Source organism: Eucalyptus grandis, chromosome 6 (genome assembly GCF_016545825.1).
Source record: "Eucalyptus grandis isolate ANBG69807.140 chromosome 6, ASM1654582v1, whole genome shotgun sequence".
Classification (NCBI taxonomy): Eukaryota; Viridiplantae; Streptophyta; class Magnoliopsida; order Myrtales; family Myrtaceae; genus Eucalyptus; species Eucalyptus grandis.
This window is the reverse complement of record NC_052617.1, coordinates 12,794,057-12,866,145: the sequence shown is the minus strand read 5'-3', so window position 1 is coordinate 12,866,145 and position 72,089 is coordinate 12,794,057. Positions and strand designations below refer to the sequence as shown.

The 72,089-nt window shown below is 38.8% G+C and overlaps 2 protein-coding genes across 3 annotated transcripts; both read left to right on the top strand.

The window, feature by feature from the left end:
- The first annotated feature begins 38,611 nt into the window (after positions 1–38,611).
- On the top strand, positions 38,612–43,771 carry LOC104448561. 2 transcript variants are annotated; one of them, XM_039315803.1, is made up of 6 exons: positions 38,612–38,841; positions 39,891–39,959; positions 40,699–40,767; positions 41,509–41,577; positions 41,983–42,417; positions 42,979–43,771. In XM_039315803.1, exons 2-5 carry the CDS (start codon positions 39,905–39,907, stop codon positions 42,111–42,113), a joined length of 324 nt encoding a protein of 107 aa, XP_039171737.1. In that variant the 5' UTR covers positions 38,612–38,841; positions 39,891–39,904; the 3' UTR covers positions 42,114–42,417; positions 42,979–43,771. The 2 variants fall into 2 exon arrangements, 1 of the variants encoding a protein (XP_039171737.1); XR_005552241.1 differs by lacking the exon at positions 40,699–40,767 and having other exon boundaries at positions 38,613–38,841; positions 42,979–43,770.
- Positions 43,772–44,445: 674 nt separating this feature from the next.
- On the top strand, positions 44,446–47,214 carry LOC120294894 (disease resistance protein RPS2-like). The gene is made up of 2 exons (XM_039315802.1): positions 44,446–45,664; positions 46,976–47,214. The coding sequence occupies exon 1, from the start codon at positions 44,693–44,695 to the stop codon at positions 45,584–45,586; it is 894 nt and encodes a 297-aa protein (XP_039171736.1). The 5' UTR covers positions 44,446–44,692; the 3' UTR covers positions 45,587–45,664; positions 46,976–47,214.
- Positions 47,215–72,089: the final 24,875 nt, after the last annotated feature.

The following is a 72,089-nucleotide window of genomic DNA, read 5'->3' as shown; positions in this document are numbered from 1 at the left end:
ACCACGCTTCCAAACGCCACCTATGACGTCTCGGGGCATCATGTACTAAGCGCAAGCGGAATTTATAATTATTATTATAATCTATCAGACTTGTGAAGTCAATTTATAGGGTTCACCATTGAAGGTTAGCATGTATAACATGGATTATTTAAAATCTAAAGTTTATACTATGAAGTTATCCTGCAAACACTCTACCAATTGTTAATACTGGCCAATTCATTCATGCACATAGACAAGATCACGAGAAGCTTCATTTCTTCTTATCATCATCAGGGCCTACAAAATTTATCAACCTGGACTCTTTCCATGTTCATCGCCTATATATACAACATATACATAACAAAAGTAAGGCATAACAAAAGCCAAGGATAAAGGGTGAGGGTGTCTACTCCACGTGTTCCCACACAAGCCCACGTTCAAAAGAAATTAAAGACAATCAGCTTCTACATGATCAAAGGCGTCTAGGCGCCATCCGTCCCAGCTCCAAGTCCTCCTGCACCAAAGGGTAAATGGCCAAATATCTCCCCTTCATGGTTGATAAACCATGCAACGAACTTTATCGGTATCAAGTCAGCTCTACCATCATCCATCCATAAAGTAGCCTCATACTTGGAGAAAGTTATGTCAATGTCGGGATCATATACGTCATGAAGAGAAACATCGAGGCATACTATCGCCCCGTATCGAGTTACTGGCGGTACATCCATGCTATCAATATGAAAAATGTAAGGTATGAGCAACAACTTTGCCCAGTAAAGAATGATAAAACTCTAACTTAAACAACCCACAACCATCAATATTACAAGGGAATCATGACCAAACAATTTAAGATACTAAAGTAGGATTGTCACAAGCATAAGCAATTGGATATTAACACATCATGCATGTAATCACCTTATGTGCATCCATTTCTATGCTTACCTTTCTCGAGTTCAATCGCATATCAAGATGCAATGCAACAATGATGAATGGACTTACTCGCCAAGTAAAGTTATATTTAGTGTGCATATGATCCACCCTCGATCAGTTACTAACCGAAACTCTACCGGCCTAATCGAGTCATTTCCGAAAGTTACCTTATTCAGACTTCCACAATATTTCTATTATGGGCATCTCACTTCGAAGCATCCCGGCATCACTCAATTGAGGTCCTCCCAAGACCACTCAGCATGGGGCATCTCACTCCGAGGCATCACCAGTATCTCCATACCGATGGATTCATTCACTCACTTAAGCACACGTTTCACACCCCCACACCTTTATTTAATGCATTTATCGTATGGAAAAGAAAATACTCCAAAGTATCTAACTATATATCTAATTCTCATGAACCTAGCACACGCGCGTGTCCAAATTATAAGATAAAACCCATTACGACATGTCCCATACCATGCCGAACAGATATTTACCCCATAATCAAGCACTATGCACCGCACTCATTGCACAAGCATGATACTTTATGCACTTATATCTCAAATGATATATGAGACTTACTCTTACACAACTAACATCTATTAGGAGGTTACTAGACTTTATGTGTGTCATGCAAGTCTAATATAAAAGACACGACATCTAGTATATGTTCTCGGGTCCAGACAGTTTACTAGCTAAATGAACAGTTTCGGTTTCGAACACAAAAGGTATATCAATTCTTGTCGAAATACTACCAAATTTTAGTATGTTGTATTTAAGACATAGATTGACATTTTCTGTGAAGAAACTTAAGTCTAATTCTCACTGTATTAAGAGTAACAGTCGCCATAATCTTCTCTATTTAATCTCAAATTTTGTCACGTTATTCCTTAAGATGTGTTCTACAATTTTCACTAAGGATTCGAGGTCAAATTCTAACTAGGTAATTATAGAAAGTTCGTATAATTAGTAAAGGTCAAACTGTTTCTCATAAAAACAGTTTACTGATTTTACCAAATTCACTTCTATCTCTATGTTTTTATATTCATATGGTTATAACTAGGTTTCTAATTCAATCTAGTGGATTTTTTTATCATGTGGAATAGTTCCTTTTTATTTCATCAACATACATAAAGAAAATAACACAAAACAGAAGACTCCCTAACCATATTCTCCTAGAACATAATAGATATACACGATTCCTTCACTTCTAGCCCGACTAAACCACTTTTTCTTCCACAAATCTCTTCTACAACACTTCAATACTTTATCACAGCAACTAAGAGTAACTTCAGCAAGTTTTCTCAACAAATAATCCTTTTGCAGCTCGGCTCAAAGCATATATCCACACCTCAACTCACACATCACAACATTCACCTCATTTCTTCACTCGGCAAGCATCTCTTCACTTTGCTCAATCAAAACAGCCAACTTTCATCAAGTTTTCGAGACATGCAAGGCTCAAAAGCAACATGCAATGACTTCTAACTTCAATCTTGTACTCATCAAGCTCAAATCAACACAAAACAACAACTTTACATCTAATCCTCCACCATTTGGCTAGATTCTCAAGTTCCTAGACAAGAACAATGGATAACGTCTAGTTTGGAAACTTATCTTTCCTTACCTTGTTCAGCTATTAGATAACTCAAAGATTCTTCAAAAATTAGCACCAAAGCTCGCATGCAAGAAGGAGAAATCGCTGGTTTTGGTTCTTGGTTTCCTTGCTGTTCGGCCAAGAGAGAAATAGAGAAGAAGAAGATGAAGGTGGGTTTCGGTCTTGAAGAGAGAGAGAGGGTTTCGAAATTTATGAGGGGAAATAGGCTACAAGCTAATCCCTAGGCTAGACTAATGATGAGATCTTGCTAATGATTGTGTCTTCTTGAATTGATGGTTTCGGTTTCTAGAGAAAAGAAAAAAGCGTGGGTGTCGAGTACAAGGAGAAATGAGAGAGTGAGGTCATGGCTTTCAAGTTTGATCTCTTTCGCCAATTGTCACCCAAAATCAATTGGTCTCTAATCCGTGTCATTAGTCGGTTCATTAGTTTCTAATGTTTTCACTTAATTCCCTTTCAATTCCATTAGATTTCAATTCTATTATAATCATATAAAGTTATGAAATCATATGACATATTAACTACTTAGTGTTAGTCCATAGAGAATTCATCACAAGAAATGCTAAAGTTAGAAATTGATATTAGCATTACAATCACTGGGACCGTTATATATATATAAAAGCCTAGGAACTAAGGTTCTTCTTTGGTAATCTATGATGACCTTAGGTGTTTTAGGGTGCCACAGCTGGCGTTGGTATCAGAGTAATGGTTATAGGTGGAGTGATAAGGAGCCTCATTTGGAAATTGAGGAACATGATGACAATACACACCATAGGATTTAAAACGAAATAATTGAATAACGGGTGATGAGAATCCACTCGTAGATCCCCAGTAGTCTGTCTTGAATTTCCAGTAACATGTATATGTTACTTATATGATAGTAACTACTTTGAGTGGAGGCAGTAAGTCTCAGATTATTCCTAAGGCAATGCTTGGAAATTGCAGGAGAGTCATGGTGCGAGCTGGAAGTGCTCATCCATCGAGAGCTGAAGCCTCTGCTACAAGGGCTGAACCCCGAATGGAAGATATCCTACAGGCATTAGCCAATATTGGAAATCTGATGGAGAGGCAGGCGCAGCAACAGCCCGGAGCAGAACGCCGTACTCAAGGACTGGTGGAGCAGTTTTTAAAGCTGAAGCCACTTAAGTTTAATGGAATTGGAAGTCCTGAGGAGGCAGAGCAATGGATTGATGGAATGGAACGAATTTTCCGGCTGTTGGACTGCACTAATGCTGAGAAAATAGTCTTAGCAGAGTACCAATTGGAGGGAAATGTGAAGTTTTGGTGGAGAGCTTCGAAGGATATAATCTTTCCACCAGGTACTGATGTTATTTGGGAAGAGTTTGTTAGAGCCTTCAATAGGAAGCATTTCTCGGCGTGCTAAGGATAGGAAGATTACCGAATTTGTTCAACTAGAACAAAAGGGGTTGGACTTGTAGATCGGTATGAGGCTAGATTTTCTGAATTGTCTAGATATGCTCCTAGATTGATTGAGGATCAGGAGGAGAAGGCTAAGAGATTCCTGAAAGGGCTGAGGACTGACATTAGAAAGCAGCTAGTGCCTTTGAACATAAGAGATTATAATGAGATTTATGAAAGGGCGCAGTTAGTGGAGCAGGAGCTGTTGAGGGAGAGGTCTGAGTTTAAGAAACCGTTTAACTTTAGTGATGTGAAAAAGGGGAAGAGGCCTTATTCTGGTTAAGGTCAGACCTGGAATGTGAAGAAGAATGGTAATTTTGGAAATTTTGGAGGAGCAAGGAGTGGTCTAAACATAGGGAAAGCACCCTATCAGCCTGGACAACAGAAATGTTTTGGCTGTGAACAAGTGGGACATCTTAGGAGGAATTGCCCGCGAGAGAGGTCGCAAGTGAGTGTTGGCTCAGTGCGAAAGGGATATCGAGTCTTTGTTAGGTCAAATCAGCAAGGAAATCCTTAGAGACCACCTGCACAAGGAAGGGTGTATGCGATCACCCAGGAGGAAGCGGAAGCTTCCAAGAATGTTATCTCAGGTACGATTCTTATTAATGGCGAAAAGGCGTATGCATTGTTTGACACGAGTGCAACGCATTCGTTTGTGTCTGAAAGATATAGATGTTTGAATAAGATAGAAGTTATGCCTCTTGAGACGCCTCTTTGTGTTTCCACGCCTTTAAAGGATATGGTATTGTCTACATTGGTGTGTGAAAATTGTAAGATCTCAATGGGAGGAAAGGATATGGAAATAGACTTGGTTGTAATGGCTATGTATGATTTTGATGTTATTATAGGAATGGGTGGCTTCGTAAGTATCGGGCTAGAATGGATTGTTATAGAAGAGTGGTGCAATTTGTTTTACCTGATCAGTCTAATTGTGAATTTCTAGGAGGTCAAACCCATTTTCCTGTAACTCTTATTTCGGCAGTAGAAGCATGTAAGTTACTTGACGAAGGATGTCAAGGGTATCTAGCCATAGTTAGAGATTATGCCAGGGAGGAGCCTAATCTTGAGGAAGTTCGTGTAGTTAACGAATTTCAAGATGTATTTCCTAAGGAATTGCTTGGATTACCGCCAGAGCGGGAGATTGAATTTGAAATTGAATTAATGCCTGGAATAGGACCAATATCAAAAGCTCCATATAGGATGGCTTTAGTTGAATTGAAGGAGTTGAAAGTGCTTGCAAGAATTGCTTGATAAAGGATTTATTAGACCAAGTGCTTCACCTTAGGGTGCACCGGTCTTGTTTGTGAAAAAGAAGGATGGGTCAATGCGCTTGTGTATTGACTATAGGCGATTGAATCAAGTGACCATTAAGAATAAGTATCCTTTGCCTAGAATTGATGATTTATTCGATCAACTTTAGGGAAGTTCGGTCTTTTCTAAGATTGATTTGAGGTCGAGATATCATCAGTTGAGAATTAAAAAGGAGAACATTCCTAAGACTGTGTTTAGAACTCGTTATGGGCACTATGAGTTCCTTGTTATGCCATTTGGATTGACTAACGCCCCGGCTGCATTTATGGATTTGATGAATAGAATATTTCAGCCTTATTTAGACCAGTTTGTAATTATGTTTATTGATGATATTCTGGTATATTCAAAAGGGCCTAAAGAGCATGAGCAGCATTTGAGGATAGTTTGCGGACTACGAGAGAGCATAAGTTGTATGCTAAGTTTAGTAAGTATGAATTCTGGTTGGATCGGATAGTATTTTTAGGACATGTGGTGTCGGGAAAAGGAATTGCGGTAGACCCGGCAAAGTTGAAATGGTAGTGAATTGGCCGAGACCGACAACACCTACTGAGATACGAAGTTTCTTAGGATTGGCTGGTTATTATAGGAGATTCATTGAAGGATTTTCAAGGCTAGCAGGACCTTTAACTAAGTTGACCCGAAAGAATGTGAAGTTTGAGTGGAATGGAGAATGTGAAAGGAGTTTTCGGGAGCTCAAAAGGAAATTGACTTCAGCTCCATTCGACTATACTGCTTTGGACTGATGGTTTCACGGTGTGTAGTGATGCATCTCACAAAGGACTAGGATGTGTGTTGATGCAGCATGGCAAGGTTGTAGCCTATGCATCCAGACAATTGAAACCTCATGAGCTAAATTACCCGACGCATGATTTAGAGCTAGCACTATAGTGTTTGCCTTGAAGATATGGAGACACTATTTGTATGGGGAAAAGTTTGAGATCTACACGGATCATAAGAGTTTGAAGTATCTGTTCTCACAAAAGGCGTTGAATATGAGACAAAGGAGGTGGATGGAGTTGTTGAAGGATTATGACTGTGAGATAAGATATCATCCAGGAAAAGCGAATAGAGTAGCAGATGCTCTTAGTCGGAAGTCAGCCATAGAAATAGCTAGTTTAAGGATGGCAGAATGGGAATTGTTAGAATCTGTAGCAAATTCCGAATTTAAATTGGAAGTGGATTGTCTTACTGGTATGCTTAGTGCATTAAGGATTGAGCGAGAGATTATCCAGAAAATTAAAATTCTGCAAGAATCGACCGAGAGATTTTGAAAGTGAAAGATCTTTGTATCTTTAGGGAAAAGATCAGAATTTCAGATCTCTGATAATGGAATAGTAAGATGTCAAGGACGACTTTGTGTTCCCGACAATGAGAAATTAAGGAAGGAAATTCTGTCGGAGGCACATAAGAGTAATTATAGTATCCACCCAGGTAGTACAAAGATGTATAGAAATTTGCGTCAGCAATTTTGGTGGAATGGTATGAAGGCAAACACGGCTAAGTACGTTTCTCAATGTTTGACGTGTCAGCAAGTAAAAGCGGAGCATCGAAAACCCGCAGGACTTTTGAGACCATTAGACATTCCTGAATGGAAATGGGAACATATAACGATGGACTTTGTGCAAGGATTGCCAAGGACATCAAGTAGTCACGATTCAATTTGGGTTATAGTGGATCGTTTGACTAAGTCGGCACATTTCTTAGCGATTCGCATGGATTACCCAATGGATAAGTATGCGGACATGTATGTAAGTCAAGTGGTACGCTTACATGGTGTTCCAGTGACCATTACTTCAGATCGAGATACGAGGTTCACTTCGAATTTTTGGAAAAGTCTTCAAATTGCGTTAGGATCTAAGCTTCAGTTTAGTACTGCTTTTCATCCCCAGACAGATGGTCAATCAGAAAGAGTAATCCAGATATTAGAGGATATGTTAAGAGCTTGTGCAATCGATTTCAAAGGAAATTGGGATGAAAGATTGCATTTGGTAGAATTCGCCTATAACAATAGTTTTCAGAAGAGTATAGGTATGGCACCTTATGAAGCATTATATGGAAGGAGATGTAGGACTCCTATCTGTTGGAGTGAAGTAGGTGAAAGGAAGTTGACAGGACCTGAACTGGTACAAGTTACCACTGAGGCTGTTGATATTATCAGGGAAAGGCTTAGAACAGCTCATAGTAGACAGAAAGGTTACGCAGATAAACGTAGAAGGCCTTTGGAATTTAGTGTAGGAGACCATGTATTCCTTAAGGTGTCTCCAATGAAAGGAATATCTCGATTTGGGAAGAAGGGTAAGTTAAGCTCCAGATTTGTAGGACCTTTTGAGATACTTGAGAAAATAGGAGACGTGGCTTATCGTTTAGCGTTACCTCCTAAGTTAGGAAATCTGCACGATGTATTTCATGTATCGATGTTGAGGAAGTACCAGCCGGATCTGGTCATATACTCGATCATGAAGCCATCAAAATGGATGAGAAAGTGAGGTATATTGAAGAGCTTGTGCAGATATTAGATCGAAAGGAGCAAATTCTTAGGACCAAAAAGATCCCATTGGTTAAGGTGTTATGGCGACATCATGATGTGGAGGAAGCCACATGGGAAAGTGAGGATCGAGATGAGGGAAAAGTACCCTTATTTATTTCAAGAAGGCACGAGTAGTGCTTGAATTTCGAGGACGAAATTCTCTAAGGAGGAGAATTGTGGCATCCCGGAAATTCAAAGCCAAGCCTTAAGGTGTGTTAAATGTCTTTAATTAGGTGATAGAATTTTATGGCTTATGCTTTAGCCAATTTGTCTTTTAATTTGATGAATTTTGCTTGTGTTGTGGAAATTTAAATTTAAATGCTTGGCCATATGATTTAAATTTTAATAATTAAAAATATCCCAAGACTTTGGCCAAGATGAAATTTGAATTTAGAAATATTTATAAAAAGGAATTCAAAAAAAAAAAAAAAAAGAAAAGAGGGTTATTTCGAAATGGGCCTTGGACCCATTAGCCTAAAGCTTGGTGGGCCAAGCTAGTCGGCCATTAGGGCCCAATAGGTGGCTGTCGACCAGCCCAAAGAGGAATGGCCGGTTGGGCCTAAGCCCAAGCCCATTTAAATTCAAAAATAGAGATGACAAGTGGCAAGGAACAAAAGCATGCATTGGTTGGACATGAGGTGAGTTAATCATGGGCTTTAGGGGATATAAAAGGGTTAGGAGAGAGAGTGGCCGGTTCTTCTTGATCATTTGGCCGAGAAAGGGTGAGAGAGAGAGAGAGTGTTCGAGCGGAAGGAAGGAGAGACCGAGAGAGAGGAGGTGGAGCCGAGAGTTGCCGCCGCCCGTCCGCCGTACGTCCGCCTAGTCCGACCGCCGTACGCCGCCGTTCATCGCTGTTTGTTCATCTTGGAGGCAAGTGGGGTCCTTAAATTCTCTTGCATGTCTGTTTTGTTGGTTGCATGTTCGGTTTTAGGTGTGATTTGGGCGAAAAACCGAGGTAAGGGTTGGATGTGTTCAAGCTATGTGACTGTTTTCGTTCGGTTTGTGGTAGTCAGTATCTTAGTCGAGCTTGCATGTGTATTTGGAGTGCGATTTTGGCTTCGGTGTCTTCATGAAAGTTGAAGCTCACATCTTTTAGTATGATATACTCGAATTTCATGGAAAACGATGGTTATATGTGGGGTCAAAAGCTCTGTTATACGGAGACCTCAGATCTGCGAAATCTTCACTGACCTTTTGTTGATTGCTTGTTTGCATGTTGATTTCTGTTCCAGATATCACTTTTTTGTCTTCTTGAAAGTTGTAGGAAACACCTTAAGCTACAACATACTCAAATTTTAAGCAAAAATAACAAGTATAACTTGGTGAATCTGTTAGATCTTGGAGATGGTTGATTCTGGTGAGGTGTACCGAGACACCCGAGACTTCATGGACTAAAATGGTGACCATAATCTGGTTATTTGACCTAGATCCCTTCATGAAACTTGTAAAGGACACATTTTTACATAACATAATTAAATTTCAGAAGGAACGAAACAGATTTGATGGGTGAAATATAAGAAATACGGAGAAGTGTGTTCTGGACGAAACGGTAGTGGTTCCAGAAGCTTCGTAGGGCTATGGAAATTAATATAAAAATAATTTGGCTTAAATTTCTTAATGAAAAAGGTACGAAAATGTGTTGGCTATCACCCTGTAAAGTTTCGTAATTTTGGAGACCGAATGGATATTTTAATTGAATTTATTCGGAAACTGTGCGGTGGGTTTAAATCCGAGAATTTTAGGATGTTTTTGGAGGAAATTGTGAAATTATAAGAAATTCAATTTGGCCACGAATTTTATATAAAATTGTGATCCTATAAATGATTATTGAATATTATGATTTTTGGAAAATCATAAATATTAAATATTTATTTATGAAAATAAATAAATATAATAAAATAATAAAATAATAATAAAATAATGAAATAATAAAATAAAATAGATTTTTATTTGGCCATGGATTCAATTCCATTTGTGTGGCACTTGTGTGATGAGGTCTTTGTACATGCATTAAGTTGAAATACTTATGTGATTAAGCTATGACATGTGCATGACATGTGAATTGAAATGCAAGTGTGATATGTTTGATGCCATGCCAAATTTCCATGTTAAATTGAGATAAAAGATAAATGTGGATGAGAATGAGGTTGTGGTGGAGGATGTTGTCTGGTGGCCTGGTGGCGTAATTCCGAGAGATTCCCAGGAGTTTCGGGATGCCGGAATGTGGGGGCCGGAAGCCTGTCGGAGGTTTTCGCCTAAGGGAGTGACTCGCGATGTCGGGATTGGGGTGCGAGATCCCGGCTAGAAGGGTAAAGGCCGGAAGCCACATCGGAGGTTTCGCAGAAGGGAATGCCTCGTGATGCTAGTTGAGATGCGAGATGCCGGAATGTGGGGGGCGGAAGCCCGGTGGCCATGAGATGCCATTTGGAATCTTTGGGATCCACATCGGAGGTTTCGCCCGAAGGGATGATGATGATGGTGAATTTGATGATTTGAGAAAGATAATGTGGGGATCAATTGATAAGTAAAAGTGGAAATTGATCTATGATGTGATATGCACGGTGATGCATGGCTAATAATGATGATATGATGTGATATGCATGGTGATGCATGGCTAATGATGATATGATGTGATATGCATGGTGATGCATGGCTAATGATGATGTGATATGCATGGTGATGCATGGCTAATGATGATATGGCGTGATATGCATGGTGATGCATGGCTAATGATGATATGATGTGATATGCACGGTGATGCATGGCTAATGATGATGTGATATGCATGGTGATGCATGGCTAATGATGATGTGATATGCATGATGATACATGGCTGATGATATGATGTGATATGCGGTGATGCATGGCTATGATGATGTGATATGCATGGTGATGCATGGTTAATGATGATGTGATGATAATGATATATGAGATGCCATGATGATGATATATATGCTATGATGATGCATGAATACGCTTGACATCAAAAAGGTAAGCAATGCCTGCATTGTATGATGGTATGCATGGTGCTTTGAGTTGTTATTGGATTTCCTATCTCATTTGAGTGGTTGTACTCACCCCTTTTGGGGATAACATTTCAGATTAGCACTATGCCGCTACCTCTTTTGTTTCACGTGGGGTATTTTACGGTCTACCGTCGATGTTGAGTGGAGTGTACGGGGATGGAGTGTCCCTCGTGCCGGATTGACGTTTATCCGAGTGCGATGCTTAGTTATGTATGATATCGGCTGGGTCGGGGGGCCTGTCATACAGAGTTCCTATCGTGCACGTTCGACGGGATGGAGCGATGCGAGGATGCTTGCCGCCGCCACCACCTGACGCACCGGGTTGGGTGTGAGACCAACGCGCGAGTAGGAGCTAGATCACTTTTGATGTAGATAGTTGATCTTTGGTGATGGGAGGGTTTGTGTTCATGTGATGTTAGGGGTCAGAGTTCCTTTTTGAGATTTTAGGTGGGACATGGCTGAGTCTTAACCTTTCTGGTTTTTGTACCGACCCGAAGGAAACCCCATCTCGCTATATGTATGTATGTAAGCAAAGCGTCAACGTTATTTATAAAATCCTGATGTGTAGCTGGTGTGTATTTGTATCATGGGTTAGAAGGGAGATAGATGACGATGTGAATTTTGCTTCCGCTATGAGTCGCGCATGGGACCACTTAAAAAAAAAAATGCCTGAAATCTGGCAAGGCTTAATTTAGCCAAGAGATAGAGATGGTAAAAGATGTAACACCGGCGCTGGTGACGACCTGCGAAGGGTTCGGGGTGTCACACATCACCAGTATCTCCATACCGATGGATTCATTCACTCACTTAAGCACACGTTTCACACCCCCACACCTTTATTTAATGCATTTATCGTATGGAAAAGAAAATACTCCAAAGTATGTAACTATATATCTAATTCTCATGAACCTAGCACACGCGCGTGTCCAAATTATAAGATAAAACCCATTACGACATGTCCCATACCATGCCGAACAGATATTTACCCCCATAATCAAGCACTATGCACCGCACTCATTGCACAAGCATGATACTTTATGCACTTATATCTCAAATGATATATGAGACTTACTCTTACACAACTAACATCTATTAGGAGGTTACTAGACTTTATGTGTGTCATGCAAGTCTAATATAAAAGACACAACATCTAGTATATGTTCTCGGGTCCAGACAGTTTACTAGCTAAATGAACAGTTTCGGTTTCGAACACAAAAGGTATATCAATTCTTGTCGAAATACTACCAAATTTTAGTATGTTGTATTTAAGACATAGATTGACATTTTCTATGAAGAAACTTAAGTCTAATTCTCACTGTATTAAGAGTAACAGTCGCCATAATCTTCTCTATTTAATCTCAAATTTTGTCACGTTATTCCTTAAGATGTGTTCTACAATTTTCACTAAGGATTCGAGGTCAAATTCTAACTAGGTAATTATAGAAAGTTCGTATAATTAGTAAAGGTCAAACCGTTTCTCATAAAAACAATTTACTGATTTTACCAAATTCACTTCTATCTCTATGTTTTTATATTCATATGGTTATAACTAGGTTTCTAATTCAATCTAGTGGATTTTTTATCATGTGGAATAGTTCCTTTTTATTTCATCAACATACATAAAGAAAATAACACAAAACAGAAGACTCCTAACCATATTCTCCTAGAACAGAATAGATATACACGATTCCTTCACTTCTAGCCCGACTAAACCACTTTTTCTTCCACAAATCTCTTCTACAACACTTCAATACTTTATCACAGCAACTAAGAGTAACTTCAGCAAGTTTTCTCAACAAATAATCCTTTTGCAGCTCGGCTCAAAGCATATATCCACACCTCAACTCACACATCACAACATCAACCTCATTTCTTCACTCGGCAAGCATCTCTTCACTTTGCTCAATCAAAACAGCCAACTTTCATCAAGTTTTCGAGACATGCAAGGCTCAAAAGCAACATGCAATGACTTCTAACTTCAATCTTGTACTCATCAAGCTCAAATCAACACAAAACAACAACTTTACATCTAATCCTCCACCATTTGGCTAGATTCTCAAGTTCCTAGACAAGAACAATGGATAACGTCTAGTTTGGAAACTTATCTTTCCTTACCTTGTTCAGCTATTAGATAACTCAAAGATTCTTCAAAAATTAGCACCAAAGCTTGCATGCAAGAAGGAGAAATCGCTGGTTTTGGTTACTGGTTTCCTTGATGTTCGACCGAGAGAAATAGAGAAGAAGAAGATGAAGGTGGGTTTCGGTCTTGAAGAGAGAGAGGGTTTCGAAATTTATGAGGGGAAATAGGCTACAAGCTAATCCCTAGGCTAGACTAATGATGAGATCTTGCTAATGATTGTGTCTTCTTGAATTGATGGTTTCGGTTTCTAGAGAAAAGAAAACTGTGGGTGTCGAGTACAAGGAGAAATGAGAGAGTGAGGTCATGGCTTTCAAGTTTGATCTATTTCGCCAATTGTCACCCAAAATCAATTGGTCTCTAATCCGTGTCATTAGTCGGTTCATTAGTTTCTAATGTTTTTCACTTAATTCCCTTTCGATTCCATTAGATTTCAATTCTATTATAATCATATAAAGTTATGAAATCATATGACATATTAACTACTTAGTGTTAGTCCATAGAGAATTCATCACAAGAAATGCTAAATTAATTATGTGTCAATTTTAATTTCGAATTTCATTAAAAAAAAAAGAAAAAATTAGAATTGGGGCATTCTTTGCACGTCATTGCATATTAGGATAAGATTGCGTAATTACTTTTTAAGTTTAGATATTTTTTCCTAGATAGATTGCATTTTAGGTTAGAGATAACATCCTAGTTTAAATTAAGATTTGACCTAATCTAAGTTTTAATATAAGTTGGATGATATCTTAATTTGATAGATAATTTTTGCAATTTTCTAATTTCGAATTTCATGGAAAATACCAAAAAAATTGTCTTTGAATAAATTAATTTCATTCTCTAGGATAGGTCACATGCTCATTAAGAAAACACAAAATATTTTAGGTCATATTGCCATGTCGTATCATTTCATGTTAGATTGGTAACATTGCATTGCATAATATATGATTCTCATTAAATAAGTGATTGCATGTTAATTAGAAATCATATTTAGGACTGTTGATGTGAATTATGATCTAACATCGTAGATGCTTTCAATGCCATGAGGTAAGTCCTACAATTTATTCACCGTGCTATTTGGATGTTAAATTGGTGGTTTGAGCACCCGCATGACAACCTCACATATTAGGAAGTAAATTAAAATCAATTCAAGCTGCTTGCCAAACATTTTTTTTTTTTTTTCAAAATAAAAGAGAAAGGTACCAAAAGGGCATTAGAGAAATATAGCGTAATCAAGTCTCCGAACTCATAAATCTCTGGTTCATAGGAGTAAAGTAAATCACTCGTTACTTTACTTGGGTTTCTAATCGACCAACCAAAAATATATTAGTGGCGACTCCTAATTTTATAATCATTTGCATGTTAAGAACTCAAACCTAAGTCCTAAATTGGTATGGGCTTGGGAGAGCCCGAGCTAAGTTTAGGCTTAGTTATCCATTAGCCAAACTTTAGGTGGTTCACCTTGAGGTTAGGTTGCAATAGCTTGGTGACTCCGCTGAGAACTTGAGTTAAAACTCTTAGTGGACTTAGGCTAATTTTCTCTTAATTTTGAAAAAGAAGAAGATATTTTTGTTTAGTGACGAGGATCCAAGTACGTCCCTAACATTTAAGTTGTTAAATGTTTTTGCAGGATGGGAGGTATAAGGGAAAGTGTTTGCTAACCTTTGGTTTTGTAGGGAGGTGTAGGAATGCATGGTTTATTTTCATTTATGAAATGTTGTTTGATATAAACTGTAGTGCACGCTATGCATTTAGCATTACACTATTACACGCACAACCTACTGTCGGACTTGGGATGCATAGGATCATCTAGGATGGTATTGATATGGATATTACTTCGACCGCATGCTCACGGTACAAGTCACCCATCTCAATCTCGAAGTTTCTTTTTTGTTGTCAAGAGTACTCACCTCGGTCCACATGCCTACGACCTAGGTTAGCTCTTTGACCAAGCCGGAGTCATGAGGACCCGACTTAGTCCGCACGCTCACGGCTAGTCCGATCATCCTTATGGCTCCACTTTGTTAAGCCTTATTAGAAATTGAGCCACTTACTAGTGATTGCTCCTCACTTATTGGTAAAGTAAGTTCTCTAAATTCTCACCCTTGCGATCTACTTACTTTATTGCATTATTTTGTTGGTCCATGGCATTAGGATTGTCCTGAGTCTTGGTCAATATACGATGGGAATATCAGACATTCGAATTATTCTCCCTCCAAATGAAGAGCTTAACACATGGTGGGACAAGTTAGACAAAGCTAGCCATCAATTTGTAGAGTCGCACATTAGTCAACTACTTCCACTACTGCGCATCAACATTCATGGCGGCCTCATCCAAGCACTTGCCCATTGTTGGTGCCCGGAGACCTCTACTTTCATCTTTGGCGGTAAGCATGAGCTCACTCCCACCTTGGAAGAATATAGCATTGCCATGGGAAAATCTTTGAAAGCTGAATCAATTAGTCCGCCTATCGAAATAGATCCCCTTGTGGCCTTATCTGATTTTTGAGAATTAAGGAGGACAATATAATAAGAGTTTTAAAGGTTCACCGCAATACATGTCCGTTATCTTTCCTAAAGGAATATTTTGAAAATGGCACTTCATTTCAAATGCGTAGGATTTTCCTTTTAGCTTTCTTTGGGTTTATAATGTTTCCTTACTGCAAGAATGCTATTAATCCTTTGATTGCTCAATTAGTCAAACAAGTGTTGGAAGGAAAAAATTTTGTAAACGTTATTCTGGCTGAAACTTTTCTTTCCCTTACTCAATTTAAAGGAGGTGGTGATAAGACTTTCCATTGTTCTCTCGAGCTTTTGCAAATTTGCTTTCTTTCTCATCTAAAAAGGTTTGGTGGTCTAATGACTATACATGATGTTAATAACTCTAATCACCCTATTATGAGATTTGAGAACAAGCAAAAACATGCACTAGATTATCATTATTCCAGGTGGCTAGCTTTCATGAAAATACCGACTTCCAAGGGTTTTCTATGGCATGCTAAGTGGTTCCAAGTTCGTGTGGTGAAACTCTCATGTGAAGGTGTTGGCCCAATCCCTTTACTAGGATTCACTGTAGCAATGGAATATTATCCGACTAGAGTGACCCGTCAGTATCAAGTTGTGCAAGAGCTTCCCCTAGCGTTGCAAGCAAATCCGCTCCGCATAAGCTTCGTTGATGGAGACCGAGACCATGAGGATTCCATTCTCACGATCAAATCAATGTGGGACATGTGTCATCCACCAAAGCTCAAATGGCCGAGAAGGAGTGAAGGGTAAAGAAAGGATATACTATGCCTCAACTAAATACATTCAACAACATAAGATCCTAGAGAAGTTGCTTCCAAAGATCCCAGAGGTGCCGCTAAAGATCACCAATCGCACCGAGAATAGACGCCTCAAAAAGTTATCAAAAAAAACTCGAGAGGGAATAATCGATTGCGCCGAGTGGTGTCCCAATTGTATATTGATCAAGCTAGATGAAGTGCTTGAATCAATCTCATTATTTTCATTTCTAAATTAATGTTTAGGAAGCTGAGTCATTTACCTTTCTAGTTTATTTGTTTAGGGCATTTCAAGTTGTTATTTTGTTAGGCTGTGTCAAAAACTCTATTAATGAATAAAAATTCTAGGCTATTGCCATGGACTAGCGTGTTTCATATGAGATACTTATTTTTGTTCATTTCTTCAAATTAGGTGATAACAGATCCCTTACGTTTGCCTATTGTTATACGATCAAGAGCTAGAATGGCTAATCAAATTGAAATGCGTGATCGTGTCTCCACTATGGAAGACTAACTCCAGCATTTAGTCACCTCTATGTAGCTTTTGACAACTCAAATCCAATCCCTCCGAGTGGATTCGACTCCTGCACCTACTCTCCCCGAGATAGTAGTTTCGAAGTAGGCAAACAAGGCCTAAATGGTGATGATGACATGCCTAAATTGGAAGATGACCAACTATTGGTCACTGTCAAAAAGGCTAAGCTTGACAACGTCCCTAAGACGAAGCAAGATGAACGCTTTGCAAAACTCGTGGAGAAAGTGAAGCAATTGTAAGAGTCATAGAGTTCACTTCCGTTTGACTTGTTAGTGTATGAGAAGGTTAAGGTGCTAAAAAAGTTTAAAATGTCGGAGTTCGAGAAATACGATGGTACTTCCTGCCCAAAAGCCCATTTGCTGATGTACCACATATGCATGACCCAATATGTCAAGAATGAGTCCCTTATGATCCAATCATTTCATGCGAGTTTGACTAGGCTTGGACTAAACTGGAATGTGATGAAGAATGTGAAATTCTCGACACCTAGAATGAAGTGGCTGATATGTTCCTCAAGCAATATAAGTTCAATATGGACATTGCACCTTCCCGAGAAGATCTTAAGAGGATAGAGAATAAGAGGAGTGAGTCATTTAAAGAGTATGCTGTGAAATGGCGAAATCTAGCAACTTAAATCACTCCTGAGCCTACTAACAAGAAGTTGATGAAGTTGTTCATCAAGACTCTCCCGTTTGAGTTCCGTAACCGAATGGCCAGCACATACGTCGAGAACTTCAATTAGCTTATTCCTTTGGGAGAACATATCGAGATGGGGATAAGGAAATGATGATTTATCGAGCCATCAAGTAAAAGGGTTTTTTACCAAGAAAGAGAATGAATTTGCTATAGATATGAATGTGGCCTATAGCCAAGAAAATGCCAATCACAACCTAGCTATCCAGATGAATCCAAGGCGACAACAAACTACTGGCCGTCAATCATTTGCCCAAGCAAATAATAGAAGGTAGTTCTCTCCTCTCTCTAGATCTCCATCTCAAGTGTTGGCAATCCTTCGAAAGAAAGGCTTGCTTACTAGCAAGCCGAAACGGCCTAATCGCAAACACGTTTGTGGTTATAACTCGACAAAGAAGTGTGACTACCACAGCAGTGAATTGGAACATTCAACTGATGAATGTTTCACCCTCAAGCATCGGATCCAAAACCTCTTGGACACAAGGGCCTTTTCGTTTCAAACTGCTCAACCAAATGTCCAAAAGAATCCATTATCGAAGCATGAGGGTGGGGTGGACCTGAGTAGGTCCTTAAACTGCTCAAGGGGAACCCCCCCACCGGAGGGAAAACCTCCCAGGGGTGAGAGTCCCCAGGTGAGGGCCCCGTATAGCCAGGAGGTTCTAGAAAAACGACCTCCCCACTGACTGGTGCGCCAAGGGATCCTGCTAGGATTACCTCCAGTCAAGCCAGATCGGTGCTCTGGGCGACCTCCTTAAATGGAGGGACTATCACCACATGAAGGTTCCGGGACCAAAATCCCCGGGTGGCATAAGGGTAGGGTGAATGTTATTCGGAACTTGATGTCGGTCAAATCAAGAACTTGAAGGTGCAAGTGGCGGATGCCCACAATGGACTAGTGAGAGCTAGGTATTATCTAAATCATGAGGATATTTCCCTATCATTGATGAAGGAAAGAGTTGCCAAAATGGTAGATGATGGCATCATTGTGTATGCTGACCAATAACTGCATATTTTCTACTATTTCCCATATCGTTATTGATTAGGAGGAGGAGCAGGCTACACTCGATGTTGATAAGGAAGAAATAGATCCTTTACTTAAGGATATGCCCCCACTGGAAGATGTATCTGACGAGGAGATAGTGATTGAGATGCCTCAGCCATATGAGTAAAGCAATGCCTTAGTCCTATGACTTAGATGTTGACCTCATTACAAAGTCTAATCGGACTTATGCTCAAGCTAGTGCTCAACCTATAAAGCCTATCACTAACAAAGAGGCTAATGAATTTCTAGCTGTGATTAAAGCAAGTGGGTATAATGTTGGTCGATCAGTTGCGAAAGATGCCCGCTCAAATCTCTTTACTCGAACTCTTGCTAACATCTCTCGTGCATCAAAAGTCGTTGATGAAGGTGCTAAGTGAAATTCGTGTACAGGAAACAATCAAGGCGGACAAGCTAGAGGAATTCGTGGGATCAATCCTTCTCAAGGACTTGATTGCTTTTTTCTCGATGAAGAGTTTCCTATTGAAGGTAAGGGGCATAACAAGGCACTTTACATATCCGTCAAACACAAGTCTTCTCATGTGTTCTGAGTGCTCATTGATAATGGGTCTACCCTAAACATATGTTCATTGGCCACTCTTCACCACCTCAAGATAGACCCATCCAAGATACATGCTGCGAAGACTTCCTTGCGAGCTTTTGATGGGACAAAGAAGGTGGTGATCGAAGAGATCCATCTTCATGTGCAAATAGGGTCGGTCGTTTTCAACATCCTCTTTCAAGTGATGGATATCCTTACTGCATTTAATTTTTTGTTGGGTCGTTCCTGGATTTATACTGCTAGAGCAATGCCTTTAAGTCTACATCAAATTGTAAAGTTCATGATCAAAGGAAAGCTGGTCACTGTCTATGGCTAAGAAGATCACCGAATTTATCATGAGACAGCTATCACTCATTTGAATTGGTGTCCACCATACATGCTTCTCGAGATTCGTCACCACCCACTCCTGAGGTTTCAAATGCTGCTCTTATAGTGGGAAGGGTGATGGCTGGGAATGGTTTTGTTCCTGGCCGTGGTCTTGCAAGAAGGGGTCAAGATATTCGAAATCCCATTGAAGCCCTTTAGAGGTCTCGTTCTGCTAGATTAGGGTACCATGAAAGAGGTGGAGAAAGGCAAAGGCAGGGAAGGCAGAACTCGCCACCTAAGCAAGGGCAAGGGAGGTTGTCACACCTCGATCCTCGAGTACGTGCCCATCCCTCGGTGGTCGATAAATTTGCGACGTCCTAGGACGCGTTGTCAACTCGTTCATTTTAATGCACATGCGGAAGCGAATTACTAATCCCCTAACCACAACAAACATGAGATAGAAAAGCAGGACAACAAATTTCAAATCAATCAACATAGCTTTTATAAACAATATGGTTCACAAACAAAGGCCAACCCTAAGGTCTAAGTATAGGAAGTCTATCTCCAAAAAAGGAACTTTCGAGCCACCCATGCTCCTGACCCTTCCGCCTCAAGCTTTGAGTTCTTCACACTAAGGACCTGAAAAGTTAAGCTCACGACAGGGTGAGACAATGTCTCAGCAAGTTCACCCCCTAAACCCCGATTAAGAAGGAAATATACCTAGAGGCAGTCTATGCACACAATATAGAAGACTTACCTCGCCTCAATCCCTCCTGCATGTTAGCACAATTCATACGTCACATAAGTGTAGTAATAACACTCGAGCACTTGGAACGTCTCATTTAATCTTAGTCAATCAATCAATCACTTAATTGAATCAACACAGTTGATCCATCGTTTAATCAAACAATTGCTCACAAGGGTCTCGATTATAAGGCCAAGCACGAGTCAGAGGACTTACCTTGGCCTCAATTCCATCCTGCAAGTCAATATAATTCAAATAACCATCCAATCATTTCAACCAATCAATTCATCCAATCAAATCGAGCCATTAATCAATCGGCTTAGTCAATTACATGTCATCACGACCTACCCTTGGTCAGCCCACTCAATACTATCTATAAAATCCGATCACCTTATGGACTGCTCACTCTAAGCTGAAAACAAATAGTATAACTCACACTAAGTTGATAAATAGTATACTGCTCGCACTAAGCTAATATATCGAGACCCGCAAGCTGATATAGTATACTAATAAGCTCACCAGAAGCTGCTAAGGTATACTACTTGCACTAAGCTGACATATCGAGGCTCGCAGGCTGATATAGTATACCAGTATACTGCTCGCTCTAAACTGACATATCAAAGCTCGTAGGCTGATATAGTATACCGTCCTGATCATGTAACCATTTCACCATTTTTATCATACCCAATAAAAATAATTGTGTGTGGGTACACAATGGCCTTAGCCAAAATACAATATTTTTCCTCTTGAAAATCCCACTAATTTCAACAATCCACATTCATTTTTGCCATTGTAAACCAACGCTCGGTGATTTTCTAATTAATTACTGAAATTAAAGAAATTTTGGGATAAAACCAAAAGTTACAAATGACACTCAATTTGCACAAAATAGCAGTCAAATAAAAAATTCAATCACACCATTATAATCAACATAAAATTCTGGTCACCGACTATGTGGCATCTGGATTTTCATCAGACCTCGAATAAGTAACGGCTCGTCACAAGTCAACGGGAGTATCAACAAACTGCGTCATTGGCACCATTCGGGACACTATTTCGTCATCGTCATCATCGATATAGCATTAGGTCATCATTTCATCACCACCCGTTGTTCGAAACATCAACTTTTGGAGAAAAATTTCCCATGCACGACCATGCACACGTCTGATGTTAATCCCGAGCGGCCTCGCCAATTGACCGAGTTGAAGACCCGTAGCATGCAACAGCCATGTGTACATCCACAGCATTTTCCATGCAAGCCATCTTCGGCGACGTTCATTCGCATTCGTACCGAGTCAAGTGAGTTATTCATGCTGTTACTTTCGACCCCGTGTGTATGTGAGGATTTCAAAGAAAAATGCTGAAGATTTCACCCTACAATTTCACGCACATTTATTCTCCTTTGTGAAGAGCCCATGCATTCTCCATGCACACATCTAGCAAGAGTCAACAAATTGTAGGGGGTTGACTCACGAAACCGCAGCCACGTTGCTCCATCACCCTCGAACAGAAAATGAAGAAGTGAAGCATGCATTTCTTGCCGCCACGAAGCCTTCTTATTGACTTAATTAGTCAATTGGCTAGGACCCACGCTTTTGGACGTCCGCTAGAAGACTTCGACCGCAAAGAGCCACGACTTCTCTTCTCCCCTTAGGTGGTCGATCAACGCAAGCCATGCATGTAGGAAGACACGCCACCCCTTCGACAGTCAACAAGAAAAGGAGAATGTTGACCAATAAACCGAGAGAAGAAGCCACATCCCCAGTTGTTGACCATCATTGCTTCGAGCGCGACATGCCTACCCACCTGTGCCTCCTTCTCTTGCTGCCATCGAGTCTCAATTGTTGACTAAATTAGTCAATGGATGGAGGGGTAAAAGACAGCCACGTTCCCTCCACATGTCCTCGCCTCCTTCTGCGGCTGAAGCTTTCATTTGTTGACTGGTTTTTGTTAACAAAACCAGTGACAGATCATAGAAGCGAGCGAAAGAGAGAGAGAACAACGAGTAGCGAGTGCGAGAGAGAGAAACCGAGAGAGAGGAAACACGCGAGAGTGAGAGGGAAAGAAAGGGACCGCTCCTTTCACCGTGCACACGCATCCACCTCCCCGTGGTGCCAATCCAGCCATCCCACGGCCTCGGCCCGCGCCCGCGAAATCACGAGCTTCTGAATCTCTCACCATCAACATCGCATGACTTAAAGCAAGTTATAGTCTACTAACCTATATAGTGTAGTATTGTTGTTGTTTGAGGAAATGCTGCTAGATTGTAATGGTTTGAATTTTGATGTTGGATAGTGACATCTAGAATGACCGAATTGATTTGAGGCTAGAAAATTGAGAAGTTTTCGTGAGTACCTTAGTTTAGGCCTTCGATTTTTACACCAAATATTGAGGTGGTAGCACTTTGGGACTTTTGTTCGCAAATCGTTTTAGAAAATCTCTTGATTTGCATCAAAACTTATGGGTACTGTGGCACCGTACCCGAATGTTTTAAGAAATGTTTTATATTTTAAAGATTTTTGAACTTTTTATAGAAAACATTCCAAACCATTGAGTTGGGATTGAGATTTGAATTTATCGACGTGCCAATTTCAAATGTATTTATCGATTTCAATAAGTTATTTTGTTCCAAGCCGGGAAGGGTAATTTCCATTCAAGTTTCTTTATATGGATTCGAAAATGATTGGAAAGTATTTGCGAAAGTGGGATTTTCGAGGAAAAATCCAAGGGATTTCCGTATTGACGATTCGAAAACGTTTTTGCATTGAAATGATTTAATTATTACACCATGGTTGGTGTGTTATTGCTGCTGTTGGACCCTTGGGTAAACGATGCCCTGGGAGTCGAGTTGCCTGGAGGATCATAGTGGCAATGCCTCTAGATGCCTGGGAACCGATGAGCCCCAGGGGTTCCTCAGGAGAGTCGGGATGCCCGGATGTATGATGATACACGTTCCTCGGGGTAGGGTAGTCATTGATATGGCAATCCCTGGCAATTCCTTGTGATACTAGGTGAGGGAGCGAGATGCCGAGAGGTGAGACACGACACGCTCTGGATGCCTGGTGACTGAAATATGGAACCAGAAGCTTTCATTGTTGGAGAAATCCTCTTGAAGTATTTTGAAGCTGACAAAACGTTTCCATCAGTCTAGTCTGAAGGTTTGCAGACTCTGCTATTTAAAGTCTGAAGACCTCCGGACAGCCAGACTCAAGACTCAAAGTCTATCCTCATTGACAGTCTCTAATCCGTTGAAGAAAGGTTACCTTAACTTGATGTTTTGTTAAGGGCTTGACCTTATCAATCAAGAAGATCTCGTGGTGGAATAGACATAACGGAATCCTTTGATTGATCGAGATTGACTCGAAGATTAAGGAATCGATGATTGCCTAAATATTCTTGGAAGGTTCTACTTATGGAAACCGAGATCCAAATTGTATGGGCGAACAGATTGATGGGCTATCAACACGTTCCTTTAATAGCCCGAATGATCTTCCTAATTGATTCCATCCAACGGGTAGATTGGAGGAATTCCTTTGGTAAGTGCCAACGGGTATGATGGCATAAAGGAGTATATAAGGAAGACGTTCGAAGTTATTGAGGAATGCATGATAGAAAAATTCCAAAATCTGAAGCTCCCTGTTGTTTAGACAATTCCTTTGTATATAAAAGAGAGTCTATATTTGTGAGAAACCTTGAGGAGGTGTGATAGAACATCTACACTGTGGAATCACGGAAAAGCTTAGCTGTAACTTCTCTTTTGTTCATAGTGAAATCCAGCTGGTGGGCTGTTAGTGCGGAAGAGTGGACGTAGGCTTGGAATAAGCCGAACCACTATAAACCCTGTGTTCAATCTTCTCTTCCTTACTCTCTTTACTTTGATCGTAAAGCATTTTGTGAACTCCTTTCTATCGGCTGCCTAGAATCGCTTCCGTATCTCGATAAATTGTTTGTGCACCTATTCACCCCCTCTAGGTGCTTATACTAGCTATCTCAATTGGTATCGAGCCCGTGTACTCACTTTGTTTGAAGTGTTTTACTTGAGTTAAAGATCCATGGCTAGTATGTTGGCTCCGTGGGCGGTAGAAGGACAAAGCAACACCGTAGACCACCTTACTTTGATGGAAAGGATTACAACATATGGAAAAACAAAATGAAGGCGTTCTTAAGATCAAAGGATCCTCTGGAATGGGACGTTGTAGAAAAATGAATAATTCCTAAAGCTGCATCTGTCTCAGAAAGAGGAAAGGACACTGTTGAGTCCAGCGAAATGAGTCAAGAAGAGATAATCAAGAGACAAGCTCTTGATGCAAAAGCAATTTACTCTTTATATTGTGCTTTATCACCTACTGAATATAACATAATATCTTCTTGTGATACAGCCAAAGAAGTTTGGGATAGATTACACATTACCTATGAAGGAACCGATCAAGTGAAAGAGACAAGAATCAACATTCTTCTCGGTCAATACGAAGCCTTCGTAATGAAACCAAGAGAATCTATAACCGACATGTTTAGTCGCTTTTACGTAAATCGTGAATGGTCTTGAAAATCAAAGTCAACCAATTTCGATCCCATAAAAGTAAACAAGCTACTTGCGTGGACTCTCCAAGGATTGGAATCACATTAAGACCTCAATCGAGAGACTCAAAGAATCATGCCACCATCTGGTCGATGAGCTGGTTGGGACCCTTCGATCTTATGAAGTGGAATGAATCAATGAAGACGAAGATCCCAAAGGTAAGAAATCAATTGCATTAAAATCTAATGATGATTCGATGTAAGATTCAAGACGACATGGATGATGAAGAACTTGCTCTCATGATAAGAAGATTCGAAAGCTGAACGAGAAAAAGGAAGAAGATTCAATTCAAAGAAACAAAGTTTTCAAAAGCAAAGACCAAGTCGATCAAGATGATGAATCAAACAAAGATGTAGTCTGCTTTGAATGTAAGAAAAATGGACACATCAAACCCAACTGTCCTTTTCTAAGGAAGAAGAAAGGAAAAACTGAAAGATATCGAAAAGCTCTCAAATCTGAAACCTGGAGTGATACAGAGTGCGAAGATAGTGAAGATGATTATGCAAACATATGTCTAATGGCACAATCAGACTCAGAATCAAACTCCGAGACTGATTCGAGGACTTAGAAAGTGAATTCGAGGTAAGTAACTTCAAAATTCCTTTTAAAGTTTCAAAATACATTGTTGAATTATGTTTTAGTCTTAGGACTTCTCTTAAAAGAATTTTTGAACTCAAAAAGGAAAATTCTACTTTAAAACAACAAGAGAATGTTTTGAAAGAAAAAGTGAAATGCTTAGACCGAGATGTTTCTTCTCTCAAAGAAAGTGAAGATAATCTTTTGAAAGAAAATGCATTTCTGAAAAAGCAACAGACCAAGTCGGCTGAAGATGATGAATCAAACAAAGATGTAGTCTGCTTTGAATGTAAGAAAAAGGGACACATCAAACCCAACTGTCCTCTTCTAAGGAAGAAGAAAGGAAAAAATGAAAGATATCGAAAAGCTCTCAAAGCTGAAACCTAGAGTGATACGAGTGCAAAGATAGTGAAGATGATTATGCAAACATATGTCTAATGGCACAATCGGACTCGGAATCAAACTCCGAGACCGATTCGGACTTAAAGTGAATTCGAGGTAAGTAACTTCAAAATTCCTTTTAAAGTTTCAAAATACATTGATGAATTATGTTTTAGTCTTAGGACTTCTCTTAAAAGAATTTCGAACTCAAAAAGGAAAATTCTACTTTAAAACAACAAAAGAATGTTTTGAAAGAAAAAGTGAAATGCTTAGATCGGGATGTTTCTTCTCTCAAAGAAAGTGAAGATAATCTTTTGAAATAAAATGTATTTCTGAAAAATGATATTTCAAATATTTCCAAAAGATTTTCTCTAGGATCTCGAAAACGGAGAAAATACTTTCTATTCAAAGACCTTATTTCAATAAATGGTTTAAGAATGACTGCTGAAACCATTCCTTTAATCGATTTTCCTAAAGTAAAATAAAGAATTAAACAAAGACCAACAATGAATGCTTACAAAAATCATTTTGAAATGACCTTTGTAAAACCAGTAGGTCGCAATGCTCTTAGATGTTCAAAATGCAATAGTGCAGATCATTTTGAGAAAGAATGTCCTATGGCTTGGAGACCTGTCAATAAAGTCTGGGCAAAAACCGTATATCAGACTAACTCAAAAGGACCCAATAAAATATGGGTATCAAAGAAAGCTTGAGTTTCCATTTAAATGCAGGTCACTATCAAGAAAAAAGGTGAAATGGTACCTGGATAGTGGATGTTCAAGACACATGACAGGAGATTCAAATTGTTTCATAAAGCTTGTTCAATTGAATGGTGGAAAAGTCTCATTTGGAGGAAATAGCAAAGGAAAAATAGTGGGATTTGGAACTGTAATGATTGGGAACCTCACAATAAGCAATGTTTCTTTAGTTGAAGGGCTCAATTACAATCTACTCGGGGTCGATCGGCTTTGTGATGCCGGTTTCAAAATCAACTTTCAAGAGGGTATTTGTTCAGAATCGGCAAAGACTCTACTCGGTCTTTCATGGGTCGAAGACATGGAAATATCTACCTCTTAAACGTGAAACCAGATGAATCGCAATGTCTAATCTCAATCCAAGACGAAGCGAACTTATGGCACAAAAGCTTGGGCATATCAACAAGAAGCATATAGCCAAAATCTCAAAGCAAAGAAGCTTGTTCGTGGTCTACCTAATTTATCATACCAAAAGTCGATCTATGTACACCATGTATATTGGGAAAACAGTAATAAATTCCTTTAAGCCAATAAATCAAGTTTCCACTAACCGTGTACAGCAGCTCTTGCATATGGATCTCTTCGGACCAACAAAAACGCAAAGCATTGGAGGTAAGAAATATTGCCTCGTAATTGTGGATGACTACTCACGATTTACTTGGGTATATTTCTTGGCTAGTAAGTCTAAAACTTTTTCTTACTTTAAAAATTTGCTAAGAAGGTTCAAAATGAAAAGGGGTATGTTATTTCAAGTATAAAAACAGACCATGAAGATGAATTTGAAAATCAAGATTTTGCTAAATTTTGTGACGAATCTGGTTTACAGCATTTGTTCTCTTCTCCATATACTCCAGAGCAAAATGGAGTTGTTGAAAGGAAGAATAGATCTCTTCAAGAAATTGCCAGAACTCTCTTAATTGAAAGCAATATTTATTTACGGTTTTGGGATGAAGCAGTTTCAACATCATATTATATTATCAATAGAGTTTTTCTAAGGCCTATTCTAAAAAAAACCCCCTATGAATTATTCAAAGAAAAGAAGCCCATTGTTTCATATTTTCATGTATTTGGATGCAAATGTTTCATATTGAAAATGCAAATGATCGAGTTGGTAAGTTTGAAGAAAAGTCGATGAAGGCATCTTCCTTGGATATTCAAACACAAGCAAAGCGTACGAGTCTACAACAAGAAGACTCAAACTGTGGAAGAATCAATAAATGTCAAATTCCAAGATTCTATACAAAATTAATCTATTGAGACTCATTTTGAAGAGACTGAACCGCTCCAGACTCTACAAAGTCTAATTCTCAAGAAGCAAACTTAGACTTTGAAGGACCAAAGAACAAGTGACTGTTGAAGATTCTAGTGAAGGAAGTGACCATCAATCGATAAATTAACCAACAACGGAAACATAAGTCCGGTCATCCCAAAGATCTTATTATTGGCGACATCAATGAAGGAATCCGCACAAGATCCAAAAGGCGAGAAGAGTCTAGTCTTTGTGGCTCTTATTTCGAAATAGAACCCGGGAGCATAGAAGAAGCTTTATCCAATGAAAGCTGGATTGAAGCTATGCAAGAAGAACTCAGACAATTCAGAGTTAATGATGTCTGGGAGCTGACTCCTAAATCAAAAGGTAAATCAATTGTTGGAGCTAAATGGGTTTTCAGGAACAAGATGGATGAGAAAGGAAAAGTCACAAGAAACAAGGCTAGACTCGTGGCCAAGGGATACACACAAGAAGAAGAGATCGACTATGACAAGACTTATGCACCGATAACAAGGTTAGAAGCAATTCGTTTTATTACTTGCATTTGCTTGTCATAAAAATTTCAGGTTATTTCAAATGGACGTCAAAAGTACTTTCCTAAACGATTTCATCCGTGAGGAAGTCTATGTGGAACAACCACCAGGGTTTGAAGACCCAAAGAAACCAGACTCAGTATTCAGACTCAAAAAGGCCTTGTATGGCTTAAAGCAAGCACCTCGAGCTTGGTACGACAGATTAAGTAAGTTTTTAATTCGAAATGGATTTGTTAAAGGTAAAGTAGACACTACCATTTTTATTAAAAGAGAAAGCAAAAGCTTTTTACTTGTTCAAATATATGTGGATGATATTATTTTTGGATCTTCTAATGAAAGTTTGTGCAAGAAATTCTCTAAGACTATGTAGGATGAATTTGAAATGAGCATGATGGGTGAGTTAGGGTGCGTTTGTTTTGCGTTTCTGTTTAAAAATTGTTCCAGAAATGAAATAGAAAAAGTGTTTCGCATTCGGGAACAATTTCTGAACAAAAAAACACGTTTGGTAAATCGTATAAAATTTCTGTTTCTGGAATAGAAAAAGAACAGAAACACGTTTGGTAATGTACAAAATTTATGTTCCAATTTTTTTTCAATTGTTTTTTTTTAATAAAATGTGAACTTGGTATTGAATTATCATTCTCATGAAATGTTTATCAATTTAATTTTGTTCATATTAAGTGAAAACAAACATTCTAAACTTGATCATATTTGCTTAGTCGAAAGAAATTTTTTTAAGTTTGTACCAAAATTTTCCCATTTGCTTTTTTTTAAAAATAAAGTGTAAACTTGACTTTGAATTCTCATTATCATAATGACAAGCCAGCGGTTTGAGTTAGGTTAAAAATTATAATAATAGACTCACCAATTTGTGCTCTGCACTAAACAGCCATATAGAGACCGTACATAATTTCACACAAAAATATTATATTCTCTTTCGAGGCAACAAGAAATTCTGATAACAGATGTAAGTGTATAATGCAAGAAAGAGTATCCGTCTTTGTCCTCGCTTTGCTCACAGCACCACTGTACACAAACCAAAATGTGCCGAAAGACGAAAGTATAAGACTCATCAAGGTCTCAAAGTCTCTGCAGCATATAAAATGTATCCAACTTAGTAAACGTCGTACTAGTCTGTTCTAGCGACTCCATAGCGGATCTTGTCCAAATTTCGTTGCCATTCGTCAATCTCTGCTTGGGTGCGACTCATTTTCGGTTCATCTTCTCTCTTTAGCTGCTCCCTTAATTCCAAGATCTTTCTCTCAATACATTGAATCTGCAGAAAACCAAGATTTGGCTGAAGTGGAAAATTTTGGAAAGGCAAATTTCAATTCGAGAACTGAGAGAAACGAAAGGGAGTGTAACCTTTCTAAAGGCCACCGCCCCACTCCGCCTTTTCGGCAAATTTTCTTGACAATGGTAGGACACAAATGCAATCTTTCAAAAGCCTTTTCGATCGGAAGATGGAAGTAACCTCCGACATCCGCCAGGGTCATCTTTCCCGCTCTCTCCCCTCTCGCACTAATCTCGCACATAAATACTGCCGTTTAATAATGGAAGAAAAAAATGAGTGCAATACAAGTGACGTCCGTTGAACCGATCATTATTCTAAAGGCCAAGTCCTAGAGGATAAAGCGACGGAGTAATCTATATTTCAATGTAATCCACACTGTAAACCGTTTGCGATGATAATTTGGTGAAAAATGAACTCCTGGGATATCGCTTCCATCTATAACAGTCATAAGAGATAAGAAAATATGATTGTTTATCGTAGCATAAAAGGCTGTACAGACACACATACACAGTTAATAATTCTAGAAAAGCAAGAACTGTGCCGCAAGCCCAGATTTTAAGAGACTTCGCTGTCGTTTCTTAGGTTTTGGCTTGTTGTCCGTTTGCCCGGGATTCTATGCTTCAAGCAACGAAAATACAAAACAATAAACAAAAAGCATTCTACCGCTTCCAGCTATTCAAAAGATCGACGGGCTCTTGAATCTGATTCTCTATGTGAGGCTTATAATGTTGTGACATGGAGAAGTGAGAATGGCTATGCATCACCCAAACAGTTGGAGGCGAGAGGTAGTTGAAAATAATCGGCATTTACATTGCCATTGAAATCTATTCCGACGCACACAAACTTCATAGAACATGGCGAGCGGGTCCTGTACATGATGTAGCCGGCCCGGCCTCCTTCCCTCACGGTATTGCTCGCAGAAAATCCTTCACATTCGTATGCTTTTCTTGCAAAAACTGAAATGGAAGCAAGAAAGACAGGACTATATTTCGCACGATACATATTTAGAACCCCAATTTCCCCAAAAAAAAGGAATGTCATCTAATTTTTTAAAGGAAAAGATCGATTGAAGTTCTTACTCAAACATTTGATACCGATCCTCACCATTGGATGGTACCGCACCCAGCATTGTGCCGAGTGTCCGTAATCGCATGGTGACCATACCGAGCTCTTCCATGGAGTTCGAGTTTTGTGGTATGATTGGTTTCCACTGATAATTTTTAAAGAACTTATGTTAGAAAGTGTCACAACAATTGTAATTAGCAAATAGCAAATATCATCGGTGCGTGATCAATCTTCGAACTTGTCGATAGTGATCGACAGTGCCTGAACTCATCACGCAAACTAGTTCATCAAGAAAAGTTTCTACCCTATTGTAAGGACAATCAAACGCACCGTGAGTATGAATGATCTCGCTGCTCTGCTCGAGCGTGAGCAGCAGCGACGCTCGTTGCTCTGCTCGCTCGAGCCTAAGCAGCAGCGAGCGAGCTGCTCATTTGGGCGACCGTAAGCTCCGCGGGTACAGATCTCGAGCGAGCGACGAGCCGCCGCGCAGACTGGGCAAGCGCCCGGCTCGAGCGAGCCCTCACACTCGAGCTCCGAGGCCGGCCATCGCCCGGATTCGCGAGGGGTGGCTCTCGCCAAGTGAAGACAATCGGTGAAGGAGGAGCAAGATGACCACGTTTACTCGGTGAAGGAGCAATGCATTGCCGAGACAGAGGCCGCTGTCGGCGCCGGAGAAGACGATGGACTTCTCTGCTCGCAGGAGGAGACGCTCGTCGTAGGAGGAGAAGCTCGTCGCAGGTCGCAGGAGGAGAAGCTCGTCGCTCGTCGCTCGTCGCAGGTCGCAGGAGGAGAAGCTCGTCGCGGGGGGGAGAGACGCGGTGTTCGAAGGGAGCAAGAAATAGAAAAGGAACACAATTTTGTTCCTTTTTTGTTCCTCAATTGTGTTTGAAACAAGAAACACAAATTTTGTGTTTCTTGTTTCGTTTCTTTTTTTGTTCCTCGGAACAAAAAGAACAAAAAAAGGAACAACGCACCCAAACGTTTGCTCCTTTTTGTTCCTGTGAACAAAAACAGAAATTTACGTTCTCGGGAACAGAAACAATATGCAGCCAAACAGGCCCTTAACCTTCTTTCTCGGGCTCCAAGTGAAACAACGGAGGAAGGAACTTTCATTCATCAAGAAAAGTATGCAAATGATCTTGTCAAAAAGTTTGACTGGACAATTGCAAAAAGGCGACATACCAATGTCAAGTTCCTTGAAGATAGACAAAGATGAAGAAGGAAAGAAAGTCGACCAAAAGCTATACAGAGTATCATCGGATCACTTCTTTATCTTATCGCCTCTAGACTCGACATTCGTTTAGTATTTGCATTTGTGCCGATTTCAATTAGACCCAAAAGAATCTCATTTGAATGCTTTGCAAAGCGTATTATCAAGTATATTTCATCAACTTCAAGCTTTGGTCTCTAGTATCTAAAAGAGGAGACTTTACTCTTCTTGGATATTCGACTTGAGACTTGCTTTGGATGCGTAGTCGATAGAAAGAGCACCTCGGGTACTTGTCAACTATTTGGAGGCGGGACGGTGTCTTGGTTTTCAAGAAAGCAAAGTACAAAGTAGCTCTCTCTACGAAGCCAGGAGTATATAGCTCTCGGAAGTTGTTGTTTACAAATTCGTGGATAAAACAACAACTAAGAGACTTTGGAATTGAAGACTCATACACGAAGATTAATTGCGACAACACCAGCGCTATAAATCTCACCAAAAATCCAATTCTCCACTCAAGAGCACAGCACATAGAGATTCGACATCACTTTATTAGAGACCATGTTCAAAATGGAGATGTTTCAATTCAATTTATTGACTCAAAGAATCAACGGCGGATATATTCACAAAGCCTTTGAAGAAAAATCAATTTGAGTCTATCCGTTCCTGCACTCAACATTTTGAGGTATGAGGAAATCAAAGTCTAAAGACTTTCGACTCGAGATATACAAGACTTTAAGTTAGTCTTGGTACGACCGTCAGACTATAAGTTAGTCTCTCTTTCTCTCTCTCTTGAATCTTATCTTGAAGAGGTATGATCGTCAGACTGTGTTTAAATTGTTGCTATATTTAATCGACGAAATTACTGCATCGTTTCATTTTTAAAAAGGAAGTTATTTTTGAAATGACTATTTTTGCAGAAAAAGACAATTATTTTGAAAAGGCATCTTTTTATTTTCCTTTGTGACGGTTCGTTTATCTCTCCTTTTACCGATCGTGTACCGTTGATTGCTCTTCACTTTACTCTCAAAAAACCCTAGAAAGCATCGATCCTCCATTCCTGTTTTCTTCCCTTGTTTAATCTTTGAAAAGTTGTCATCTTTCTTGGGAAAGTCAAGCAAGGAATCTTCCAAAAACTAAGAAAGATGTCGTCTTCAAGAAAGTCTTCGAGAATCACAAGCGGGGACCACGGCGAATGAGTGATGGGCTTACGCTCTTTGATCTCACCGAAGAAGATGTGGCTCCAGAACAGCAATCGAGCCCACAACATTCTTAGCAGCGTCACTCTCCTCCATCTAGCCCTCAAGGCGTTGATCATCAACAGAGGAAGAAATCATCGAGGATGCAGACTCGTAAGAGTTCAAAAGCCCGCTTCTATTTATAAGTCAGTATCGTGCCTTAAAAGAAACGCGTACTCCCTTGAAATATGTCGATGATTTTCTTAAAGAGAAAGGGTATGGAAATGAATATATCTTTTCGCGAAGAATGGAAAGTTTGGGAATTGCTCGTAAAGGGTTGGCCGAGAAAACTCTTGCGAATATTCCGAGTGATCCTCGTGATTGGGGACCGAATCTGTAGATGGGAATGATGATGACAAATTGTACAATACCAATTTCAACCGAGAATGGGTATTGTGGTTGAAAGTCGAGGAAAAATAGGAGATTTGTTCAGATCGAAGGAACAAAAGGATTTGTACTCGAAATTACTGAAACGTGATGTAATAAACCCTAGGAGTGTGGATTTTGATTTTACGGATCTTTGTAAATGTGAACTTGAGGGAAAAGTTCGGTTATCTTCAACTTGAAAAGTTCTGCTCCAACACTACAGAAGCCTATGCTGAACTAACCGCATATTTCTATTCAAATCTTAGCTTTTTAGATGCGAATATATTTTCCTTCAGTGTCAAAGATCAAGACTATGTTGTGGATATGGATATCTTTGCGAGATGTGTTGGGAGTCGAGAGGGGAAGATATCAACCGATCAAAGTTTCTATTCTTTGGTGCTACATTGGAACTTGTCAAGGACGGGAGAACAGATGAAAAGATTTCCTACTTAAGAATGAGTGCATTCAACATCTTGCTTCACAAGATTGTGATCAATTGCCTTTGACTAAAATCAACTTCCAAGACTGATGTTTCAAGTTCAGAGGCAAAGCTGATGTATGTCATTCTCACTGGGAAAATGTTTTCTCTTCCTCACACTGTTATGTTCCACATGTATAGAGCCATGATGAAGGACAGAGGCCAACTTCCTTACCCAAGTCTTGTGACGAAGTTATTCAGACATCTGAATATTCAGCCTCCGCAAATCTTTTGTGTTCGATCATGCGATCATATGGTGGTAGGACTGAAAATGGTGACCAAGATGCGTCTGAAGGAATTGAACAAGGCGTTGGAGAAATTCAAGGAGAAGACTCCACTCAAAGCTCATCAACCCTCTTCTTCATCAAAGCGGAAAGGAAATGAGCCCTTGGTTGCTTCAAAACCGAAAAGAAGAGCTCTTATTGTTGAAAATGAAAATGATGATGAAAATCTCACCATCTCTGCAATGGCTTTGAAGAACTTAAGTCGTCCTGTTCCAGGGAAAGAATCGGAACAAATGGGAAAAGAAACAGAGATGAAGGAAGCAGAGGAGAAGGAAGAAGAAGAAAGAGAAGCTGAGAAGAAAAGAGTTGAGACAGAAGAAGAAGAAAGAGGAGAACCTAACGAACACTCTTCGCCACCTGTAGGCATGGAAACAGGGGAAGATCAAGAGAAAAGAGGGAAGTCCTCATATCCTGACGCAAGTGAAGAAGTCGCCGCTCACTGGAGCACCCAAAGGACGTTTATGCCTCTCAATTTCCAGAAGAATGTCATGAAATTTCATCGCCAAACCTGCGAGATTATGCTGATCTACCATCGTCTGCATTTACTCCATCAGATCGAGCCGAAGTAAGTACTCAGACTGATAATGCAGCAGATTTTCGCAGAATCACGGATATTCTCTTGGAGATGCGAGGTCAAATTTATGCCTTGGGATGCGAGGTTCAAAACTTGCAAACTGTGGGTCAAGTTTCTTCATGTTCATTGAATGATAAAATCCAAGCCCTCACTGTTCAGACTTAGGCCAATGCCAAGGGTGAGGAGATCGCATAGCTGAAGGAAGACTTGAAAAGGCTAGAAGGCATCGCTCAGTCTATGGGAGATTTCCAGCTTGTCCGCGTTCCCAAGCAATCTTGACTTTATTCAATTTTCATCTCAACCTTTTTAATGCTGACAAAAAGGGGGAGAGATGCAAGATTTGAACAAGAACAATTTAACTTTTAATCGTGTGGTTGGTGTGTTGGACTAGTTGTTGGATTTTGTGGATTGTTTTGATCTGTTTGACTTTGTTTTTGTGTTTGGATGAGAACTGAACTAGACTTGGACTTGACTTGCTTTTATTAACTATCATTGGTATCTTATGGATGGCTTTATTATGGATGGCTTTATCACTTATTAAACTAACCTATTTTATGTGGTTGCAGATTCTAGTGTTATTCATTTAGCCATTTATCTCTATAAGATATGCATATGTGTTTGAAAAATGTTTTGCGAGTCAAAGTTGTCCGATCTGGTAGGAAAGTTTTGTCACCATCAAAAATGGAGAGATTGTTGGAGAAATCCTCTTGAAGTATTTTGAAGCTGACAAAACGTTTCCATCGAGTCTAGTCGAAGGTTTGCGGGACTACGCTATTTAAAGTCGAAGACCTCAGGACAACCAGACTCAAGACTCAAAGTCTATCCTCATTGACAGCCTCTAATCCGTTGAAGAAAGGTTACCTAACTAGATGTTTTGTTAAGGGCTTGACCTTATCAACCTGGAGAAGATCTCGTGGCTGGAATAGACACAACGGAATCCTTTGATTGATCGAGATTGACTCAAAGATTAAGGAATCGATGATTGCCTAAATATTTTGGAAGGTTCTACTTATGGAAACCGAGATCCTGATTGTATGGGTGAACAAGATTGATGGGCTATCGACACGTTCCTTTAATAGCCCGAATGATCTTCCTAATTGATTCAATCCAATGGGTAGATTGGAGGAATTCCTTTGGTAAGTGCCAACGGGTATGATGGCATAAAGGAGTATATAAGGAAGACGTTTTAAGTTATTGAGGAGTGCGCGATAGAAGAATTCCAAAGTCTAAAGCTCCCGTTGTTTTGAGAATTTCTTTGAGCAAATATTTGTATACAAAAGAGAGTATATATTTGTGAGAAACCTTGAGGAGGTGTGATAGAACATCTACACTGTGGAATCAAGGAAAAGCTGAGTTGTAACTTCTCTTTTGTTCATAGTGAAATCCAGCCGGTGGGCTGTCAGTGCGGAAGAGTGGATATAGGCTTGGAATAAGCCGAACCACTATAAACCCTGTGTTCAATCTTTTCTTCCTTACTCTATTTACTTTGATCGTAAATCATTTTGTGAACTCTTTTCTATCGGCTGCCTAGAATCGCTTCCGTATCTCGATAAATTGTTTGTGCACCTATTCACCCCCTCTAGGTGCTTATACTAGCTATCTCATTCATGACGCCAGGTTGGGTGCGAATGCTTGGAGGGACGTAAACACTAGTTCTTTGGGAGAAAAATCTTTTGAATTTTAAAGCTAATTGTTCTGCTGAGTTGCGCCATTTTGATAGTTGTGCCTGATTATGGGACAAAATTGTGTGGTACGATATATGACGTATCATTACTGTTTTAAGAGAAAACAGTAACCTAGTAAAGCTTGAATGAAATTTGGAAGAGCAATTGATCATATTTACAATGAATTGACTGCCATCATCTTTCGGGGAACCCTATCACCACTTGGACATCTTGCACCCATCTGGCATCGCAAGGACATCTGTGGGAACCATGTTACACCCCTCAAGCATCTGAAAGAACCCATTTACCCTTCCAGGCATATCACACCCATGGTGTTGCGAGGACATCTGGGGAATTGTCACACCCTGAATCCTCCGAGGGAACTATCTTACACCCCTCAAGCATCCCTACTACAACCCGGTGCATCGCCATCCCAGGAATCAACAGCATTTTCAAATCACACACTCATCCCATGGTGCAACAATTTAATAATTGAATTTAACATACCATCCATTGTGCTAATGCATAGAAATTGGATCAACTTTAACATCAACAATCTTTCGATGATTTGTAAGCTAGAAAAATAGTGTAAAACAATCGTTGGCAATACCGGCCAAAAGACAAGTTAAGAAAGGATTTATTCAAAATCCAAAGTAAACTCGCTTTGCCTTTAGAAATCAATGGCATTTGTCAAGTGAATCAACTTGAAAAATCATGAAACTTTAACATGATGTGGTCAAGACTCTCAAGAACATTTTTCATGAAGATATCAAAATCCAGTTTAGCTTGTACAACTCTCAATATTTCAAATAAGTCGGGTGAAAACATGGTCGAATTTCTGAACTAAAACAAATCCAAAAATAGGCATTTTGCATGTTTAAATGAGTTCCAAAAATGATGGAAAAAAATTGCACATTATAGTTTAAGATGTGGTCTAAAAATTTTCTTGCTTAACATTTTTCCAAATCTTTTTTTGAAAATTTCGTTGAAAATAAAAACCAAGTAAAGGTCAGTAAAAATCCGAGAAAACTGTTTCAAACCCTCTTTAGTTTTTTAAATATATTTTGAACATACGAAGTCCAAAAATCCGAAATTAAAGTATGTTATAGAACAAAGTATAATGAGAAACTTTTTTGAAGAATCCCTCACAAAACTCATACCACAAAAACTAGTATAAAATTGGAAAAAGTACGTTTATAGTAAACCGAAACAAAAATAGCAAGTATCCTCGGATTTGTCCTTGACTTGTGCCATTTAAGCTCAAAGCAGCATAAATCTCAACATTCAGTACTTCAGCAACTTAGTAAACTCAATAAACCATCATTTCAACAATGCTTGTGATGTACGTTTGCTGAAATTGCCGACTAACACGACTATGTACGAAATCAACCAAGATGACTAAAATCTCGAGGAATCAACCTCCGCGCATGGCAATCAACCTACGTAACATAAAAAGGAAGGCAATTTAGGATGCGTTTAGTAACGTTTTCGTTTAAAATTGTTGAGGAAACATAAATAGAAAAAAGTGTTTACATTCGACAACAACCAACAAAAACGCGTTTGGAACTGCTTCAAAAATATAAAAAGAATAGAAACACGTTTAGTAAATTTGTATAATTTTTTTTTTATTTCTTTTAATTTTTAAATATTTTTATTTTATTTTTATATTTTCTTTCTTATTTTCTTATTTATTTTTCTTTATTATTTATTATTTTTCTTTTTTCTTCTTTTACGGTCGCCGCCTCATCCATGGCCTGGCGGCCTCGCCCGGCCACGGCGAGACTCGCGCCCCGACGAGGCCGAGCATCGTCGTAGCGGGCGAGGGTCGTGATAATTATACTTCCCTATAATAGATGCAAATCAAGCAATCATGACATAATTAGCTTTTTTTTTTTTTTTTATGCATCTTGAGTAATTTTTCATATAGAAAAACAAAGAAGTAAATTTAAATGCAATTTCGTAATTCTAGTCAATGATTTGGGAACACCGGGTGGTTTTTTTTTATGGAATCAATTTTCGGAAATTTTGAAAGCAAATAAAAATTTCTCTGTTTTTTTTTTTTTTTTTTTTTTTTTGTGTTTGGTGCTCTTTTTTTTTGTGGGGTGGGGTTGGGGGGTGATTTACATAATCCAACGATAGTCTGTGCTCGTTTGAAAACGAACGGTGCAGATGTGCCGAGCACGACAATCGAGGGGCACTCTCGGTTTCTAGGGTTTTCTATACCTATATTGCGGTTTCTTCCTCCTCTCTACCTTCCCTCTTCCTTATTTCCTCTCGCCGTATCCCACCTCTCCAAATTTCCATGCGAACGAGATCGAGATCGAGGGAGAAGAACTCGAGCGGGCAGTTGAAGCCGGGCCATGGGAGTTTTGCTGTAACCGGAGTCGAGGGCGTGTGATCAGGGGCTGAAGGAACATATCGACGCCAGAGATTAGCAACTGGACTGGAACTTCAGTCCTCCTCATTGTACGTTGTCTTTTGCCCTCGTTATGCAATTGCATGCCTGTCTGAATTTTCTGTTGCAACTCGTGACGCTCTATTATAGGATTTTTCTACTCAAATTTCCAGATCTTCTATATCTGTAAGAAACATAAGACACTTAAATTGTTTAATCGGCCAAATTTGGAACAGAAAATAAGCAATAATCATGTCTGGTCTTGTTTCTGGAGCTTTTTCCCGGAAGGCGTTCTCTATCAAATAAGATAATTAATGTTCCCGTTGAGCAAAGAGCGAAGATTTTTATTGGTTTATCAACGCCAAGTTACATAATTGGCTTGACTGATGGCTTCCACTTCAATCGTTCTCAACTCCAACTGGGGTTGAAAGCCTTTGGTCAAGCCAAGCCATACTAGATGCGGGCAAACTGGATAGTTTACCGTCCATCGTTACAATTGATTGGCGTAAAATAGAAATCAAGCAAATTGAAGAACTTGAGGGTGCAGCTTAGCCGGGGCCATGAAATAATGTTGAGAGAGAATCTTAGATGTAGCAGCAAATTATGTGATGTTAGGAGTTTGGAAACTTCCAAATAATCAAATTGACAATTACGTTGGGTTTTGGTGAGCTTGACTCAAAATTTCACTTTTCATGCTCACTTCACCAAATCTTTTATCCTTACAAATCTCCAATTCCCGTCCCATTTTTTTCGTTATGAATCTATTATTTCACATATAGGTTCATATAGGCTGAAATTTTGAGTTGGTAGAACAATTTGCTGCATCCGAGTCATTCACAGAAAAACTAAGCCGGGCTTGTGTATAAGAAGCAAACGACAGAGCAATAGTTTTTAATCTGAAGAGCAAAATTTGAGCATTGTTTCCTGTCTTTTCAAAAGAAGTTCACAGGGTCTTGCTTGTTGGTACCCAGTCACTTGAAACATATCTGTTCACTCTTCTGTGGGTTACAGGCGAAATGCCGAGTGCAGCATTTAAATTATGGGAGCTTGTTGAGTTTCTGCCTAATAAATTGTTGTTGATTTGTCTGACATGCCTTGCCCACTGAATAACCCAATGCAGAGGATTTGTCTAACATGCCACGCCCACTGAATGCAGAAGAGGAAGAACCCAATACGGAGGTTCCCCAAGGTATGTGCATCTCCCCATTCCCCTTTGTAAAAGCTCGTGCAGGATGCTTAAGAGTCAGTCATTGATAATTAATAGATTTTTGAAAATGGACAGAACAGTGCTCCTAAGTGTGACATTTAAATTTTGAAAAGCAATGGCTCTCTCTATCCCCTTAGATCACCTGCATAAAGAGCATCCGTTTTTAAGACAGAAGCAAAATATAGTTCTCATCTGAAGAACACAGTTTGAAAACTGTGCCCACTGAATGCCAAAGAGGGAGAACGCAATATGGAGGTTCCACATGGCATGCATGCATCTCTAATTCCACTTTTCATGCTCACTTCACCAAATCTTTAATCCTTACAAATCTCCAATTCCCCGTCCCATTTTTCGTTATGAATCTATGATTTCACATATAGGTTCATATAGGCTGAAATTTTGAGTTGGTAGAACAATTTGCTGCATCCGAGTCATTCACAGAAAAACTAAGCCGGGCTTGTGTATAAGAAGCAAACGACAGAGCAATAGTTTTTAATCTGAAGAGCAAAATTTGAGCATTGTTTCCTGTCTTTTCAAAAGAAGTTCCCAGGGTCTTGCTTGTTGGTACCCAGTCACTTGAAACATATCTGTTCACTCTTCTGTGGGTTACAGGCGAAATGCCGAGTGCAGCATTTAAATTATGGGAGCTTGTTGAGTTTCTGCCTAATGAATTGTTGTTGATTTGTCTGACATGCCATGCCCATTGAATAACCCAATGCAGAGGATTTGTCTAACATGCCACGCCCACTGAATGCAGAAGAGGAAGAACCCAATACGGAGGTTCCCCAAGGTATGTGCATCTCCCCATTCCCCTTTTGTAAAAGCTCGTGCAGGATGCTTAAGAGTCAGTCATTGATAATTAATAGATTTTTGAAAATGGACAGAACAGTGCTCCTAAGTGTGACATTTAAATTTTGAAAAGCAATGGCTCTCTCTATCCCCTTAGATCACCTGCATAAAGAGCATCCGTTTTTAAGACAGAAGCAAAATATAGTTCTCATCTGAAGAGCACAGTTTGAAAACTGTGCCCACTGAATGCCAAAGAGGGAGAACGCAATATGGAGGTTCCACATGGCATGCATGCATCACTAATTCCACTTTTCATGCTCACTTCACCAAATCTTTTATCCTTACAAATCTCCAATTCCCCGTCCCATTTTTTCGTTATGAATCTATGATTTCACATATAGGTTCATATAGGCTGAAATTTTGAGTTGGTAGAACAATTTGCTGCATCCGAGTCATTCACAGAAAAACTAAGCCGGGCTTGTGTATAAGAAGCAAACGACAGAGCAATAGTTTTTAATCTGAAGAGCAAAATTTGAGCATTGTTTCCTGTCTTTTCAAAAGAAGTTCCCAGGGTCTTGCTTGTTGGTACCCAGTCACTTGAAACATATCTGTTCACTCTTCTGTGGGTTACAGGCGAAATGCCGAGTGCGGCATTTAAATTATGGGAGCTTGTTGAGTTTCTGCCTAATAAATTGTTGTTGATTTGTCTGACATGCCATGCCCACTGAATAACCCAATGCAGAGGATTTGTCTAACATGCCATGCCCACTGAATGCAGAAGAGGAAGAACCCGATACGGAGGTTCCCCAAGGTATGTGCATCTCCCAATTCCCCTTTTGTAAAAGCTCGTGCAGGATGCTTAATTTGTCTTCTAATCTTCACCTAATAATAGGGGTATAGGCAGGACCTCAGATTTCTGATAGTTATAGAAAAACACAAAATAAACATGAACTAATAGGAAGAGAGGAGCTTAAGAGTCGGTCATTGACGATTAATAGATCTTTGAAAATGGACAGAACAATACTCCCTAGTGTGAAATTTAAATTTTGAAAAGCAATGGCTCTCTATCCCCTCAGATCACCTACATAAAGAGCATTTGCTTTTTTAAAACAGAAGCAAATTGTGGTTTTCAATCTGAAGAGCACAGTTTGAAATCTGTCTCCCGTGTATGTTATATAAGAAAGCCTCCATCCGTTTACCCTTTCGTGGGATGCAGGGGAAATGCCGAGAGCATTGGATCCACTTTCAGTTGTTGAGGTTCTGCCTAATAACAAGCGGAAGTCTAACTTCTGCGAGAATGAGTACGTTGGAGACACGAGAGGATCAAGGCGCAGTTTGCTGGGGTAGGATCAAGAAGCACCAGAGGTGCTGAAGGGTGAAAGAGCAGTGGAATCGAGCAAGAGACAAGGCAATGATGAAGGTTCATCCAACCTCACACAGAGTTTGCATCAGCCCTTGACTGTGGGCAGTGAAGTTGCTCGGTGTAAGACTTCATTTGTTGCCATGCCGTACCTGAGCTATGGTGCAGGTTCGTCAGCCTTTCTTCCATCGGCTGAGACGAATTTTCCCAATCAGTCTGGTTCTGCTTTAACCAACATACCACGCCCGCTGAATGCCAAAGAGGGAGAACTCAATACAGAGGTTCCACATGGTATGTGTGCATCTCTAAATTTCATCTCTAAATTTGGCATATGTTGAAGCTTGTGCAGGCTGCCTTATTTGTCTTCTAATCTTCACCTAAGAAAAGTGATACAGGTATAGAGAAACTGAAAATGGTCAGGAATTAATAGGAAATGAGGAGTTTTAGAGTCGGTCATTGATAATCACTAGATCTTTGAAAACGAAAAGACAAATGTTTTGAAGTGTGGCATTCAAATCTTGAAAAGCCATGGCTCTCCCTGTCCCCTCCGATCTTCTACATGAGCATTGGCTTATATGGTTAAATTATTTATCAAAGATAATTCCCATGACTTTTAATTTTAAATCAATTCTTTTCTACTGAAGAGCTCATGATATGGAGTCGGCAGTATTTCACTATCGTGACATCAATGGCTACAATACATATTAATTATTGTATCGAATGTTGCATGTAATATTTTGTTCGAAAAAGTGAATACAAAATTACAATTTTTTATTTGCATGAGTGTAACATACCTATAAAATATATCTAAGGAGTACCCAACAGTGAATTTTCACTTATAATTGTGTTTAGGTGCGAGAACGCATCTTGGACTGGCTAAGAGTCAACGAGGTACCCGTGGGCTTGCCGACGCGAATATGACGTCTCTCAAAAGAAAGCTGGAAGAACTCATCAGCAGTCGCCGAGCGGACATGAACGAGCTGAAGTCAAGTGGACGAGGACAGAAGAAGAATATGGGAGTGTGGTTCGGGCAATCAGAGAAGGAATATCTTTTCCACCGGAGAAAGTAGCAGAGGTGGAAGGGCTGTGCAAAGAAGTCGAACAGATTCTTTTAGTTCCAGGAAGATTTCGGCAAGAGGCGACGGTTAGATGTCGCAAAACATCTCCCTCGGTGACAATAGAAGAATTAGTAGGCAAAGAAACTCTGCAGAAGGTGGATGAGATTGTTTGCTTTATAATGCAGAGCAAGGATTTCGTAATTGGTGTTTATGGTATGGGCGGAGTGGGCAAGACGGCCATTTTGAGGAATGTCTATAATAGACTCCTTGAGTATCGTGCATTGGATGTATTCTGGGTTGATGTACCTCAGATTTTAGTGTTTATGCGCTACAAGAAGCGATTGCCAATGCAGTCGGACTAGACAATCTTTCAAATGAGAAGGACTTGAAAAGAAGGGCGGGCCTATTGTGTGGACATCTGAAGGTGAAGAAGAGACCCATCCTTATTTTAGATGGCCTTTGGATGCACTTTGAAGTTAAGGATGTGGGTATTCCGGTTGGAATGGGCAGACTACAGTTGGTAGTGACAACTCGATCACTAGATGTGTGTCGTATGATGCTCTGTCAAAAGCAATGAAGATAGAACTTCTCAAGGAGGAAGATTCTTGGAGGTTATTTTCAAGGACGTGTGGCTTTGCGGGAGAACTATCTGGGAAGTTGGACAAATTGCAAGGTCTCTTATTAATAGGTGTTCTGGTCTGCCACTTGGGATCATTGAGATTGCAACTCGCATGAGAGGAGCGGAAGAGCATGATTGGAGATGCATGTTGCAAAATTTAGAAGACCTAAGGCTGGAGCTTGACGTGTTCAAGAGACTGCAGCTCAGTTACTTGAACTTGGGTAATGAACAAGTGCAACAGTGTTTCCTGCATTTAATCCTTTGTTTTGGAGATTTCCTTTCAGCAGATGGCAGAAAGTTTTACATAGAGTCTTTGATAGATGAGGGTTTGTTAGGTGGAATTGCCACCAGGAATAGACTGTACGAACGGGGTAACGAAATATTGGGTAAAATAGAAGGGGCTGGCCTGTTGGATTTTGAAGAAGGGATCGGTGTCTACACCCATTGACAAGGGACATGGCATTGCATATGGTGCCGAGCACAACTCACATGTTTAAGGCCATTATGGGTTTGAGAGAAATACCGGAGGACGTATTCTGGACCGATCGTCTAGAGAAAGTCTTTTTACATGGCAACAAAATAGAAGAAATCCCATACGGCATATCACCAAATTGCCCTAAACTGACGAGGCTGTCTTTTGGATAGCAATTCCACCTTGGCAGTCATCCATGGATCTTTCTTTGGACATCTAAAGGGGCTGACTGTTCTAGATCTCAGCTGCACCGGAATCACGGAATTACCGGACTCCATCTCTGAGTTGGAGAGCTTGGAAGCACTGTTACTGCAAGGTTGTTCCTCATTGCGTTTTATTCCTTATTTAGGAAAGTTGCGATCCCTAAGAAAGTTGGACCTCACTGAGTGTAGAAGTCTTGGAGAAGTGCCAGAGGGCATGGAGATGTTGGCAAACCTGAGGTGCCTCGCCCTACTTCTTGCAGAGATCCAGACATTACCGGAGGGAGTGTTGGGGAAGCTGGTGAACTTGCAATATCTCTCGATTAATGAGCTAAGGGTGGGAGAAGAGGTAAAATTACTGGAGGTGGAGGAACTTTATTGTTCTGTTTCCGATGTGGAAACATTCAATGCATGCGTGGGGTGTCTTGAGCGAAATGGATCCGCATGCTACAGGCTCATGATGGGTGAACGAAGCGGTGAGGTCCTTTGGGGTGGGATTGACACTGAGAGGTTGTTACTCATTGATAGTTGCGACCGTATCGCCGGGAGTGTAGATGGAACAAGTGGTGATGGCTGCGTTCTGCTTCCGGAAAGTGTGCAATCATTGGTATTGTCCCGGTGTCATAAAATGAAGAGAGTGATGGAATGGGAGTGGCTGACTGCTCACCTTCCAAATCTGGAGGAGATTGTAACCATTAGTTGTGAGAACTTAGAGGAGATAATACATGGGCCATTGCCAAGTGAAGCCACTTGTCGCCTTAGACATCTTGAAGTAAATGGATGCAACAACATGAAGAGGGTGCTGCTGACGCAAGACATGGTGCTCCATCTCCCTTTCCTCGAAGATATAGTAGTCCAAGACAGCAAGGGCATAGAGTTGATAATGGGCACTGTTGCCAAAATGACGTACTTCTCCTTCCCAAAGTTAATGAACCTGGTTCTACATAAACTTCCGGAACTGAAGAGTGTATGTGATGGGATCATGAGATGCAATTCCCTCCAGAGGGTTTCTATAGACAATTGTCCAAAACTGAAGAGGATTCCTCTGCAGCTGCCCCTGCTTGACAATGGGCTGCCTTCTCCTCCCCTTCTCTTCGAGAGATTCGGATAAATCGGCAGATGTGGGAGTCGCTTGAGTGGGATCATCCCCTTGCCCGTTCTTCACTTGAACACTTAATCAAGTTTCTTGGTAAGTAACCCACAAATTTTACTTATTTTATCCTTTCTATCTCCCTTGGTGGTCCCTTGTAAGTATCTGTTCTCCCGCAGTATGGGAAATTCATTTTTTTCCAAAACTTTTATAGCAAGTGTTATACCGCATAACTGCTTTGAAACTAGCAATTAGGCCTGTGCTACACACTGATAATTGAATTCTATTACTGCTTGAAAGTGCAGCAGAGTAGCCATGTTATTATTAGACCTTAGCGATGTTAAAAAGTTATTTAAAAAAAAAATAAAAGATCTCCCTTAACTTTGAATGAATAACAATGGCAATTGTCCTTGCTCTCTCCGTTTTTTTTTTTTTTTTTTTTTTTTTTTTTGGGCCAAGGCACTTGTATATTTAGAAGATGTTTCTCACGCCGATTTTTAAAAGAAAGCCATTCTGAGTATACGAAATTGTGCATATGCTGATATGGAAATCCCTCTTTCATAAATGATCAGTTTTTGTGGTCACAAAATGATCACGACATGGAGATAACAAATGATTAGTGGCTGCAGAGTTTCTCATACGAAAAATTGAAATTTATCATGACATCCTTGTTGGGAAGATGCTAAAGCCTAGTAAAAGTAAAATTTGATTGGGAAGTTCTACTTTATTGGTTGGGATGGTTTAAGAGAGCATGTTATATGCTTTGTACCTTTTCTTTTTGTTGTCTTTTCTGTTTTACCTCATCCAGTACTTCTATTTTCAATTTCAAGTCTTCTGTTGCTTTTTAAATTGATCACTATTCTTCATGAATACTTTTGATGGACTTTGTATTTTCGATTGCATATTTGAACTTTTTGAATTCCTTTCTTTTAAATTTGATTAAGTTCGGTTGGCCGGAGGAGTCTCTAATTTCTTTAGTTTGTTTATGTTCTCTCTTTAATTCGATTAGGTTTTATCATTCAAAGAAGTCTCTAATGCCTTCAAATTGTTTTTGGAATAGAAAAGAAATGAGGGGTTAGCTATATCTGGAACCTCGTGAAATCTATGAGGGCTGATCTTTTGGAAGCGCAGATATTGACAGAAATAAGATTGACTTAGGTGTCAAGAAGCGAATTGGCCAGTTCAAGTTTTTTCTAAGCTCTCTCAAAATGCACCACGATCTGTATATAGATTTCTCATGCATAGTCATGCGGTATGCAATGATATTGGGTATGAGTACGAGAAAGCGGTCCTGGGGGATCAATTGCTCGCCAACTATAGAAAACCCCTCTCTCCTCTCCCTTTCTCAACTGCTTTTAGGTCCTTTGGACCCACTTTGAGCTACTAACAAAAGAATATTTCTGGTTCCAGACTGATGAAAGCGATGGAGGATCCTTTTGAGTATGAATCGTCTTCTGATGGCAGTGGACATCAGCCTCAACGCCATTGCTACATCAATGTGCTCGATTTATGTTTAAAGTACCTCTGAACTTTGTGATGACATATGGTTAATTCATGCCTTATTTTATAATCTATGATAACTACGTCAGGTTTCTGGAGTCTTGGGTTTGTATTATCCCTTATTTCTACCTCGTGAAACATTTCTCTGTGCCCCCCCAACTGACTCGTTTAAAGAATTGATGTGGGTATGAATTTGATTGTCTACTACTTTAAAGTATAATCTACTGTGGGAGGTGCTCTTGGTTTGGAGCAGATTAGTGGCTATTTCACTTGACGCGCTTTAATGGTATCCGCAATGTTGACCATCTTAGAAATCATGTGAGCAGCCAGCTTGTGACTAATGCTCTCGAGAAGGTTTTCATGCAGAAACCCATTCTCGTCCTCTGGTTTTAGCAGGGAAATCCTAGCACTTAAATTCAGAACACAGAGGAAGATGCCTGACGATATGAACTAAACACAGGGACGTCTTGGCACGATGAGGTTTGTACCTGTCTCTGGCTGAGGAAAATATCTAATGGACCCTTATAAGTTTATGGACAGATGGTATCTACAGCAAATGTTTGATCAAAAGACTTGACGTTTCCGAGCGTCCACCTAGACCGGGCTTCAGTCAGTTGAGTCTTGAATATTTAGTGCTAACCATTGGTGCGATCTCCCCATGTGCGTATCTCCTGCGTGTGCAACGAGGCAGAAGCAGACTGAGTCCCGCAGAATGATAACTATTAAAAGTTCTCATTTCTTCTGTTATTGTGGCTGTGGTGAACACCGAGGTAACGGGGCATTAGCTTGTGGAATGAGAGCATAGGGCATGGTAAATTGATTTTGTTTCCTAGACATAATTTGTATGCGTGACTTTCATGCTTGAGACAAAAAGGGGTGGAGCTAAATTGACCAACAGATCTTCCGGAGGATGAGCTCCTACTTTGTCATTGAAAAGGTAAGATTGTCTCGGGATTGCATGATTTCCCTATATCCACGGGGAGTCGATACTTAAAAGTCATTCACAAGGACCTGAAAATAAGCAATGCACTTTTTGAGCGCTATTCTAGATCTTAAATTTTCAGGCTTAGGTTGGCAATAAGAAAGTTGCAGAAAGGACAAGTACAAATAAGGATACCTAGAAAGTCTAGCTTGTTTTGTAGAGGCCCACTGGCCTACTTTTGGACAGTTTAGAGACATGATTGTTCGATAGTGGCTTAGCCACCAACACATGCCTTCGATGATTTAGAGTAAAGTCTTATGAATGTGGATTGCTTTTGGTAGACAGTAGTAAAAGGAATATAGGAGATTTAATCAAAATGTCATCACCATTTTGGATATTCAAGGAGAGTTTCTTTGATTTCGTTAAACCTGTGGGCGTTTATTCGCAAGCTATAGCTTCTGCTGCTGATATTGAGCTGAAGGGGACGGTATTAAATGTAAATATAGAAGACAGAATAGTTGACAAAAAAGTGAAAATTTTGAATTTGGGAGGGAAATAACCTTGCTTGTAATTGAAAATAGACTAGGTGGGATTCATTCAGGCATAGCCCTTACATGGAGATTGCTATACGAATGACATTGTCCTTTCTTTTCTTGGAAATCATAGTAATGATCATTCCAAAATTTGCATTATCCAATGACAACTTGACCAGTGCACATGAAGTTAGACAAATGAGCAAGGCGTCAATACATTCGCAACATTCAATATCAACAAATGAAGTTAGACAAATGAGCAAGACGTCAATACATTCGCAACATTCAATATCAACATATCCAATTGTGTGAAAGCACATCACTGAAAGCACATCACACATTGGATTTCGAGAAAATATAGAATGGAGTGATGGTAGGATATGTTCAATGACCTTGGAACCATCTAGGTCAAACTGAAATTGTATACTTTAATTGCCACGTCTGAAGAAAGTGGATGTTAGTCGTAGAATAAAAATTACGCAAAAATTCTTGCTCTGACTTTAGTTTCGTTTGGACCAGGAGAAATTCTAAATTAGTGACACATCACTCATCTCAATGTAAGTGCCACTGTTAATGGCAGTCTTCTTTATCTTGCGGCAACTTGCAAGGTGGACTTCATAAGACCCTTTTTGCCTTTCATGACCTGAAACAAAAATGGATTTAATCGTGGGAGCACAAAAAGATTAGTTGAAGTCTTCAATCATATGCAAAAAAACTCCTTTTGCCACTTGCATTTATCGTTTTATCATCTTCGTGTCATTGTTGGGTCCTCATCTGGAGCTAGTATTTTGAGTTCCGACTAGTCTATGAAAGATGGAGAGACGTTGGTCTCTTCAGGCCAAAGATTTGAGCTTGGCTTCTTCTCTCTAGGAAGCTGCAAGAACAAATACTTGGGCATTGAAACAAGATCACTCCTCAAACAGTTGTTTGGATTGCTAATAGAGACAACCAACGGATTCAAATGGTGTTATGATATTCAGCCATGCAGGGAATCTAGTTCTTAGGGGAAAAAAGTCATTGCAAATTTCATAACTTACGTATGGTGCTCACACGAAAGTCATTTTTTTTTCCTGATCAGCTGGATACCATAACTTTCATACGGCGGTTAGTTGATTGTCATATATATTTTTTACTTAGTTGAGTACCATATACTTTTATTTAATCAGTTGAGTGCCATATAATTCTTCAATGGATCACTTCAAAACTATTTAAAAATGTTCACCATGAGTGCCATGCCAAGTCAAATTTCTGGCACTTGGGTCAACACTTTTTAAAAGTTATGGCACTTAAATGAGTATTATATGGAAGTTATGACATTTGCGATAATCTTATCCCTCTTCTCAACTAATCAAATGATTTCATTGGGTCTTCAAATTCAGCTCACATTCTGATGGTGCCTATTACTAGCAAAGCTTTGAGTACCCATCTGACATGGTCTTAGTAGGGTATGGAATTGGGGTCGAACTTGAACCGGATTTAAAGGGTATCTGACCACTTGTAAAAGTGTGGATGACCCTATCCCTGGTCATTGCCACTTAGATTTACCACTCAGGGATTGCCATGATTTGAAGTGTTGAACGATGGGTTCATCTAAACATATTGCAATCGAGAAGTGGAGTGGGATCCAATTTGATGGTGTCTCGATGCCAGTGGATCCCATTGTAAGGAAAACGGTGGTTTAAAACTAGACGGATGCCTACGCCGCGTACCATCAGCCATCAAATGATGAAATCCTCACCAGAATACCAATGTATGCATCTGGTTTGGTGCAATGTTTGTGTGGAAGAAGAGGAGCTTTAGTTAGTCTATCATGCAATTGCTTTCTATTGATCCCATGACGGCTTCCGCTTTGTGTGGTTTACAATGGTTTCTGCAAAAGTTACGGACATTTGAGATGCGAGTGCTTGCTGTTGGAGAAAATTTCCTTATTTGTTTTGAAGTTGACAAAACGTTTCCATCAATCTAGTTTAAAGACTTATAGACTCTATCGTCAAAGTCTGAAAACCTCTAGACTCAAGATTTAAAGTCTACCATCACTAATAGTTTCTAGACCGACGAAGAGAAGACTTATCCAAATGCAAGTATATCCTTAAGGATTTGATTCATACGGTTATAAAAGATCTCACAGCTGGAGATAGCACCTCGTGATCAATTATTCTCATTGAAAATCAATTTTGATAATTAGATCCGTTGATTGACAAAGTATACTTGGAATGTTCTATTTATGGAAACCTATATATTGATTGTATGGGCGAGCATGATTGGTGGGCTATCATCACGTTCCTTTTATAACTCGAGATCTCTCTAAATTGATTCTGTCCAATGGGTAGATTGGAATAACCCCTTTGGAAGGTGCCAACAGATATGAAGGCATAGATGAGTATATAAGGAAGACGCTCAAATTATTCGAGTATGTGTGTGATAGAAGAATTCTAAAGTCTGAAACTCCTAGTTCTTTGCCATTTCATTTGCTGAGCTTATACTGTATTCGAAAGATAGATAAATACTTATGAGACCTTGAGAAAGTGTAGTAAAGTCTTTACACTGTGGAATCAAGGATGTGAGACTATAATATCTCTTTTGGTTCTTAGTGAAATTTAGCCGGTGGGCTATCAGTGTGGGAAAGTGGACATAGGCTTGGTCTAAACCGAACAACTATAAACTCTATGTTTCAATTTTCTTTCCCTAAACTCTTTACTTTAATTTACAATCTTTTATATCTTTAGTTTATTATTCTCAAAAGATGAATTAAGTTGTTAAGTTTTGCAAAAACTTCTTTAACACCTATTCACCCTCTCTAGGTGTTCATATTAGCCCTATCAATTGGTATTAGAGCTCGTGTACTCATTTAATTGAAGTATTTTTACTTTTGAGTTAAAGATCTATAGCTAGTATGTTGGCTCAAAGCAACACTAGACCGCCTTACTTCGATGGAAATGAATACAGCATATGGAAAAACAAGATGAAAGCAATCTTAAGATCGAAAGATCCTCTGGAATGGGATGTGGTAGAAAAAAGAATCATTCCTAAAGCTGCACCAGTTTCAGAAAGAGGAAAAGAAGTTGTAGTTGTTAGAGAGATGACTCAAGAAGAAATAACCAAGAGACAAGCTCTTGATGCTAAATCAATCTACTCTTTATATTGTGCATTATCTCCTATTGAGTATAGCAGAACATCTTCTTGTGAAATAGCTAAAGAAGTCTGGGATAGGCTGCACATTACCTATGAAGGAACTTATCGAGTGAAAGAAATAAGGATTAATATTCTACTCGGACATTATTAAGCATTCAAGATGAAGTCAGGAGAACTCATTACTAATATGTTTAGTCGTTTTACTAAAATTGTAAATGGTCTAGAGTATCGGGGATAGCCTATCTTAGAACCAATGAAGGTTAACAAATTGCTGCATGGACTCTCCAAAGACTAGAATCACATAAAGACTTCAATAAGAGAAACACAAATGATCATGCCGCTTTACGTAAATGAACTAGTTGGCACACTTTAGTCCTATGACGTGGAGAAAATCAATGAGGAGAAAGATCTTAAAGGTAAGAAATCACTTGCTTTGAAATCTAACGATAATTCTGATGTTATAGATTCTGATAATGATATGGACGATGAAGAGTTAGCTCTTATGATAAAGAGGTTAGGAAACTAAACAAAAAGGGAAAAATGGTTCAATTGGAAGAAACAAAGCACTCAAAAGTTTCAAAACAAATCAACCGAGGATGATGAAGCCAATAAAGATGTGATCTATTTTAAATGCAAGAAAAAGGGATACATCAGACCAAACTGTCCTCTATTAAAGAAAAAGAAGGGAAAAGCTGAGAAATATAGGAAGTCTCTCAAAGCAGAGATATTGAGTGATACTGAATGTGAAGAAAGTGATGAAGATTATGCCAACATTTGTCTAATAGCAAAATTAGAATCAGACTCAGACTCTGAGATAGATACAGACTCAAACTCAAATAGTGAAATTGAGGTAAGCAATCTAAGGATTCTTACTAAAGTCTCAACATATATTGATGAGCTTTTTCTTAATCTCAAAACCTCTCTTAAGAGGATTTCCGAGTTAAAAATGGAGAATTTTACACTGAAGCAAAATGAAAACTCTTGGAAAGAAAAGTTTGAAAATTTAGACAAGAGCTTTGTTGTTTTAAAAGAAAATGCAAACTCTCTTTAAAAAAGAAAATACTCTTTTAAAAATTGACGTTTCAAGTATTTCAAAAGATTTTTAATAGGATCTAAAAAGCTGGAAAAGATTCTTTCAAAGTACAAAGACCTTATTTCAACAAGTCAAGCTTGGGAATGACTTTAAATTGTTCCTCTAATTGATTTTACAAAAGTGAAGGAATGAATCAAATGAAGACCTAGAAAAACCTTTTACAGAAATCATTTTCAAAAGTTTTTGTAAAACCCGTTGGCCGAATTGCTCTCAAATGTTCAAAGTACAACAGCTTAGAACATTTTGAGAAAAATGTCCTATGGTTTGGAGACCTGTTAAGAAGGAATGGGCAAAGACTGCATATTATACAAACTCTTATGGACCCAAGAAAATATGGGTGTCAAAGAAAGCTTGAGTTTTTTTTTTTTTTTAATTGTAAGTCACTATCAAGAAAAATGTTAAATGGTATTTAGATAGTAGTTGCTCAAGACATATGACTGGAGACTCAGGTTGTTTTATAAAACTTGTTCAAAAGAATGGTGGAAAAGTCTCTTTTGGTGGAAATAACAAAAGAAGAATTGTTGGACATGGAACTATAAAGATTAAAAATCTCACAATCAACAATATCTCCTTGGTGGAAGGACTAAATTACAATCTTCTCAGCATTAGCCAACTGGGCGACACTGGATTCAAAATCAATTTTCAAGAATGAGTATATTCGGGAACTAGTAAAGATTTTTCTCAATCTTTTACTGGACGAAGACATGGGAACATCTATCTTCTAGATATAAAACCAGAAAAATCTCAATGTTTAATTTCAATTCAATATGAAGCAAATCTTTGGCATTGAAAGCTTGGCCATGTCAACATGAAGCAAATTGCCAAGATCTCTTCCAAAAATCTTGTTTGTGGACTACCCAATCTGAAGTATCAAAATTCTGACCTATGCACACTATGTGTGTTGGGAAAACATGTTAGAAGTTCTTTTAAACCAATAAATCAAGTTTCTACTAATCGTGTTTTGCAACTTCTGCATATGGATACTCAAAGCATTGGTGGAAAAAGATATTTCCTAGTTATTGTGGATGATTATTCTTGATTTACTTGGGTCTACTTTCTAGCAAGTAAGTCTGAAACATTTTCTCACTTTTCAAAGTTTGCCAAGAAAGTTCAAAATGAGAAATGATATGTTATTTCAAGCATATGGACAGACCATGAAGGCGAGTTCGAAAATCAAGACTTTGCAAAATTTTGTGACGAATCGGGTTTTCAGGTTGTTTTTTCCTCTCCATACACTCTAGAACAGAATGGAGTTATGGAAAGAAATAATAGATCTCTGCAAGATATGGCAAAAACTCTTTTAATAGAATGTAAAATGTCTTCTTGCTTTTGGGCTGAAGCAGTTTCTATAACTTGCTATATTATTAACAGAGTATTCTTAAGGCCTATTCTAGAGAAAACTCTATATGAGTTATTCAAAAGAAAAAAAAAAGCCAATTGTTTCTTACTTTCATGTGTTTGGTTACAAATATTTTGTTTTGAAAAATGCAAATGATCAAATTGGTAAGTTTGAAGAAAAATCAGACCAGGAATTTTCCTTGGCTACTCAACCTCAAGCAAAACTTATAGAGTATTCAACAAGAATATTCAGACCGTGGAAGAACCTATGAATGCCAAATTTCAAGAATCTATGCAAAATGAACTAATTTAGACTTAATCTGAAGAATTTGAATCTACTCCAGAACTTACAAAGTCTACTTCCCCTGAAGTGGCTCAGACCTCTGAAGATCATCAACGAACGGAAGTTGAAAAATCAATTGAAGTAAAGGACTAGCAAATTGTCAGACCAAATAGCAACTGGAAGCACAAGTCTAGTCATCCCACATAACTCATCATTGGTGGTATTGATGAAAGGATTCGCACTAGATTCAAAAAGAAAAAATAGTCTAGCGCCGTGGCACTTATTTCTGAAATAGAACCCAGAAGTATAGAAAAAGCTTTAGCTGATGAAAGCTGGATTGAAGCAATGCAAGAAAAACTAGCCTATTAGGTGAAGCCGTTAAGGAATATAAATGCAATAGACTTGAGAACTGCTTGACTGTGCTAATCTACAATGGTCATTACGGCACAGTTAAAAATCAATTAGAAACCAGAGATAGGTTGATTTAATAGAGCCATGTGATTAAGTGTTGGTGATTCAACCTAATTGCAAAATTCTTGTCGATCGGCACTAGACCGATTTTTCTGTCGTTTTGGTACTTTGTGTCTATAGTTGAAACCTAGAGATTTTTATGATAATCGAAAGTCGTCAATGTGTTGAAGATGCACAATGTGGATCAAAAATAATCGACTATGGGTTAATTGCGCTAAAAATTACTAAAAGCTACCTAGTAGGTTAGGTCACGCTAAAATCGTGCCCGATTGAAATTAATCGTGAAATTGAACTCGATTTCATAAATTGAAAGTTCTGTCATGTCACGATTCATTTTAGGAACGTCGACTCATCCTCCGAAGATTTTTCGGCAAATCAGGATTTTCGGTGAAAAATCAAAGTAAGACTATTTTGGATCGGGAAATTTGAGGAACGATTTTGGGTGGATTTTTGGCATTCAAGTTGGTTCAATTGGTGAGGAAAAAAAGTGAATTTAAGTGTGGACACCTTGGCTAAATTTTTGAGCTTGAAATTGAATTAATTGGAAGAGGAATTGAATCCAATTGGGGAAATTGTCCAAAATTCGTAGCCAAGGGGGACAACAACTTTTGGACACTTTGCATGGCTTCTTGAGGAAGCTTGGGAGTGGATAATGGCTAAGGATGAGGCAGCAACAAGTGGGAGGCCAAGTGATGAGTGTTTAGATCTTTTCTATGGACTTTTGAGGCATTTTGGTGGTCCCCATCAGCAGCTGTCTTCTTCTTCCTCCTTAGTTTGCTTTCCCTATTGTTGTGTAGTTTTGAGAGCTCAAAAACTAGAGGAAGCAAGCAGGAACCAGCTAGTAGCTTGTTGACCGCCCCTCCTCACTGTTTGACCACCGCCCGTCTTCTTGTCGTGCGCCCGAGCTTGCTGGTCGTCCGTCATCGTTCCGCTGGTCTCACGCCATTTGTGCGTGTTCCCGTGACTTGCCCGGCCACCGTCTGTTCGTACAAGCCATCGGAGCCACCGCTGTCACTTGCATGCCCCTGCTGCAGCGTCACTGTCCCTCATTGTTGCTTCTAGCCACTCGAGCAGCTCCTTCGGCCCAAAGACAAAGGTTGAAGGCCAGCAAGGGTTCTTGGACTTCTAGGCCCATTTTAAGGCCCGTCTAGACCTTCGTTGGTGTCGCTCCAGGCTTGGTTCTTGCCCCTCTTGGCGTTGCCGTTGCCGTGAACTCACCGGCTCGCTAAACCAGTGAGTTTACTCACTAAACTTTGCTTAGGAGGTTAATGACACTTAATTAGTGATTAGATTAAGTTAAGTGTGATTAGTGTAATTATTAGCTTATTTAGTTAATTTAGGTTAGTTAGATTAGTGAAATAGGTGGTTAGAAATTATGATTAGTTAGTTTCTTGTGTGGCCTTGTAGTTAGAACAGTTAGGATAATTTAATTTGTCCATTAGGTGGTTAGATTAGCAATTTTTAGCCTAAGTATGCATTTATGGAATTAAATTGCATTTATTTAATTATTTTTGTAATTTATTTAATTATTTAATATTTTCTGAAAATTATACTTTGGGATAGTGGGTGACCGAATTTTGTGTTGATTACAATAGTGTGCTTAGTTTATGCAAGGCGAGTGTTGATTTGTGCAAATTGAGTGGTGATTGTAATTTTGAGTAATATTTTGAAATTGTAAAATTTTGGTATTTAATTAGAAAATACCAGGCATCGGTTTTTAACTCAAAAATGTTTTTAGGTACTATATTAAATAGTGGGATTTTAAAAAAAGGAAGATATCGTATTTTGGCTCAAACTGACCGGTACCCACACACGATTATTTTTATCAGGTGTTTTTAATACGAATAAAATAGGTCAAGTTCATTATTTTAATTGAGGAATTGTGTGCAAAGCACAATGTCCTTGGCTGGGATTGATTGATCATGTGTGTTGCGATCAATTTTTTGGGTGCGCCATCTAAAGTTTGGCTAATGTATTGCTAAGCGTAGACTTAGCTTGGGCTCTCCCAAGCCCATGTCAATTCGCGACTTAGATTCAAATTTTTAACATGCAATTGATTTTTAATTAGGAGCTGCCACTAACTTATTTATGGTGGGTCGATTAGAAACCCAAGTAAAATAATGAGAGGATTATCTTACTCCTACAAACTAGAGACTTTGGGTACATGTGTCGAAGAAAACTTCATTGAGTGTTTTGAAGTTGGCAAAATGTTTCCATCAGTCTAGTCTGAAGACTTGCAGACTCTTTCATCAAAGTCTGATGACTGCCAGACCGCCAGACTCAAGACTCAAAGTCTATCCTCATTGACAGTTTCTAGACTGTCGAAGAAGACTTATCCAGAACCGAGTATTTCGTTAAGGATTTGATTCTATCGATTGAAGAAGATCTCTTGGCTGGATATAGCATGTTGGAATCCATTATTCAAATTGAGATTGATTTAGGGATTTTGGATCTGTTGATTGGCAAAATATACTTGGAAGGTTCTACTTATGAAAACCTAGATCCTGATTATATGGGCAAGCAGGACTGGTGGGCTATCGTCATATTCCTTAAATAACTCGAAATCTTCCTAATTGATTCTGTCAAACGGGTAGATTGGAAGAACTCTTTTGGTAAGTGCCAACGGGTGTGATGGCATGAAGGAGTATATAAGGAAGACGTTCCAGTTATTCGAGTGTGTGCGCAATAAAAGAATTCCAAAGTCTGAAGTTCTGGTTCTTTGTCAATTCAATTGTTGAGCAAAAACTTGTACTCAAAAGAGAGTTTATATTTTTGTGAGACCTTGAAGAAGTGTAGAAGAGTCTCTACATTGTGGAATCAAGGAAGAGCTATACTGTAACAACTTTTTTGATTCTTAGTGAAATCCAGCCGGTGAGTTGTCAGTGTGGAATAATGGACGTAGGCTTAAATTAAGCCGAACCACTATAAACCTTGTGTTCTTATTCTCTTCTCTAAGCTCTTTTACTTTGATCGTAATTCTATTTGATTATTAGAGTCTAATTTCCTTTTTATAATATATTGAGTTGGTTTAAAAGTAAAATTATTTACTTCTCTCTAGAAAATTTGTTTTCGCACCTATTTACCCCCTCTAGGTGCTCATACTAACTTTCACAATTGGTATCAGAGCCTGTGTGCTCACTTAAGTTGAAGTGTTTTTACTTCAGAGTTAAAGATCCATGGCTAGTATGTTGGCTCTAGGTCTAGTTGAAGGGCAAAGTAATACTAGACTGCCTTATTTTGATGAAAATGAATACAACATATGGAAAAACAAGATGAATGCATTCCTAAGATCAAAGGATCCTCTGGAATGGGTCGTGGTAGACAAAGGAATCATTCCTAAAGCTGCAACAGTCTCAGAAAAAGGAAAAGAAGCTGTTGAGTCCAAGAAATGACTCAAGAAGAGATAACCAAGAGACAAGTTCTTGATGCAAAAGTAATGTATTCCTTATATTGTGCATTATCTCCAACTGAATATAACAGAATATCTTCTTGTGAAACAGCTAAAGAAGTTTGGGATAGATTACACATCACCTATGAAGGAATTGATTGAGTGAAAGAAACCAGAATTAACATTCTGCTCGGTCAATATGAAGCATTCAAGATGAAACCAGAAGAATCTATCACTGACATGTTTAGTTGTTTTATAGAAATCGTGAATGGTCTTGAGTATCAAGGTCAACCAATGTCTGGACCCATGAAGGTTAACAAGTTAGTGCGTGGACTGTCCAAAGATTGAAATCACATAAAGACCTTAATAAGGGAGACACAAAGAATGATGCCACTCTCTATTGACGAATTGGTTGGCATTCTTCAGTCTTATGAAGTAGAGAAAATCAACGAAGATGAAAATCCTAAAGGTGAGAAATCCATTGCATTAAAATTTAATGATGATTCTGATGTCACAGATTCTGAAGACGATATAGACGATGAAGAGCTTGCTCTCATGATAAAAATGTTCAGAAAACTGAATAGAAAGGCGAGAAGATTCAATCCAAAGAAACAAAGTTCTCAAAAGCTACAAAATAAATCAGTTGAGGATAATGAATCCAATAAGGATGTAGTCTGCTTTGAATGCAAGAAAAAGGGACACATCAGACCCAACTGTCCTTTGCTGAAGAGAAAGAAAGGAAAATCTGAGAAATATCGAAAGGCACTTAAAGTAGAAACTTGGAGTGATATCAAGTGTGAAGAAAGTGATGATGATTATGCCAATATTTGTCTCATGGCACACCTAGAATTAGATTCAAAATATGAGATAGACTCAAATTCAGACAGTGAAATCGAGGTAAGTAATTTGAAAATTCCTACTAAAGTCTTTAAATATATTGATGAATTGTGTCTTAGTCTCAAAACCTTTCTCAAGAGGATTTCCGAATTCAAAAGAGAAAATTCTGCACTAAAGCAACAAGAAATTTTTTGGAAAGAAAATGTTGAAAATTTAGACAAAAGTGTTACTACTTTGAAAGAAAATGCAGACAATCTTTCAAAAGAAAATGCATTCTTGAAAAATGATATCTCAAGCATTTCTAAAAGGTTTTCTATAGGATCTGAGAAACTAGAAAAAATTATTTCAGTACAAAGAGCTTACTTCAACAAATTAGGTTTAGGAATGACTGCTGAAACCATTCCTCTAATTGATTTTCCTAAGGTAAAGGAAAGAATTAAACAAAGACCTACAAAAGATTCTTACAAAAATCATTTCCAAAAAGTTTTTGTAAAACCTATAGGCCGCAGTACTCTTAAATGTTCTAAGTGCAATAGCTCAGATCATTTTTGAGAAAGAATGTCCTATGGTTTGGAAATCTCTTAAGGAGGTATGGGTAAAGATCGTATATTACACTAACACCAATGGACCCAAAAAAATATGGGTACCAAAGAAAGCTTGAGTTTCATTTCCAAATGCAGGTCACTATTAAGAAAAATGTTAAAAGTACCCAAAAAATGTCGGGTCCTCATGACTCCGGCTTGGTCAAAGAGCCGACCCAGGTTGCAGGCATGCAAACCGAGGTGGGTATTCCTGACACCATAAAAGAAACTTCGGGATTGAGATGGGCAACTCATACCGTGGGCATGCGGTCGAGTGGTATCCATCTCAACACCATCTTAAATGATCCTATGTGGCCCAGGTTCAGCAAAGTAGGTTGTGTATGCAAAGTGTAGTGCAAGATGCAAGGCATGCACAACCGTTTAAATCAAACAACACTTCAATCACTTTGAATTTAAAACATTCATCCTCAACTCCAACCTGCAAGACAAGGGTTAGCAATCATTACTCCCCTTATACCTCCCAATCAGCAAGAATATTTAACACCTAAATGTTAGGGACATACCTGGAATCTTCATTGCCAAACAAAAACATTTTTCAAAAAAAGAAAATTGACATAAGTCCACTAAGTGTTTCAACACAAATCCCCAGTGGAGTCGCTAAGCTGTCGAGACCAATTTTTCGAGTGCACCACCTAAAGTTTGGCTAATGGATTGCTAAGCCTAGACTTAGCTCGGGCTCTCCCAAGCCCATATCAATCCGCGACTTAGATTTAAATTTTTAACATGCAATTGATTTTTAATTAGGAGCCGCCAGTAATCTATTTATGGTGGGTCGATTAGAAACCCAAGTAAAATAATTGGAGGATTATCTTACTCTTACGAACTAGAGACTTTGAGTACTGGGGACTTGGTTATACTAGATTTCTTTAATGCCCTTTCGGTACCATTTCTTTTTATTTTCAAAAATATTTTTGCAAGCAGCTTAAATATATTTTAAATATATTTCCCTAACATGTGAGGCGATTACGTGAGCTCGCAAACCACCAATTTAACACCCCGATAAACAATGAATAAATTGCAAAACTTACCTCAAAGCAACAAAAGTATTTGCAATGTTAAATTAGAATCCACATCAACAACCCTAGATATCATTTTTAATTAACACGTAATTTTTTTTCTGTTTTCACTTATTTAATGAAAATCATGCAATATGCAATGCAATATAAATAAATGAACTAATTCTAATGTCATGCAATTTCCAATTAAATGGACCTAATAACAATCTCTAAATGACGTGCATTTCATGAATCTAACCCTATATGACATTTACATGACATGTTTATTTTTCCTAAAAATGCAATCTATCCTAGAGAATGGAACTAATTTATTCTAAGACATTTGTTTGTATTTTTCATGAAATTCGGAATTAGGAAAAATGTGAAAATTATCTAATTAGATTAAGATTCTATTCAATTTGCATCGGGAAATAGGTTGAGCCAAATCCTAATTTAAACTAAAATATTATCTTAACCTAAATAACCCTAATATGCAATCTATCTAAGAAAATACCTAAACTTATAATAAATTAAAAAAAATATCTAGAATTAAATTAAGTGCAATTTTACCCTACTATGCAATGACGTGCAAAATATGTCCTAACCCTACATAACATATGCATGCTGATTTTTTTTTGGTTGTTTTTTTTTAAATTTCGAAATTAATAATTGCCAAATAATTAAACATGCAATCCCAATTAAAAAAAAAACTAGCAACCTAAATTAATTGATTTTTTTGATTTTTTGATTTTTTTTTTTTAATTTTTGAATTTTTTATTATTAAAATTCAGAATAAAATTTCTATTCTAAGCATGCAAACCCTAAAACAAGAAATAAACCTAATTATAACCTACATTTTTTTTAATTTTTTAAAAAGAAAATTAACTTAAGTGACACTACAACAAATCAAGTAATATTGATACCCAAATTGATGAACTGAACAATATCTCGTGCATGAGATCGGGTTGGCCAATTTTACCTAAATCGGGAATTGAATCTCGGGTGGGAGATCGGATTAGCGGTTTTTTTAAAATGACTGTGAGTCGGATTTCAAGTGCGAAAATCAGACTGATAATCACTAATTTCAAGGCAATTTCATATCATGCAATTTCAATTTTGCATTAAAGGGATAATTACACTAAAAAGCAACTAACAACAAAAATAATAAAATAATAATAAGACAAATAAAATAAATAAAAATACCTAGATTTTTTTTTGCTTTGTTTTTTTTCCTTTTTCCTTTTTTTTTAAAGGAGGCGTGGCCAGTCCGGTGAGGGAGAGGGTCGCTAGTGAGGGCACCGGCAAAGCAATCGTGGGCGTCGGGGCACGGGCGGTCGTCGGTGCTCGCGGATGGAGGCGGCGGTGGTGCGTTGGGGCTGCAGAGGGCACTAAGACTCCAGCTGCGGATTGGCACGGTGCGGGGGCTTCGACCTTCGGGCACGGGGCTCGTGGATGGAGAACCAGTTGACGTTGGTTGCGGCTAGATTGGGAGTCGTCGGGGCTAGGTCGCAATGGCAGGAGGTGCGGCTAGGATTGCGGCTGCGATGGTGAGCGGGGCACTAGGGCTTGCTGGGAGAGATGTGGCAGCGGGATGTCAAGGCGCTGGGGGCTTCAGGCGCTAGGGATACGGTGCTGGTGCTGCGTCGATGGGGGCAGGGGATCCTCGGGGAAGATGAACAGTCCCCCGATTAGGGTTTCACCCCCTTTTTTTTTTTTTTGATTTTTCTCTCTCTCACCTCACTCACTTTTCACCTTTTACTTTATTGTGTTATTTTTTTCACCCAACGGAAAGAGCCCCCATTTACTTTGCACGCGATGCATTTTATAGGTCCAAAAAATTATATCTTTGTGATATATTTTTTCCTTTTTTGTTCGCGCATGATACCCCTAAATATATCGTTGAAATATACACACCCCGCACAATATTCCCCTTTTGTATTTTTCGCATATTCCATCCAAAAATTTCCTTTTTGTGCAAAATACATCCTCGGTGTATATGTGAAAAATCTTAATGGAATATGTGTAAAATCCTTCCCTCACCAGTGGTCTAAAATAAAAAAAATAAAAATAAAATGCTTCTAAACTATATGCCATGTGTTTTTTTTAAGTAAAAATTAATCCAAAAAATTATTAAAAAAATTTTGTTATCAACAGTGTGTTGGCTAAGTGAACTCGTCCCCGATGTGTGTAGGTATGTCATGCTTGTGCAAGCAATAATCTCTGGCTACGCCAAAAGACCGATGTGCGTCGGCATATCATGCTTGTGTGAGTAATAATTGAATTGGAATGTGTGATTAATTGTATTTGACTCGCCGGATTATGGGACAAAATTGTGTGGCGTGGTATGGGATGTGCCATAACGATTTGGTCTTATAATTGAGACCCTTGTATCGATGGTATCGATTGTATTGATTGAATTGATGGAGGACCCAAAGCCCCCGGAGCCTGTTGAAGTGGAGTTCGAAGGATCAGCGAATGTGTCCGACAAATAGGTCGTAGGATAGCTTCTTTTGAGATCGATCTTTTTGTACCTAAATCCAGTTGTTTATGAAAGTATGGCTTTGGTGAATTGTTGCCCCTTTTCTATCTCATGTTGTTTGCTGTCATCGGGGTTATTGTTTCGCTTCCACATGTGCATTAAAATGATTGGGTAGGCGACGCATCCTGGGAACGTTGCAAATTTTATCGACCACCGAGGGATGTGCGTGCGCTTGAGGTTCGGGGCGTGACATCCCTGCCCGGAGTGGTATTAGAGTTGGTCAGTAGTTGGAGAGATAAGGTGAGATGGGCCTTGGGATAGTTAGTAGGAAAAGCCTTTTAATTATGCTGATGCGTGTGATTGATTGTTGATTGGTAGCTTGTTTGTGTGGTCACTCAGTTTCTAATTGTGTATGAAATTGGAAAACAAGTTTCTATAAAGATCCTGTAGCATAAGTGATCAGGAGTAGAGAACTCTTAGGAAGAGGTCGGTAGGACCTGTAACTCGAGGTAGGATGCTAACAAAGGCCGGTACTCGAGGCAAAGCGTTGACTCAAGCTAGCGCAAGCATAAGAGTACTGCTGTAGGCTAGTACTGAGAGTGTAGTAGTGTTAGGGAAATCCCTTATGATGTTTTGAAGATGACAAAATAAATCAAAGGCTACAAACATGTTTGATGGTTGAGTAATAGACCATGCGATAATAGAACATGTAAAGGATATTATCAAAGTCCGAAGGCGCTAGACTCAAGACTCAAAGTCCGAAGACCGCGAGACTCAAGACTCAAAGTCTGAAGACCGCTTGCCGGACTCAAGACTCAAAGTCCGAAGGCTGCCGAGACTTTAGTGTCAAAGTCTGTTCTACATCGAAGTCTGTTCACTCGACAAATTCCAGACTCGAACGTGAATGATGAACCGAGGAAGACAGACTCAGATTGTAAAGTCTCAAGACTCGATTGTAAAGTCTCAAGACTCATATTGTAAAGTCTATGGCTATCAGACTTTACATCCAGATTCGATGAATCGTAACTCAAGCTCAATCATATAACGGCTAGTGATCTGGTTTGGATTCCACATCAAGATTGATTTGATTGAAGACAAGAACTTTCTATACGAAGAAGCTTTACTTATGGAAACCAAGATTTCGTTTGTATGGGCGATCGGAATCAATTTGGGATTTTACCTTTGTCACTCAACGGCTACCAAATCTTCTAGATACAGAGCTGTCCAATGGGTATATTGGAAGACGATTCTCCGGGATACTGTCCAACGGTAGTTTGGAAGTGGAGGAGTATTTAAGAAGATGAAGGACCGATGAGCAAGTAAGAGACGGAGCGTAGAATTTATAATTCCAAAGTCTAAGCGACTTTAGATCATATACTTGTCTCTTGAGAGCTTAAACGTTTGTAATCGTGAGAGAAATACCAAGAGAGTGACTTAGTGAGATAGTGTGATCTACTAAGTATTTGCACTCGGAGTTGTAATCTCTTGTTGATTGCATAGTGGAATCCAGCCAAGAAGGCTGTTATCGTGGGAGAGTGGACGTAGGCTTGGATTAAGCCGAACCACTATAAATCTCGTGTTCTTATTCTCTTCCTTAACTCCTTTATTTTGTTCATACTAGCACTCTCAATTGGTATCAGAGCCAAGTGCTCGGTTTATAAAAGTGTTTTTACTTTCGAGCTAAAGATTCTTTATGGCTAGTATGTTGGCACCAGGACATATGGAAGGGCAAAGCAACACAAGGCCACCATATTTCGATGGAAGAAAATACAAGCAGAATGGCCAGAAAAGAACAATGAAAGAAGATGATGTGCAAAGAAATATATGCTTGATGGCACATTCGGGAATCTGAGTCGATTCAAACACGGACTCGGAATCGAGTCTCATTCAGAACCGGACTCAGAATTCGATGAGGAAATCAAGGGGAGAAAGCAAATCCAAAAGAAAAGGAAAAGAATCGTGATCACCTCAAAAAGGCAACAAATTGAGGGGGAGCTTTGATCAATTATGGAAAAATCTTTTTGATTGATCGTGATCTTATTATGGATGGAAGGAAAGGTAATTGTGTCAGAATTTATTCTACAAAATCCGGTTAGTGCATCTCTTATTACCTTTTGTCATTAACAAATCTCATATTGATATTATCATTTTATTATGACAAAAAGGGTACGTGCAAGTTATGATGCATCCGTGATTTTTATTGGATATTTGCTGATATAATCGAAGTGAGCTATATTGCATATCTTTAATATTCGATAAAAGCTGATTTTCGAAATTGTGATTCATGCAAGATATTTGTTATCATTCTCTACGTGAATCCATTATCGCTTTTTGATTATGACAAAAGGGAGAAGATATGAATATGCATATGTGCTAATTGGTTGATATTATTTATTGCATAATGTTGAGCTGCAATTATTTTCTATCTTCGATATTCTTTGATTTAAATTAAAAGCATGTTTACAAATCTGCATATTCAGAGATTGTTTTGTCATCATCAAAAAGGGGAGATTGTTAGGGAAATCCCTTATGATGTTTTGAAGATGACAAAATAAATCAAAGGCTACTAACATGTTTGATGGTTGAGTAATAGACCATGCAGATAATAGAACATGTAAAGGATATTATCAAAGTCTGAAGACTGCTAGACTCAAGACTCAAAGTCTGAAGACTGCTAGACTCAAGACTCAAAATCTGAAGACTGCCAGACTCAAGACTCAAAGTCTGAAGGCTGCCAGACTTTAGTGTCAAAGTCTGTTCTACATCAGAAGTCTGTTCACTCTGACAAATTCCAGACTGAACGTGAATGATGAACCAGAAGACAGACTCAGATTGTAAAGTCTCAAGACTCAGATTGTAAAGTCTCAAGACTCATATTGTAAAGTCTATGGCTATCAGACTTTACATCCAGATTCGATGAATCGTAACTCAAGCTCAATCATATAACGGCTAGTGATCTGGTTTGGATTCCACATCAAGATTGATTTGATTGAAGACAAGAACTTTCTATACGAAGAAGCTTTACTTATGGAAACCAAGATTTCGTTTGTATGGGCGATCGGAATCAATTTGGGATTTTACCTTTGTCACTCAACGGCTACCAAATCTTCTAGATACGAGCTGTCCAATGGGTATATTGGAAGACGATTCTCAGGGACTGTCCAACGGTAGTTTGGAAGTGGAGGAGTATTTAAGAAGATGAAGGACCGATGAGCAAGTAAGAGACGGAGCGTAGAATTTATAATTCCAAAGTCTAAGCGACTTTAGATCATATACTTGTCTCTTGAGAGCTTAAACGTTTGTAATCGTGAGAGAAATACCAAGAGAGTGACTTAGTGAGATAGTGTGATCTACTAAGTATTTGCACTCGGAGTTGTAATCTCTTGTTGATTGCATAGTGGAATCCAGCCAAGAAGGCTGTTATCGTGGGAGAGTGGACGTAGGCTTGGATTAAGCCGAACCACTATAAATCTCGTGTTCTTATTCTCTTCCTTAACTCCTTTATTTTGTTCATACTAGCACTCTCAATTGGTATCAGAGCCAAGTGCTCGGTTTATAAAAGTGTTTTTACTTTCGAGCTAAAGATTCTTTATGGCTAGTATGTTGGCACCAGGACATATGGAAGGGCAAAGCAACACAAGGCCACCATATTTCGATGGAAGAAAATACAAGCAGAATGGCCAGAAAAGAACAATGAAAGAAGATGATGTGCAAAGAAATATATGCTTGATGGCACATTCAGAATCTGAGTCTGATTCAAACACAGACTCAGAATCAGAGTCTCATTCAGAACCAGACTCAGAATTCGATGAGGAAATCAAGGGGGAGAAAGCAAATCCAAAAGAAAAGGAAAAGAATCGTGATCACCTCAAAAAGGCAACAAATTGAGGGGGAGCTTTGATCAATTATGGAAAAATCTTTTTGATTGATCGTGATCTTATTATGGATGGAAGGAAAGGTAATTGTGTCAGAATTTATTCTACAAAATCCGGTTAGTGCATCTCTTATTACCTTTTGTCATTAACAAATCTCATATTGATATTATCATTTTATTATGACAAAAGGGTACGTGCAAGTTATGATGCATCCGTGATTTTTATTGGATATTTGCTGATATAATCGAAGTGAGCTATATTGCATATCTTTAATATTCGATAAAAGCTGATTTTGAAATTGTGATTCATGCAAGATATTTGTTATCATTCTCTACGTGAATCCATTATCGCTTTTTGATTATGACAAAAAGGGGGAGAAGATATGAATATGCATATGTGCTAATTGGTTGATATTATTTATTGCATAATGTTGAGCTGCAATTATTTTCTATCTTCTGATATTCTTTGATTTAAATTAAAAGCATGTTTACAAATCTGCATATTCAGAGATTGTTTTGTCATCATCAAAAAGGGGGAGATTGTTAGGGAAATCCCTTATGATGTTTTGAAGATGACAAAATAAATCAAAGGCTACTAACATGTTTGATGGTTGAGTAATAGACCATGCAGATAATAGAACATGTAAAGGATATTATCAAAGTCTGAAGACTGCCAGACTCAAGACTCAAAGTCTGAAGACTGCCAGACTCAAGACTCAAAGTCTGAAGAGGCGCGGACTCAAGACTCAAAGTCGAAGGCTGCCAGACTTTAGTGTCAAAGTCTGTTCTACATCGGAAGTGCTGTTCACTCGACAAATTCCGGACGAACGTGAATGATGAACCGGAAGACAGACTCAGATTGTAAAGTCTCAAGACTCGATTGTAAAGTCTCAAGACTCATATTGTAAAGTCTATGGCTATCGAGACTTTACATCCAGATTCGATGAATCGTAACTCAAGCTCAATCATATAACGGCTAGTGATCGGTTTGGATTCCACATCAAGATTGATTTGATTGAAGACAAGAACTTTCTATACGAAGAAGCTTTACTTATGGAAACCAAGATTTCGTTTGTATGGGCGATCGGAATCAATTTGGGATTTTACCTTTGTCACTCAACGGCTACCAAATCTTCTAGATACAGAGCTGTCCAATGGGTATATTGGAAGACGATTCTCCGGGATACTGTCCAACGGTAGTTTGGAAGTGGAGGAGTATTTAAGAAGATGAAGGACCGATGAGCAAGTAAGAGACGGAGCGTAGAATTTATAATTCCAAAGTCTAAGCGACTTTAGATCATATACTTGTCTCTTGAGAGCTTAAACGTTTGTAATCGTGAGAGAAATACCAAGAGAGTGACTTAGTGAGATAGTGTGATCTACTAAGTATTTGCACTCGGAGTTGTAATCTCTTGTTGATTGCATAGTGGAATCCAGCCAAGAAGGCTGTTATCGTGGGAGAGTGGACGTAGGCTTGGATTAAGCCGAACCACTATAAATCTCGTGTTCTTATTCTCTTCCTTAACTCCTTTATTTTGTTCATACTAGCACTCTCAATTGGTATCAGAGCCAAGTGCTCGGTTTATAAAAGTGTTTTTACTTTCGAGCTAAAGATTCTTTATGGCTAGTATGTTGGCACCCAGGACATATGGAAGGGCAAAGCAACACAAGGCCACCATATTTCGATGGAAGAAAATACAAGCGAGAATGGCCAGAAAAGAACAATGAAAGAAGATGATGTGCAAAGAAATATATGCTTGATGGCACATTCAGAATCAGAGTCTGATTCAAACACAGACTCAGAATTCGATGAGGAAATCAAGGGGGAGAAAGCAAATCCAAAAGAAAAGGAAAAGAATCGTGATCACCTCAAAAAGGCAACAAATTGAGGGGAGCTTTGATCAATTATGGAAAAATCTTTTGATTGATCGTGATCTTATTATGGATGGAAGGAAAGGTAATTGTGTCAGAATTTATTCTACAAAAATCCGGTTAGTGCATCTCTTATTACCTTTTGTCATTAACAAATCTCATATTGATATTATCATTTTATTATGACAAAAAGTACGTGCAAGTTATGATGCATCCGTGATTTTTATTGGATATTTGCTGATATAATCGAAGTGAGCTATATTGCATATCTTTAATATTCGATAAAAGCTGATTTTTCGAAATTGTGATTCATGCAAGATATTTGTTATCATTCTCTACGTGAATCCATTATCGCTTTTTGATTATGACAAAAAGGGGGAGAAGATATGAATATGCATATGTGCTAATTGGTTGATATTATTTATTGCATAATGTTGAGCTGCAATTATTTTCTATCTTTGATATTCTTTGATTTAAATTAAAAGCATGTTTACAAATCTGCATATTCAGAGATTGTTTTGTCATCATCAAAAGGGGGAGATTGTTAGGAAATCCCTTATGATGTTTTGAAGATGACAAAATAAATCAAAGGCTACTAACATGTTTGATGGTTGAGTAATAGACCATGCAGATAATAGAACATGTAAAGGATATTATCAAAGTCGAAGACTGCTAGACTCAAGACTCAAAGTCGAAGACTGCCCGAGACTCAAGACTCAAAGTCGAAGACTGCAGACTCAAGACTCAAAGTCGAAGGCTGCCAGACTTTAGTGTCAAAGTCTGTTCTACATCAAGTCCGTTCACTCGACAAATTCCAGACTGAACGTGAATGATGAACCGGAAGCACGGACTCAGATTGTAAAGTCTCAAGACTCAGATTGTAAAGTCTCAAGACTCATATTGTAAAGTCTATGGCTATCGAGACTTTACATCAGATTCGATGAATCGTAACTCAAGCTCAATCATATAACGGCTAGTGATCTGGTTTGGATTCCACATCAAGATTGATTTGATTGAAGACAAGAACTTTCTATACGAAGAAGCTTTACTTATGGAAACCAAGATTTCGTTTGTATGGGCGATCGGAATCAATTTGGGATTTTACCTTTGTCACTCAACGGCTACCAAATCTTCTAGATACGAGAGCTGTCCAATGGGTATATTGGAAGACGATTCTCCGGGATACTGTCCAACGGTAGTTTGGAAGTGGAGGAGTATTTAAGAAGATGAAGGACCGATGAGCAAGTAAGAGACGGAGCGTAGAATTTATAATTCCAAAGTCTAAGCGACTTTAGATCATATACTTGTCTCTTGAGAGCTTAAACGTTTGTAATCGTGAGAGAAATACCAAGAGAGTGACTTAGTGAGATAGTGTGATCTACTAAGTATTTGCACTCGGAGTTGTAATCTCTTGTTGATTGCATAGTGGAATCCACCAAGAAGGCTGTTATCGTGGGAGAGTGGACGTAGGCTTGGATTAAGCCGAACCACTATAAATCTCGTGTTCTTATTCTCTTCCTTAACTCCTTTATTTTGTTCATACTAGCACTCTCAATTGGTATCAGAGCCAAGTGCTCGGTTTATAAAAGTGTTTTTACTTTCGAGCTAAAGATTCTTTATGGCTAGTATGTTGGCACCAGGACATATGGAAGGGCAAAGCAACACAAGGCCACCATATTTCGATGGAAGAAAATACAAGCAGAATGGCCAGAAAAGAACAATGAAAGAAGATGATGTGCAAAGAAATATATGCTTGATGGCACATTCAGAATGCAGTCGATTCAAACACGGACTCGGAATCGAGTCTCATTCAGAACCGGACTCAGAATTCGATGAGGAAATCAAGGGGGAGAAAGCAAATCCAAAAGAAAAGGAAAAGAATCGTGATCACCTCAAAAAGGCAACAAATTGAGGGGGAGCTTTGATCAATTATGGAAAAATCTTTTTGATTGATCGTGATCTTATTATGGATGGAAGGAAAGGTAATTGTGTCAGAATTTATTCTACAAAATCCGGTTAGTGCATCTCTTATTACCTTTTGTCATTAACAAATCTCATATTGATATTATCATTTTATTATGACAAAAAGTACGTGCAAGTTATGATGCATCCGTGATTTTATTGGATATTTGCTGATATAATCGAAGTGAGCTATATTGCATATCTTTAATATTCGATAAAAGCTGATTTTTGAAATTGTGATTCATGCAAGATATTTGTTATCATTCTCTACGTGAATCCATTATCGCTTTTGATTATGACAAAAAGGGGAGAAGATATGAATATGCATATGTGCTAATTGGTTGATATTATTTATTGCATAATGTTGAGCTGCAATTATTTTCTATCTTCGATATTCTTTGATTTAAATTAAAAGCATGTTTACAAATCTGCATATTCAGAGATTGTTTTGTCATCATCAAAAGGGGGAGATTGTTAGGGAAATCCCTTATGATGTTTTGAAGATGACAAAATAAATCAAAGGCTACTAACATGTTTGATGGTTGAGTAATAGACCATGCAGATAATAGAACATGTAAAGGATATTATCAAAGTCTGAAGACTGCCAGACTCAAGACTCAAAGTCTGAAGACTGCCAGACTCAAGACTCAAAGTCTGAAGACTGCCAGACTCAAGACTCAAAGTCTGAAGGCTGCCAGACTTTAGTGTCAAAGTCTGTTCTACATCAGAAGTCTGTTCACTCTGACAAATTCCAGACTGAACGTGAATGATGAACCAGAAGACAGACTCAGATTGTAAAGTCTCAAGACTCAGATTGTAAAGTCTCAAGACTCATATTGTAAAGTCTAAAGACTCAGATTGTAAAGTCTATGGCTATCAGACTTTACATCCAGATTCGATGAATCGTAACTCAAGCTCAATCATATAACGGCTAGTGATCTGGTTTGGATTCCACATCAAGATTGATTTGATTGAAGACAAGAACTTTCTATACGAAGAAGCTTTACTTATGGAAACCAAGATTTCGTTTGTATGGGTGATCGGAATCAATTTGGGATTTTACCTTTGTCACTCAACGGCTACCAAATCTTCTAGATACAGAGCTGTCCAATGGGTATATTGGAAGACGATTCTCCGGGATACTGTCCAACGGTAGTTTGGAAGTGGAGGAGTATTTAAGAAGATGAAGGACCGATGAGCAAGTAAGAGACGGAGCGTAGAATTTATAATTCCAAAGTCTAAG

Coding starts and splice junctions, on each gene's coding strand:
- LOC104448561 (XM_039315803.1), top strand. CDS start 39,905: ATGCCACGCCCACTGAATGCAGAAGAGGAAGAACCCAATACGGAGGTT. Junction 39,960..40,698: donor CAATACGGAGGTTCCCCAAG/GTATGTGCATCT, acceptor AACCCAATGCAG/AGGATTTGTCTAACATGCCA. Junction 40,768..41,508: donor CAATACGGAGGTTCCCCAAG/GTATGTGCATCT, acceptor AACCCAATGCAG/AGGATTTGTCTAACATGCCA.
- LOC120294894 (XM_039315802.1), top strand. CDS start 44,693: ATGGAGATGTTGGCAAACCTGAGGTGCCTCGCCCTACTTCTTGCAGAG.